The sequence below is a fragment of the Neofelis nebulosa genome, chromosome 3, assembly GCF_028018385.1.
Source record: "Neofelis nebulosa isolate mNeoNeb1 chromosome 3, mNeoNeb1.pri, whole genome shotgun sequence".
NCBI classification, from domain to species: Eukaryota; Metazoa; Chordata; class Mammalia; order Carnivora; family Felidae; genus Neofelis; species Neofelis nebulosa.
In genome coordinates this window covers 139,532,884-139,604,211 of record NC_080784.1, presented here as the reverse complement: position 1 = coordinate 139,604,211, position 71,328 = coordinate 139,532,884, and the positions used below count along the sequence as shown (strand labels likewise).

Below are 71,328 nucleotides of genomic sequence, written 5' to 3'. Positions count from 1 at the left end.
TACTTACTCAAGAAATCAGCATGACCCTGAAGAGCCACAGAGATCATAAAAGTCCAGATATAGCACAAAATCCATGCAATCAAGGACAGAGAGCCCTCGAGCAGGGGTAACTCAAATGGTCTCAGATGTGCATGTTCTTACTGAATGGAGGTCCGAGTCATAGCAGGAGGGTCTTAGCCATCCGTGGTAGTAATTGTTCTGGCCCAATCAGCCAAAGACCATCTGGGACAAACCTGTAGTCAAACAAAGTGAGATTCACTCATTTGTTGCAATGAGAGACACTGCACCTGGAGAAACTATGGGATGTCCCACTAAACAAAGGAGAAGATGAGTTATAGGATTTGGGGGAAGAGTGACATTTAGGTGAAATTTAAATGAAGTAGTGTTTTGATAGGATCAAAGCAAAGCAAGGTCATATATAAAGGAGGCAAGGTCAGATCTGGACTGCAAAATTGAACAGGCACCTGTTTCTTTGAAAATTGCAAAGTTGGGGCGCCTGGGTGGCGCAGTCGGTTAAGCGTCCGACTTCAGCCAGGTCACGATCTCGCAGTCCGTGGGTTCGAGCCCCGCGTCAGGCTCTGGGCTGACGGCTCGGAGCCTGGAGCCTGTTTCCGATTCTGTGTCTCCCTCTCTCTCTGCCCCTCCCCCATTCATGCTCTGTCTCTCTCTGTCCCAAAAATAAATAAAAATGTTGGAAAAAAAATTAAAAAAAAAAAAAAAAAAAAGAAAATTGCAAAGTTGAAGTAAGGGTGGAATATTGTCTTCAGAAACCTCTTCTCTGAAGTTCCACACCTGGACTGCAAATCAGTTTTGCTTCTGTGGGCCTTAGATTCTCTGAGAAAGAGTGGGATATTTCATTCTTCTTGATGTTATTTTCAAACAGCAAAGTTTCTAGTCTATGATTTCAAGCATCAAGTCACTCAACATAGGGGGCTGTTTTGATGCTTTACCACTGCACCATGTCTCTGGGGGGAACATTATTAATCCTTGTTAAATTTGTGCTAACTTTATCTGTATCTGTCCTCCTAGACTGACACATAGCAGGGCATATTTTTACTTTGCCAGCTCCGGCCAATTTAATACTTTCTCAAGTTTAAAGCCTGACAAAAAGTGATGCTCTTTCTAACACTATTCAGGACAGAAAAAAAAATAGGATTGAGATATTATAAATCAATTCTTACTGGTTGAATATACTTAAGGGGTATGTACTGGTATATAGATGATCTTTTTTTTTAAGTTTATTTATTTATTTTGAGGAAGAGAGAGTGTGGGTCTACAGGGGAAGGGCAGAGAGAGAGGGAGAGAGAATCCCAAGTCGGTTCCACGTTGTCAGCATGGAGCCTGACGTGGGGCTCTATCCCATAAACCATGAGATCATGGCCTGAACGGGGGAGGGGCAGAGAGAGAGGGAGACACAGAATCGGAAGCAGGCTCCAGGCTCCGAGCCATCAGCCCAGAGTTGGAGGCTCAACCAACTGAGCCACCCAGACACCACTAGAGCATCTTGATAAACTTTTCCATAAGGATCCAAGCTAGGGAAAACAACTCTGAATACAAAACTGCAATGTTGCACACATAAAAGGGCACAGGTTTCTACACATTCACATTTGAAATCCTGGCTGTAAAAGGATGAGACATTGGACAAATTAGATGCCTTTGCTGAAGTTTTCATCAACTTGTACTCAGCAAGTTACTTCACACTCTAAGCTGGATTTCTCTCATCAGGTTAGTGTGAGAATTAAATAGGTTAACAGCTAAATATATCTAGCATTGTTCCTTGAAATGTAAAAGAAAGTGTGGAGGAGGGGACCCTAGAATTACAGATGTATTCCTCCTAGCAGATGGGGGGGTGGAGAGAAATAATTGTAGCTTGCACAGGGGGAGCAGGGGTCTAAAAAGATAGTCTCTATGGTGTGTTGTCTTTTCTAAAATGATCTTTTTCACATTAAAACATTTTTTAAATGTTTATCTATTTTTGAGAGAGAGGGAGACTGAGCACGAGCAAGGGAGGGGCAGGGAGGGAGACACAGAAACTGAAGCAGGCTCCAGACTCTGAGCTGTCAGCACAGAGCCCGACGCAGGGTTCGACCTGGGGCTCGAACCCACAGACTGTGAGATCATGACCTGAGCCAGAGTCAAATGCTTAACTGATTGAGCCACCCAGGCATCCCAATCTTTTTCATATTAAAACATTTTTAAAGTTAGGTTACAGGTTAAAGGCTGTATATACATTTAATACAGTATTTCTTAATTTCAACATGTTTGGATTTCTTTTCTTTTTTTTTTTTTTTTTAATTTTTTTCAACGTTTTTTATTTATTTTTGGGACAGAGAGAGACAGAGCATGAACGGGGGAGGGGCAGAGAGAGAGGGAGACACAGAATCGGAAACAGGCTCCAGGCTCCCAGCCATCAGCCCAGAGCCTGACGCGGGGCTCGAACTCACGGACCGCGAGATCGTGACCTGGCTGAAGTCGGACGCTTAACCGACTGCGCCACCCAGGCGCCCCTTCTTTTCTTTTTTTTTAATAATTTGGTTTTTTTTTTAATGTTTTTATTTATTTTTGAGACAGAGAGAGGCCGAGCATGAGCAGGGGAGGGGCAGAGAGAGAGGGAGACACAGAATCCGAAGCAGGCTCCAGGCTCTGCACTGTCAGCACAGAGCCCGACATGGGGCTCGAACCCACAAACTGTAAGATCATGACCTGAGCTGAAGTCAGACGCTTAACCGACTGAGCCACCCAGGCGCACCTACATGTTTGGATTTCTTACTGACTGTTATTTTCTTTTAATTTTATTGCATTGACGTTAGTGAAACTGGCCTGATTTCTGTGTTTTGAATTGTGTTTGGTTCATAAAGGCTCAAAACTAGTATATCTTCCTTGCATTTTATACTTTTATCGATATGAGATATTTCACATTACCTTCTTTGCTTTTTACCTTGAATTCACTTTTCCCTTATACCAGTATTGTTAGTATATTGTTGTAATGCTGTATATTTTCTGATGTCAACATATATTTTTTAAGTTTACTTATTCATTTGAGAGATAGAGTGAGAGATCACAAGCAGGGGAGGGCAGAGAGAAAAGGGAGAGAGACAGAATCCCAAGCAGGCTCTGCATTGTCAGCGTGAAACCCGCCATGGGGCTGAACCCAGGAACCCACAGATCATGACTTGAGCCAAAGTCAAGAGTTAGACCCTTAACTGACTGAGCCACCCAGGCGCACCCCCCCCCCCACCAATGTCACAATTTTTAACCTTCTTGCATCATTTTCTTTTGGATATATCTCTTATAAATGGCATCTAACGTGTCTTTATTTTACCCATTCTGTCTTATATCATTTGAATTTAATTCATCCATGCCATGGTTTCTGTTATGTTTGGATTTACTTACTCCAGCCACCTGAATTTGTGCCTTGAATTTATCATTTTTTCTTCTAAGTATATTATCTTTCTTTTTAATTTTCTTTCTTTCCAACTATGTCAGATAAACTCTAAGGTGGCAAACACCCCGTTATCCCCTCTTCCTCATATGCACGTTTTTGTTAATGATCTACCCTTGACTGTGGATGGGATTTCTTAATTGCTTCTAATGAACAGAATACGGCAAAGGTGGTGAGATATCACCCCCATGATTACCTTTCCTTGCATAAGACTCTGTTTTGCTATCTGACTCACTCCAGAGACTCTTCATACGGGCTTAATGAATCTGAATGGATCATTTAGACAAAGCTTATCCTGGATTGGATATTTAATAATTTTCTTTCCCACTAAAGAAGAGGGAGGGCAGATTAATTTTAGGTTAAAAAAAATTGTGGTTGAGTGCCTGTCTAGCTCAGTTGGAAAAGCATGTGACTCGTGATCTCGGAGTTGTCAGTTCAAGCTCCATGGTGGGTGTGGAGATTACTTAAAAGTAAAATCTTAAAAAAAAAATCCCAACCAAACACACAATTGTGTTGTGCCCTACAGTGTTGTTTTATTGGTGGGAAATTGGCCAGACTTCAATATATATCAGTGGGGGTAACAAATGCATTATGGTACAGCCTTATGATGATTTATTAGATAGCCATGAATTCTTATTTGGAACAAACAAATCACAGAATCCCACAATATCAGGATTGACTACAATGTCATATTTCCACTGAATAAAAGGTCCAGTGTAAGAGGAAAACAAAAAAACAACTTCTGTTTTTTACCCTGTACATCTGAATTGTAGTAGGAAATAAAATTTTGAAGTTATTTCACAAGGCTGTCATCAGGAAATGAAGACAAAAGAAAAAAAATCAACAAATAAAAATAATATTTTTAACCCATTCACGCCCCAATCTAATATGAAATTAAGAGTTTTTTTTTTTTTTAACGTTTATTTATTTTTGAGACAGAGAGAGACAGAGCATGAACAGGGGAGGGTCAGAGAGTGGGAGACACAGAATCTGAAACAGGCTCCAGGCTCTGAGCTGTGAGCGCAGAGCCCGACGTGGGGCTCGAACTCACGGACCGCGAGATCGTGACCTGAGCCGAAGTCGGACGCTTAACCGACTGAGCCACCCAGGTGCCCCGAAATTAAGAGTTTTTATACCATCTATAGACCAACTTCCCTGATGAACATGGATGCAAAAAATCTTCAACAAGGTACTAGCCAACTGGATCCAACAACACATTCAAAAAGATTATTCACCAGGACCAAGTGGGATTTATACCTGGGATACAGGGCTGGTTCAATATCCGCAAAACAATCAGTGTGATTCATCACATCAATAGAAGAAAGGACAAGAACCACATGATCCTCTCAATAGATGCAGAGAAAGCATTTGACAAAATGCAGCATCTTTCTTGATAAAAACTCTTAAGAAAGTAGGGATAGAAGGATCATACCTCGAGACCATAAAAGCCATATATGAAGACCCTCATTACCTCAGTGGGTAATGAGGAGACTTAGCTCCTCATTACCAACCAACCATGAGCTCCCAGATTGGTCAGAATTATTCCACCGAGGTGGAGGCCGCCGTCAACCGCCTGGTCAACATGCATCTGCGGGCCTCCTACACCTACCTCTCTCTGGGCTTCTATTCCGACCGTGACGATGTGGCTCTGGAGGGCGTGGGCCACTTCTTCCGCGAGTTGGCTGAGGAGAAGCGGGAGGGCGCGGAGCGCCTCTTGAAGATGCAAAACCAGCGCAGCGGCCGCGCCCTCTTCCTGGACGTGCAGAAGCCGTCCCAAGATGAGTGGGGTAAAACCCTGGACGCCGTGGAAGCCGCCCTGCTTCTGGAGAAGAACTTGAACCAGGGCCTTTTGGATCTGCATGCCCTGGGTTCTGCCCGCACAGACCCCCATCTCTGTGACTTCCTGGAGAATCACTTTCTAGATGAGGAGGTGAAACTCATTAAGAAGATGGGCGACCATCTGACTAATCTCCGCAGGCTGTCCGGCCCCCAGGCCGACCTGGGCAAGTAACTCTTCGAAAGACTCACCCTCAAGCACGACTAGAAGTCTCTGGAGCCCAGCAGCCTTTGAGAGGGTCCCTCTGGCATTCCCCCCAGATGTCAGGGCTTGTGCCTGAGTCTCTCCTTGCAGCCACTAGGCAGCTTTTTAGCCAACCTAGAGCCCTCTCCCAAGCCGTGAACCAAATGAAAACAATAAAGTTTTTTGCAGAAAAAAAAAAAAGACCCAATGTTATTATCTTCAGTGGGGAAAAACTGACAGCTTTCCCCCTAAGGTCAGGGACAAGACAGGGATGTCCACTCTCACCACTGTTATTCAACATAGTATTGGAAGTCTTAGCCTCAGCCATCACACAACACAAAGAAATAAAAGGCATCCAAATTGTCCAGGAGGAGGTCAAACTTTCATTCTTCGCAGATGATGTGATAGTCTATATGGAAAACCCAAAAGATTCCATCCAAAAACTACCAGAACTAATCCATGAATTCAGCAAAGTTGCAGGATATAAAATCAATGCACAGAAACTGGTTGCATTCCTATACACCAACAACGAAGTGACAGAAAGAGAAATCAAGGAATCAATCCCATTTACAACTGCACCAAAAACCATAAAATACCTAAGAATAAATCTAACCAAAGAAGTGAAAAATCTATACAATGAAAACTATAGAAAGCTTATGAAAGAAATTGAAGACACAAAAAAAATGGAAAAAGATTCCATGCTCCTGGATAGGAAGAACAAATATTGTTAAAATGTCGACATTACCCAAAGCAATCTACATATTCAATGCAATCCCTATCAAAATAACACCAGCATTCTTCACAAAGCTAGAACAAACAATCCTAAAATTTGTATGGAACCAGAAAAGACCCTGAATACCAAAGCAATCTTGAAAAAGAAAACCAAAGCAGGAGGCATCACAATCCCAGACTTCAAGCTATACTTCAAAGCTGTAATCATCAAGACAGTATGGTACTGGCACAAGAACAGACCCTCAGATCAATGGAACAGAATAGAGAACCCAGAAATGGACCCACAAACATATGGCCAACTAATCTTTGACAAAGCAGGAAAGAATATTCAGTGGAATAAAGACAGTCTCTTCAGCAAGTGGTGCTGGAAAAACTGGACAGAGACATGCAGAAGAACGAACCTGGACCACTTTCTTACACCATTCACAAAAATAAACTCAAAATGGATGAAAGACCTAAACATGAGACAGGAAGCCATCAAAATCCTCAAGGAGAAAACAGGCAAAAACCTCTTTGATCTTGGCCACAGCGACTTCTTACTCAACACGTCTCCAGAGGCAAGGGAAACAAAAGCAAAAATGAACTACTGGGACGTCAAGATAAAAAGCTTCTGCACAGCGAAGGAGACAATCAGCAAAACTAAAGGACAACTGACGGAATGGAAGAAGATATTTGCAAACGACATATCAAATAAAGGGTTAGTATCCAAAATCTATAAAGAACTTATCAAACTCAACACCCAAAAAGCAAATAATCCAGTGAAAAAATGGGCCAAAGACATGAATAGACACTTCTCCAAAGAAGGCATCCAGATGGCCAACTGACACATGAAAAAATGCTCAACATCACTCATCATCAGGGAAATACAAATCAAAACCACAATGAGATACCACCTCACACCTGTCAGAATGTCTAACATTAACAACTCAGGCAATACAGATGTTGACGAGGATGCAAAGAGGATCTCTTTTGCACTGCTGGGGTGGGAATGCAAACTGGTGTAGCCAATATGGGAAACAGTCTGGAGGTTCTTTAAAAAATTAAAAATAGAACTACCATACGACCCAGCAATTGCACTGCTAGGTATTTATCCAAGGGATACAGATATGCTGTTCCGAAGGGGCACATGCGCCCCAATGTTTATAGTAGCACTATCAACAATAGCCAAAGTATGGAAAGAGCTCAAATGTCCATTGATGGATGAGTGGATAAAGAAGATGTGGGGTATATATATACTATATATATACTATATATATACTATATATATATATACACATATATATATAGCATATATATACACATTGTATATATATATATATATACATTGTATATATATACACATTGTATACAATGTATATACAATACAATGTATACATTGTGTATATATATACATATACATTGTATACAATATGTGTGTGTGTGTATGTATATATATATATATATATACCCCCATATATATATATATATATATACCCCTACAGATATATACATTGTATGTACGTATATATACATTGTGTACACAATGTATATATACGTACATACAATGTATATATATATATACATATACAAAGATAAAGAAGATGTGGGTGTATATATACACACACACACACACACACACACACACATATTGTATACAATGTATATGTATATATATACAATGCATACATTGTATTGTGTATACAATGTATACATTGTATATACATTGTATACAATGTGTGTGTGTGTGTGTGTGTGTGTGTGTGTATATATATACACAAATATTTTTAATGGAGTATTACTCGGCAATCAAAAAGAATGAAGTCTTGCCATTTGCAACTAAAGGGTATTATGCTAAGCGAAATTAGTCAGAGAAAGACAAATATCATAAGACTTCACTCATATGAGGACTTTAAGATACAAAACAGGTGAACATAAAGGAAGGGAAGCAAAAGTAATATAAAAACAGGGAGGGGAACAAAAATAAAAGAGACTCTTAAATATGGAGAACAAACAGAGGGTTGCAGGACAGGTTGCGGGAGGGGGGATGGGCCAAATGGGCACTAAGGAATTTACTCCTGAAATAATTGTTGCACTATATACTAACTTGGGTGTAAATTTTAAAAAATAAATTAAATTTTAAAAAAGTTTTTATACCACTATTTTGAAATTAGAAAAATTTTTATCATATATTTTTTATTAAAAATATTTCAATAGAATGTTAATTTGATCAATTATCAAATCTCTAGGTGAATATAAAGTAAATTTAAATTTTTAATTTCGTATGTAGAGCAGTAAAAACATTTCTAATGTTTTTCATTTTCTTTTTATGTCTCTGAAATTATTTAAGCAGAATCAATTCTTTAATTTGAAGATTTAGTCATGTTTTGCCCATGTCTAATTTTATCATTGAAGATTTTACTACTAACATTTCTTTTCTTTTCTTTGTTCTTCTCTTTTCTTTTCTTTTGTAAGTAAGCCCTACACCCAATGTGGAACTTGAACTCATGACTCTGAGATCAAGAGTTGCATATTCTATCAACTGAGCCAGCCAGGCACCCCACTATCATTTCTTTTTATGACCATAATGTCTACCAAATCACATTTTCCCAGCTCTAATATTCACATCTAAATTTTGTCAAAAAAAGATTTTGTTCTCTAAGTTTTAGTTAATAAATGTTTTTCTTCTTTCAGTTGAATGTTTTTAAAATAAAATTTTAAGTTTATTTATTTATTTTCAAGTGGGAAAGTGCAGAGAAAAAGAGAGAGAGATTCTTAAGCAGGCTCCCCAGTGTCAGCGCAGAGCCCCATGCAGGCCTCAAACCCACAAACCATGAGATCTTGAGCTGAGCTAAAATCAAGAGAAGGACCCTTAACTGACTGAACCATTCAGGTACCTTGAAAGTATTGTCTTTTAGTTCAATATTTCTAAGGTTTCCTGGGTCAATATGTAAAATTTTCCATGATATGAAAAGAGATGTGATTTTTAGAAATAAGATTTACATCATTAATTTCACCATATGCAGTTTTAGGTGAAATTATTTTTATTTTATGTCATTCATACCAGTAATATTCATTTTGGATTTAACAAAAGACTGATAATTTGTATTTCTCTCTTAGAAAATCCATGAGAAAATTACACACTTTTTGTGTGTAATTACTCAAGCTTCCTCCATTGTGCTGGATGGTCTAATATTTGGCCAGCCTAATTTCTCCACATACTTAGGTCAGTTTCTATATGATGTAACAACTTTCCACGCTATGGCTAATACAAAGAATAAATAGTGGTATATGAAAATATTCTGAATGTCCAAAATGACAGAGTCAAAGTATCCTACTTCAGTAACACAATTATAAGGTGGATAATAAAATTTATTTTGCATTTTAGGAACTAACTAGTTCAGTCATATTAAGATATAATGAAAGCAAACTAAAAGGGCTTAAGCTAACATTGTATCTCTCTTAAACTAGAAAAAACAAGTAAAGACCAATGTTGGCACACACACAAGAATAAAATGAATTAGTACAAATATGTTATAAGTAGCCCTGTAGATTATTCAGCCTTTTTGAAGAGCACAATAGATATACAGTTATACTACTTTGAGAAATGTACAAGAATTCCTCAAATCCAAAGGAATAAAAAATATTATGCAAAGCTATTTATAGCTTTCTTCATACCAACTGAATTCTGAAAACCCCAAATTGTAACCATGATCTTATAAAAATGGTGGAATGTATACAAGAACACATACCTCTTTCTGAACATTTACTTTTTCTTTAAAAAAATTTTTTTTAATGTTTATCTATTTTTGACAGAGAGGGAGAGACAGAGTGTGAGCAGGGAAGGTTCAGAGCAAGAGGGAGACACAGAATCTGAAGCAGGCTCCAGGCTCTAAGCTGTCAGCACTGAGCCCAACATGGGGCTTGAACCCACAAACAGAGATCATGACCTGAGCTGAAGTTGGATGCTTAGCCGACTGAGCCACCCAGGTGCCCTTATTTTTTCACAGTGAAAACTCATTTACATTTCCCCACATTTACACTAACTCTTTTCCATTTCTTTTTGTATCTCAGGACTTTTCTCTGGGGTTCACTTATTTTCTATATTTACTTAGGCTTTAACATTTCCTTTAGTGAAAACTTCCTCATGGTGAAGTGTTAATTTTTTTTTCCAGAAAATATCTTAATTTCACCTCCAATCTTGAAAAAGGTTTGGCTGATAGAGAATTCTTGGTCACAGTTAGCCTATTTCAGCATAGTAAATATATCGTTCCACTGCCGACTGGCTTCCATACTTTCCACTCAGAAGTCAGCTATAAGCCTTACTGCTGCTCCTTTGGAAATAATACTTCTCTCCTCAGTTGCTTGTTATTTTACTCCCTTATTTATAGTTTTTTCATATTTTTATTTATTTATTTTTTTAAAGGAAATTCTTTTTTTTTTAAATTTTTTTTTAACGTTTATTTATTTTTGAGACAGAGAGAGAGCATGAACGGGGGAGGCGCAGAGAGAGAGGGAGACACAGAATCAGAAGCAGGCTCCAGGCTCTGAGCCATCAGCCCAGAGCCTGACGCGGGGCTCGAACTCATGGACCGCGAGATCGTGACCTGAGCTGAAGTCGGAAGCTTAACCGACTGAGCCACCCAGGCACCCCTAGTTTTTTCATATTTTTAAAGGGAAACTTCCAAGAATACACTAGACTAGAAATAATCATATAAAGGACTCATGTACCCATCACCCATTTAAAAAAATTATCAGTGTTATTCCTATCTTTTTTTTTTCTATGTTTTTCTTCTTATGCTGTAAATACCATATACCATACCATGTTAGCACAAATGTTTTTTGTATGTATCTCTAACAGGTAAGAACTTTCTAAAAAATAACTATGTACTATTGTGATGTCCGTATTTTAACTTACTGTGTTTTAAAACTGTCTTGTCATAGTTGATTGAATCTGTTTCAAATAAAGGCATATAATTTGTACTGGATGGATTTGTATTTTTTTAGTAATAACTTGAAGGAGATATAACTCATATAGTTAAAAAATTCATCTTTTTTAAATGTACAATTTAATGGTTTGCAGTTCACAGAGTTAGGCAACCATCACCACTTTACAACTTTTTCTTCACCCAAAAAGAATCTCATACATAAAAGCAATAATTTTCTACATCTTCTTCTAGCCCCTGGGCAACTGTTAATCTTTTTTAGGTCTTTATGGATTTACATAAATGGAATCACATAGTATGCGGCCTTTTGTGTCCAGCTACTTTCAGTTAGCATGATGTTTTCAAGTTTCATCCATATTGTAGTATGTACCAGTGCTTTATGATATTTTACAGCCAAATAATATTCTATCATATGGATATACCACACTTTGTTTATCCATTCTTTAATTGATGAACATTTGGATTGTTTCTATTTTTTGGCTATTATGAATAATGTTACTATGAATACTTAAGTACCAGTTTTTGTGTGGACATGTTTACATTTTTTTGGTATATATTTAAGAATGAAATTGCTGGGGGGTGGGAGGGAGAGGAGGGTGGGTGATGGCTATTGAGGAGGGCACCTTTTAGGATGAGCACTGGGTGTTGTATGGAAACCAATTTGACAATAAATTTCATATATTGAAAAAAAAAAGAATGAAATTGCTGGGCCCTATGATAATTCAACATGTAACTTTTTGAGGACTATGTCACGTTGTTTTCCAAAGTTGCTCCTATTTCACATTCCAACCAATAATATATGAGGGTTCTAATTTCTCCATATTCTCACCAAAACTTGTTATTGTCTGGTTTTTTTATTTAGTTATCCTAGGGTGTGTGAAGCAGTATCTCATTGTGGTTTTGATATTTTCGTTTCCCTAATGACTAATGATGTTCAATATCTTTTCATGTACTTTTTGACCATTTGCATATCTTCTCTGGAGAAATGTCTATTTGGATGTTTTTGCACATTTAACAATTGGGTTTTTTTTTTCTGAGTTGTAAGTGTTCCTTATATATTCTAGATACAAGTCTTTTTATCACATATATGTTTTTGCAATATGCTCTCCCATTCTGTGTGCTGCCTTTTTACTTACTTGATGTTGTCCTTTGAAGTACATGGTTTTAATTTTGATGAAATCCACTTTATTTTTTTCTTTTGCATTTTTTCTTTCAGAAAGTGTTGCCTAAACACAAAGATTTACTCCTATGCCTCTACATTTTCTTTTAAGAATATTATAGTTTTAGCTATTGTATTTAGATGTTATATCTATCTGCAGTTAATGTTCGTATATGTTATGAAGTACGGGTCCAAATGCAATTTTTTTTGCATGTTGATATCAAATTGCCCCAATACTGTTTGTTTAATTTTTAAAAAATGTTTTATTTACTTTTGAGAGAGAGACAGAGAGACAGAGTGTGAGCGGGGTAGGGTCAGAGAGAGAGGGAGACACAGAATCAAAAGCAAGGTGCAGTCTCTGAGTTGTCAGCACAGAGCCTGATGCAGGGCTCAAACTTGTGAACCTCAAGGTCATGACCTGAGACAAAGTTGGACGGACGCTTAATATACTGAGACACCCAGGCGCTCCAATGCTGTCTGTTTAAAATATTATGCTTCCTCCATTGAATTGTGTTGGTAACATTGTCAAAATTCAATTAATTATAAATATAATGATTTATTTCTGTACCCTCAACTCTATCTCATTGATCTATACATCTATCTTTATGCCAGTACAACACTGTCTTGATTAATATAGTAGGAAGTTTTTGAAGGAAGTTTTGTAGGAAGTTTTGAAATCAGGAAGGGTGAGTCCTCCAACTTTGTTCTTTTTTTCCCCTAAGTTTGTTTGGCTATTCTGGGTCATGTAAATTTACACAAGAATTTTAAGTTTAGCTTGTCAATATCTGCAGAATATGCAGCTGAGGTTTTGATAGTGATTGCATTGAATCTATAGATCAAGTTAGGGAACGCTGTCATTTTAACAACATTAAGCCCAGTCCCTGAGCACAGGATTTCCATTTAACAATGTCTTCTTTCATTTCTTTCAGCAATATTTTATAGTTAGATATTTACAAGTCTTACACTTATTTTGTTAAATATATTCCTAAGCCTTTCACTCTTTTTGATGCTATTATAAAAATTATTGTTTTCTTAATTTTATTTTTGGATTGTTCATTGCTAATGTATAGAAATAAAGCTGATTTTCATGTATTTATCTTGTACCCTGCAACCTTGCTGAGCTCATTCATTACTTCTAATATTTTGTGGAGTCTTTAGGATTTTCTATATACAAGATTATGTCATCTGCAAATAGAGATCGTTTTACTTCTTTTTCAATCTGGAAACCTTTTATTTTTCAATCTTGCCTAACCAGTTTGATTAGAAACTTCAGTACAATAGAAGCATCAAGAGTTGACATCTTTGTGTAGTTACTCATTTTAGGGAGAAAGCATTCAGTATTTTTGTTTTTGTTTTTGTTTTCTTTTTTGCATTCAGTCTTTCTTAAGCATGATATTAGCTGTGGCGTTGTCTAGATAGTTTTTATCAGGTTGAGGAAGTTCCCTTCTATATGTCTGCTCAGGCTGTCATAACAAAATATTACAAACTGGGTGATTTAAACAGTAGGCATTTATTTTCTCACAGTTGTGGAGGGTAGAAGTCCAAGATCAAGGTGCCAGCAGGGATGAATTCTGGTGAGGCATTTTTTACTGGCTTACATATGTCCTCCTTCTTGCTGTGTCCTAGCATGGCCTTTTCTGTGTATGTGTGTTGAGGTAGAGATTGATCTCAGGTGTTTCTTCCCTTTCATATAAGGATACCAGGTCTATCAGATTAGGATCATACCCTTATGACTTCATTTAACCTTAATTACCTCCTTAAAGGTCCTATTTCCAAATACAGTTGGGGGTTAGGGCCTTAACATATGAATTTTAGCAAGGGAACACAATTTAGTTCATAACACTTTGTATTCCTAGTTTGTTGAATTTTTTTTTTTTTTTTATCATGGAAGGGCATTGGATTTTGTCAAATGCTTTTCTGCAACTGTTGAGGTTATCATATAGTTTTTGTTCTTTTGTATATTAATATGGTATGTTATGTGGCATTGATTTTTTAAATGTTAAGCCAACCTTGCATTCCTGGGATAAATTCCACTTGGTCATAGTGTGTAATTGTTTTTATATGTTGCTGGATTCTCTTTACTAGAATTTTCCTAGAATTCCTAGAATTTTTTTAAGACTTTAGGTGTGTAAATATTCATAAGAGATATTAATCTGTAGTGTTCTTGTTATATCTTTGCCAGGTTTTGATATTAGGGTAATACTGGCCTCATAGAATAAGTCAGGAAGTGTTCTCTTTTGTTTTTTGGAAGAGTTCATGAAGGATTGGTTTTAATTATTTGGGTGGGGGGGCTGTCTGTTAATTCTTTAAACATTTTGGTAAAATTCACCAGTGAAGCATCAGGTTCTTCATAGAAAGTTTTTTTTTAACTTAAAATTTTTATTTTTTAATTTTGTACTTTTTATGTTTAAAAAAATTTTATTTGGGGGCACCTGGGTGGCTCAGTTGGTTAAGTGTCCAACTCTTAATTTCAGCTCAGGTCATGATCTTATGGTTCATGGGTTCAAGCCATGTGTTGGGATCCACACCGACAGTGGGAAGCCTGCTTGAGATTCTCTCTCTCTCCCTCTCTCTCTGTCCCTCCCCTGCTCATGTGCTCTCTCTCTCAAAATAAATAAACTTAAAAAATACTTTCTTCAATTTTTTTTTTAAGTTTTAAAGTAATCTCTATCCTCAATCTGGGCTTGAACTCACAACTCCAAGATCAAGAGTTGCATGCTCTACCAACTGAGCCAGCCAGGCACCCCTCTTCATAGAAAGTTAAAAAAAAAACTATTAATTCAATCTTTTGTTCAATTTGTCTATTTCTTCTTATATAGTTTCAGTAGTTCTTATCTTTCTAGGAATGTGTTCACTTCACCTGGGTAGCTAATTTGTTGGTATACAGTTGTTCATTATATTCCCTTAAAGGGGAGTTACAACACCATAAAGTTCTGAGTCAGTCATTAAAAAAAAAAAAAAAAAAAAGAATCTTGGATTGTTGCAAGACTATTTCCAGAGACCTAAAAAAAGTTGATTTTGACAGTTTTTTGCCACTGCCCTCATTGCTTTTATAGTAAAATGAAATTTTGGATGTCCTCACTCTGCTGTTCTGTAAGTGCTTCTGATTACTGTCTGTTGTATATCTACTCCATATACACATATACATATATATTTAACAATGACTAATAAATTTAGTAATTTAATAATGACTATTTAGTATCTCACACCCTCTAGGAGAGTTGGAAAGCCACACTTTGAAACTCTCATCCAGGAACAATTCCCGAATCATACCACAGAATTGGTTCCATAAGGATTCCTCTGTTTCTACTGCTGCTCCTGTTGCACACAGATGCTGCCACTAGAACCTTTAGGAAATTAGCTCCTTTAAGAAAGTACCTGCAACCATGGCTGCCACCTGTCCTAGCACTGACTCCACTAAATCAATTTGATTCACTAGCTCCCTGTCTCCAAGTCTAATGTAGGAGGATTTTGATTGATAGGTCACAAATCTGTGCTCTGGCTGTGAGCCTGGGAAGGTGATTATTAAATTACTATTTTAGGGACATCTGGGTGGCTCAGTCAGTTAAGTGTCTGACTCTGAATTTCAGCTCAGGTCATGATCTCACAATTCATGACCTCAAGCCCCACGTCTGGCTCTATGCTGACAGCGCAGAGCCTGCTTGGGATTCTCTCTCTCTCTCTCTCTCTCTCTCTCTCTCTCTCTCTCTCTCTCAAAATAAACCAAACCAACCAACCAACAAAAATCTTTAATATTTGTTTAATGTTTATTTATTTTTGAGAGAGAAAGACTGAGTAGGGAAGGGGCAGAGATAAGGGGAGACACAGAATCGGAAGCAGGCTCCAGGCTCTGAGCCATCAGCACAGTGCCTGATGCAGGCTGGAACTCACAAACCATGAGATGACCTGAGCTGAAGTCATATGCTTAACTGACTGAGCCACACAGGTGCCCCCCAAAAATGTCTTAAAAAATTTTTTTTGAGTGTTTCTCCTTACTTCTTGCCAGGCCTCCTAGGATAAGAATTCTCCAGACATGGGGAAGTTCTCTCCATTTTGCATATAATCCGTACAATGTCATAATTAAGGCATAATGATTTGTACATTAAATGGTTGCTTGCGATAATAATCTTGCCTTCCATAAGTCTTCTTTACTCTTGGAACCACCTCACTGCACACTTTTTTCAAGTCACTTATTTGTTGAAGAAATGGAACATTCTAATTGTTGAATTTTCCATATTCCAGATTTAGATGGTTGCATTCTCATGGTAATTTAACATGTGTCTCCATTTCTTGTTATTTCCTTGTTACTGGTGGTTGGATCTAGATTTAGCTGCCTTTAAGGTTTTTCTCTTTGTTGTTAAATATTTTGGCTTCACCAAGATGTATCTCTGTATAGATTTCACTGTATTTTTCCTACTTGCAATTTGTTGGTATATTGAATCTGTAGATTGTCTTTCATCAATTCTGGAAAAAATTCAGCCATTTTCTCTTCATATATTGTCTCTTATTCTGTCTCTTTTTCTGGGGGGTGGGGGGTGGGCCTCCCTGCAGGAAGACCCTAGCGCTCCTCTCCCATCCCTCAGCCATGCACCTTGCTCACCTTTTCAGCTGGCTGCTATATCCTTTATGTCATTTGTTCTCCATGGCAATTTTCATGTGTTTGTCTTTCCATGCTACATTTTAGATAGTTTCTTCTCATCTGTCCTTCAGTTTACTAATTTTTAAGTTGCATCTACTCTTGTTTTCAGACTCATCCATCCTTGGTTTTTAATTTCATTTATTGTATTGTTTTATTTGTATAAGTTCTGATACTTTATCAGATCTACTATTGCTTTTTAAAAAAAAAAGTATTTAAAAAGAGGGGCAGGGGGAGAGAGAGAATCCCAAGCAAGCTCAAAGCTCAGTGTGGAGCCAACACCAGGCTTGATCCCGTGACCCTGGGATCATGACCTGAGCCAAAATTAAGAGTTGGACACTCAACCAACTGAGCCACCCAGGTGCCACTACTATGTTGCTTTAATAGCTTCCTCTTCTTTGGAGATATTTTCAAGCTTATATTTTATTTCAATGTAATAAGCATGGGGGGGCCTAATATCTGCTGGGTTTGTTCACTGTGTTCTCACTCATGGTGGATTTTATTATGTATTGGTTATTATGTTTGAAAAAACATTCATAGAAACAATCAGAAATCAAGGATGAAGAAATTATTTTCATTTGCTTTTCCAGGCACTTGATGCCCCTTACTTTACTAGAACTATCTTAATCTAAATTCTGAGATTAAAGTTCCCTTAACTGCCCAGGTAAGGAAACTGGGTTCTCTTGTCTTTTGTAAGCCTTTAATTTGACTAATTGGGGTATCAGAGTCTCCCCTTGGGGGTGGCCTAGGCTTTTGACTTCTGTGCCCATTGGTGAGGCCATCAAACCCAACTTTGAGTGCTAGGCTTATTCTCCGGGTTTTAACATTCTCTTAGATTAGAGTTTAGCCAGGTGAATTATTCATGATCTTTTTAGCTCTTTTAAGGATATTTAAAAATATTTTGCATCCTGCTGGTCTTCCATAGGATTGGTTTGAATTACTTAGGCCATAGTTGCTGAAAACAGAATTATGCAATACTTTTTGAAAAAATTATGTCTGATAATTCTAATATAGTTATAGACATACACTTGAGTACATATTATTACCCTATATGGAGGAATGTGCTAATGCATGGAAATGTATGTACTACTAAATAAAAAAATAGAATATGATCTTAGGAGCATTTTATGGAATAATTTTAAGAACCTTTGACATCTTCATGTAATGCTTTTTCTTTTCTCATGGCAACAAATGTAGTTAATAAATTGTGACCACTGTTCCTAAATTGTACTAAAAATTTGCATACCTTTTCCAGAATTGCCAAGAGAACAGTAATTAACGCCTAATGCCTATGTTTTTCCTGGTTAAGAGTATCTGATTGATTCTATTAAAAGGCAAAGGAGAGAAATTTGTCCCCTGTGTCTCTAAATGAAGAGAGGGATGATTTCATCAAGGGGCAAATATTTATACCCAGGAGAATTTAAATAGAAAGATTTAAACAACAATAACACTAGTCTAGTAGTATTGTGGAACTTGGCTATGGGTCATTGGTAAATCTCTGTACCTGCCACTAACACCAAGACCCTCCTCTCTTGGGGTTGAAGATTTAAAAAAAAGAAAGAAAAGAATCCCACTGTCAGCAGAGAACTGAAAGTGATATATGGTGTGACTGAATGTCACTGTGTTGGTTGGGGAACAACAACAAAAAAACCCTTTTGTTGATGTCTGTATCTTCGTGTTCTAAAACATCATGCTAATAGTAATTAAAATAACTTTTAATTAAAAGAATAAGGTAAGACCTAGGCCAGGGTGAACTTATTCTCGGTTTTGACAGGCTCTAAGTCCTATGTTTACATGGACTATAACTAAAGAATAAATACATGAAAAACATAGAAGTGTATTTTAAAATTTTTTTTGCGTTTTTATTTTATTTTTGAGAGAGAGACAGACCACGAGTGGAGAAGGGGCAGAGGGAGACACAGAATCTGAAACAGGCTCCAGGATCTGAGGTGTCGGCACAGAGTATGACGTGGGGCTCAAACTCACGGATGGTGAGATCATGACCTGAGACGAAGTCGGACGCTTAACCAACAGAGACACCCAGGTGCCACAGAAGTATATATTTTAAATAAGATCAAAAGTAAAATTGGGGAGTCTTTTTGTTTCTGATGCAGTCGTTCAAATGTATAATTTAAAATAATTTGAATTGTATCCATACTGCATGTATTTTAAAATCACTTTTCATCCAGAATATGAAGTAATGCATACTCGAAAATGCCTTTTCCTTTTCCTTATTTCCAATGATATGTTAAGTGCAGTGCTACAGTCCTAGAAAGTAGTAATGAAAATTCTTAGACTTATTTTCAGTATTAAAAAAAAACTTTTTTTAACGTTTATTTATTTTTGAGACAGAGACAGAGCACGAACAGGGGAGGGGCAGAGAGAGAGGGAGACACAGAATCTGAAACAGGCTCCAGGCTCTGAGCTGTCAGCACAGAGCCCGACGCGGGGCTCGAACTCACAGACCGTGAGATCATGACCTGAGCCGAAGTCGGATGCTTAACCGACCAAGCCACCCAGGCGCCCCTATTTTCAGTATTTTAAAAGTCTGATAGAAATCACAGATTTTAAAAAATCTGCACAAGCCAATGAAAATATTATTGCTTTGATTTTGACTGGCAATAAATTTGGTGGTATGATGCTGATTATCACACTATGGAAATTCTGATTGGCTCAGTTGTTTAAGCATTGGACTTTTGATTTTGGCTCAGGTCATGATCTTACAGGTTCATGGGATTGAGCCCTGCAACAGTCTCGAGATCTGCCAACAGCAGAGAGCCTACTTGGGATTCTCTCTCTCTCTCTCTCTCTCTCTCTCTCTCTCTGCCCCTCTCCCTAGCTTGTGTGAGCACGCGCTCTCTAAAAAAAAAAAAAAAAAAAAAAAAAAAGTATCATCACATGAGAGCAATATACTTGATAACATGTATTCAAAACATATAGTCCATGGAAGAATATATTTAAAAGACTTGTCCTGGTAATGGAAAATGTTGGAACTATCCTAAAATACCACTTAGCCCCCACTATCACATCATTCTTTCATCCTTCCACTTACATGGTCTATGAGAAACTTATGTCCCAAATGTCTCATGGTTCAAGAGACAACCTAAATAATGTCAATCCCATTGGACAGATCTCTCATGAGAATAAGGAGTTTGCTACAGATTATCAAGGCTTCAGTGTCATCAGAGGGAAAAGAATCAATCAATTGTACTAAAATCTTACTTTCCTACAAAAGATCTCAGTACTTACAAATTAATTGTATTAAAGACTGCTGACCAATCTTAATGCTAACACATCATTCCCATAGGTGGCAAAAGCTTGTTCATAATCTAGGACTCAAGAGATGCTTAAGGGAATAGAAATCTAAGATTCCAAAATGTAGTGCATTTTTTTTTTTTCTTTAAAGATTGTTTGAGAGAGAGAGAAAGTGCAGGCACACACGAGCAGCAAAGGGGTAGAGAGAGAGACAGACAGACAGCAAGTGAGAATTCCAAGCAGGCTCCGTGCTGTCAGCCCAGACCTCCGCATAGGGCTTGAACTGTTGAGATCACGACCTGAGCCGAAACGAAGAGTTGGATGCTTAACTGAGACACGAGGTGCCCTGTGAGTTGGTATTTTTAATCAGCTAACTTCTAAAATTTTAAAATCAGGGGATTAACCAAAATTTTCATAGGGCCTTTTGTGGGGTTGGCAGCTCCTGTCTTTTAATAAAACTATCACCCTATGTAAGTGTTGACAACCCAAGACACAAATACCCAAGTAGAGAACATCTGAAGACACCCCTTGTGCAACCTCATCAATGATAGCAAATTCAGTAAATTTTAGTCAGTTACCATAAAAGCCACCAACTGCAAGAGCCTTTTAAAGTAGATAGCTTTCAAAGAATTTCTCTGAATCCACCCTTAAAATATTTATGTATGGATAGGCATTTTTCTGTCAGAAGAGAATTCATTTTTGGTCAGATTCTGGAAAGGACATAACCACTGGAAAAGCATAAGGAAATTTTTTTTTTTTTTAAGAGAGCACGTGCAAACAAGCACATGAGCAGGGGAGGGGCAGAGAGAGGGAGAGAATCCCAAGCAGCTCCACACTGTCAGTGCAGAGTCTGTTAGGGGACTCTATCTCACAAACCCTCACATCCTGTCCTGAACTGAAAATTGAGTAGGACGCTTAACCAACTGAGCCACCCAAGCACCCCTGCAAGATACTTTCTTACATATTTCTAATTTGTGTTGGCCTTTGATAAACTCTAACCATTCTGTTATTCAACATTTCTAGGTTTTAAGTAAATCAGAAATTATACTGAATATCCTTTTTGAAACTACAACTCCAGGCACCTGGATGGCTTGGGTCGGTTGAGTGTCTGACTCTGGATTTTGGCTCAGGTAATGACCTCACGGTTTGTGGGACTCTCTTCCCCTCTCTCAAAACAAACTTAAAAGAACAAACAGCCTACAACTTACTCCCAACACCCTCTGACAATGTACCTCCCCCCAAATGGGGGTACACCTTTTTAAAAAGATTTTTAAGTTTTCTCTACCCCCAACGTGGCACTCAAACTTACAACCCTGGGATCAACACACATGATCCACTGCCTAAGCCAGACAGCAACCTAAAGGGGTGCACCTCTTAAATGACTCCTAAAAGAATAAAACCAGGGGTCAAACTGCCACATAAACACAAATCTTCAGAGTGTTTATTTTCCTGTAATCCCCAGGACAGCATTATATTCTATCCTAGTTTGTAAAAAGCAGTGAAGTGTTATAGGTGGTTTCTTACCATTTCAACCAAAATTTGTTTAAATTCCACATCCAACCCTTCCACATCCAACCCAAGACAAAAATACGAAACCCCATCTAATCCTAACAGACCATATTTTATGACTTCATAGAAAAGGCAATAAAAAAATAGTTTATACAACTGCAGCATCCTTAATAGTGATTCAGTGAAATTTAGCATCCCGTGGTTGACATCTTATCAAATCTTGGTATTGGGTAGTGATGACGTTCTCATATATTAAAAAATTATTAAAGTGTAAGATTATCAAGAAGTCCAGTCCCTATCACCATTTTGAATGATGCATCTGAGAATGGAATAAAAGCTCTGCTTATCCACATTAGTACCCCAACACACATCTTAATTCTTAATATCCCCAATTATATAAATTTAACTGACACTAATGAAATCAAGTTTCTATTAGGATGAGGAACACCACACAGAACTTGGTCAAAACCATTTGGATAGCATACTTAACAAAATACACAGGCTACTTGAATATGTTTGTCATAGGCTTTCAGAATTTCCATCCTCACCCCTTCAATTATCAAATTACTTAGTTCTAAATGAATACTTCAGGATATCTTGATAACTTTCATTCATCAAAATCAAGTGCCTAGAGCACTTTTCTTGGCTTATTTAAAATTTACATCATTTGGTACTTATAGAGCCTAAATTCTTAATAAGAGTCCAAAGCCTCTTGAGGGGGTAAAAAACCAAGCACATTGTTTTTTGTAAACCTCAGACAATAATCTCTAGATGTAGTGTATTTCTTCAAAGCCATATATACCAAGACTTGATTGAAGAGTTTGGATTTTGTTTAAAAAGCCTTTATTCATTTTTGATCAGGGAAAGGACAATCTCAATGTCAACTTGTCACCTAATCATAAATTTGAACTTGACAGGATTCACTGCCCTAGACACTGCACCTACAGACTTTGACAACATAACTTAAAATGAAAATCTCCCTTGTTCCCTAAGGTTGCATGTTGAAAGAATAAACAGTCCCTTGCAATAACCAACATTGGTACTTGGCCTAGGTTTAAGGTCAAATAGCAAAACGAGCAGAACAAGGCCAAGTGCATTGTAACTTGATAGCCAGCGAGTACAAACATCATTAAACAAAGAAAGCTGCAGGCACCAAATAAAAAAGGCAGGTTCATCAGCATAAAAAATTTACATTTGGTTGAAGGTGAGGTCAACTGCTCTGCATATGAACACGTATGCCAATCCTAAAGGCTAATGTAGAACCAGAGAAACAAAACTTAAAAAAAAACCCTTAAATCCAACTACACTGAATATAAAATTTGAAGCTTAGATTTACCCAGGAATTTCTCCAAAACCTAGAGCTAAAACTGCTTGATTCACCAGGAAAATCTGTTGTAATGACTCGGTCACCTTAGATTTGCATTGACATACATAAAGTTTATACTTTTCCTCACTACTCCTATGTCTGAATATGGAATGCTTAACTATGCAGCTCATGCACTAATGCATTAAAAATGATGGAATCTACTAGCATGACTTTTTCTAAAAACTCACACCACATTAACAGTTAACACCCAATATAGCTTCCTAAAACCCCCCCCAAAAGAAAACATTTTGTTCAGTTTGGTGCTTGCTGTGACAATACCAATAGAATACAACTGACTTCCTCAAGTCACTACTTCAAATATCTGCATCTAACTTTTGCTCAAATTTTAACCACCTCATACCTATCTGCCAAAATCCTTGTAACGATTTCGGATACTCAAACTGTAGCTCCAACACAGTTTAACAGTGCCTTTTCCCTGGGTATATCTGGATGTTTTAATCAAGAAAACAAGTAAAGTCATGGTATTACAATTAGCCAAAGCTCTAACAGACCAGATTCTGAATGAGCTTACCCTAATCAATGGCTTTCCAGAGACAGGAAAAAGCACAATCACTTCTATTTACGAAAAGGAACTACCAACATGCTTTGTGCTAAAAAGGTACAGTTCTTCAAAATATAATCCAGAAGACTGATGGTCTGCTAAAAAGCTTCCACTAATGACAACACTATGACAAGGTCTCCAAGTACACAGAGAAACGTTACAGGTGTGGTGGAAACCTCAGCAGGGAAATGAAGCCTTAGAGTATAGACTACATCTAACAAAAAGGGGGAACAGGGGCACACTGTAGCTGGCTATTCGTAAAAGGACCACAGTTTCTCTCTATGGACCAATATTCCCTACAAAATAAACTGTGCCTTAATTATTGCTTATTTTAAATTACACTTTTACAGAGCTATTTAGTACCTGACGCAGAAAAACAATCACATAAGGAAGCATTTATTTGAGGTTTAACATGAAATCATACAAATAAAATTTGTATAAACACAAATCCACATTGAGTCATAACACAGATAGCAAAAGACAAAGTAAAAACAAAGAAAACTAATTGGCGGCTATATACAGTTGGACACAGTTGTATCTTGTACACTAGAAAGTCTTTTACAAAATAATCATCTTAGATCAACAGAAGACCAATCTTCAATGTCGTCCTGCAAGATGGGTTAACTTTAGCAATCTCCTCCTAAAAACAAAAACAAAATAGCAATTAGATTTGTGTAACTCTGAAAGCTTTCAAAGGTCCACTTTCATGAATTGTTTTAAGTCCTCAATTTATTCTTTTCTTCAATAATTAAAGATCACATGCATATTGAATTGCAAAATGGAGATTGGGTAATTAATATTCACCCTGCAGTTCCCAAATGATAGTGAATTTAAATTTAGTAAGGAATCAGGGAATGCAATGTTCCCATATTCAGACTGAAGTATACTAGATTTAGGTCTACTAGAAGCATCTCTAGTAAGCCAAAAAATGCTCTTACAAAAATGAATTCCTAATAGGCTTATTATATTATAAGAAAACGAATTGCTGTGTGCATATGATCTTTAATTTATATCCCAGATTTTAAAGTTCTTGTTTTGGTTTGTAGATTTCACTATTAGCTATAAAAAGAAAAAGCAAGCATTAAATCTTAAAGAATGAACACTTAAAATGAGGCTCCACAATTGAAATACAACACTAAACAGAAGACCAAAATGATTAAGCTGTAAAAAGGCATTTATGTACTTTAACTCCTGTAAAAAACCATTTAAGTTAAGTTTAGACACTTAATCTTCAAAAAGATTAAAAAAGAAGCCAAAGTCTGAAGTTTTCCACTTTAATCTTTACGCTGGTACATGAAGTTGGAAGAGACCATACCACAGGACAGCGTTTTCTGGTGTATGCCTTGCGCTCTGCCCGCAACGTGCGACCCCCAGAGATAGACGTGGTCAGGGTGACACACGGCCTGCAATGAAGTTCCCGCTGGCGGGTACAAACAAGGTATAATGTCAGAGTTAGAAGACAACATTCTTGTTTTCCTTAAGTTGTACCCATTTCAGTACTTTACCTGTTAATAGTTCTAAAAATGTTTAATTATTCCTCTAGACCACCTGGTACACAAAGCAAACAGAAAAACTCTTAAGTTTTTCTGTAATACTAAAGAAGGTGAGATAAGACTTTAAAGTTAAAGATCTATAGACACTTTAGGCAAAACAGGCTCATAAAGCAATTAAAAAATTAACAATTTAGTAAAAACAGACTACATAATATTTTGTTTTTACTTATTTTTCATTTGTCTATTGATCTTTAAATTAAATTAGACATTTCCACTGGTTTCTTGTACTCTTATACACACCTGTTTTCTCCAACGTCCTCCTTTAGTATGGCTGGTAATTGTTTTGGTGATTGCCACCCCCTCGAGACGCCTTGCCGTAAGTGCTCTGTTGGCCTATTTTGAAAACACAAAAAAATTACATTAAGAATGCTTTCTATAAAAGTTTCATCATAAATGTTAATAGAAAACTATTAAATGTGTAATACTCTGCATGCCAAAACATCAAAATCATGTATTTTAAATAGCTATTATAAACTAGTCATGTATCACATACTCCAGAACATTTCTAACCAAAATCTTTGTCAGTAACCATCCTATGACTATCAAATGCTTCAAAAACTCCCAAACACTTCAAAAAACGGAAAACCCACACACAATTGCAGAATGGGATTGCACTGTTAACACTGAATTTTTAATACCATTGGTTTATGAAATTAAGTTAAATATTCTTACCACTGTAGTCTGCATATCCCTGTCCATATCCATAGTTCCCATAGTTATACCCAGTATAATCATAGCCGCCATAGCCACTATAGTTTTGATCACCACCATAGGCACTATTGTAATTTCCATATCCTTGATCATAATAGTTATTAAATCCTTGGTTCCAGTTTTGGCCCTGACCTGAAACAATGCACAATGATTGTTAGGAGACAACTTCTGACCCCCAATCCTAACATAAAATGTTGTGTTCCTGTCTCTCACTCCACAAATCTTAAACAGGCAGAATGTACATCTATACTGCTATCTGACTGGAGAAAATTATTATTTTAATTATCATAAAAGGGGGCAGAAAGTCCAATTGTGCCAGTTATCAAGTTTCCTACATGTAATGGAAAATCAGGACAGGGGCACCTGGGTGGCTCAGTTGGTTAAGCAACAGACTTGATTTCAGCTCAGGTCATGATCTCAAGGTTTGTTGAGTTCAAGCAGAGCCTGCCTTTGATTATCTCTTTCTGCCCCTCCGCCATGCGCACAGGTGCGCACTGTCCTTCAAAATAAATAAACTTTAACAGGAAGGAAAATCAGGAGAAGGTGAAAACAGGTAGATTGTTTAGCTTTCAAACAAGGACTCCTGCCCAAAAAAAACCCTATCATGCCATGATGTACCATGTAATCTTAACCACATTAAGTGGTATTATTTCTCCATTAGTAATGGCCCTGTCAGGCTGGCCATTCTTTGAAGAGGTGAAACCAGTAAACTAACAAAGACCCACCCACTAACCTGAGAATTTTTCATATTCAAACAGTTTAAAACTAGCTTTACTTTCTTATGGGCTTATTCCTATTTAGCAATTTGCAGCCTAAGCCACTGAGCCATCTTCAAAGAATTAAGTCTCACCTCGTCCACGACCCCTAGTACCACCTCGTCCACCAGCTGCAGCACCTCTTCCTCCTTTTTGTTGTTGCTGTTGCTGCCTATAGACCTCTTTGGGTTGTGCAACTTTGATTTCACACTATAAACACATTAAAAAAAACAAATAGAATTTTTACTATGTCAAGCCCTTTTATTCTTCTCAAAACAAATTTTGAGAAATTCACTAAAAGAAACAAAACAAAAACCACCCTCAACATTTTCACTTAATAGAATCAAGATGGCTTTACCTTCCCAGAACCAATTTGATGATATCTGCTTTCTAACAATTTCTTTACTGGCTCTTCATCTGTATATGTAATAAAGCAAAATCCTCTTCTTTCGTTTGTTTTTGTATCCATGGGAAGTTCAATATTTTCAATCTGAAATCAAGAAGCACACTCAACGATCATCCAGTAATGATAAAAGCTACCAAAAGGTTTTAGAATACCCCAGGTCCTTTCCAAGTTTCAAACACATATTGCATGTTACTCTAGTCACATTACATCTGCATAAAAGCTCCTACTTTACTCTCAACTCAAACTGCAAAGATTCGTCTGTGAAGCATTTAGAAAGGAGAGCAAAACTTCATTTATTATTTTGTACCCAATAGATGCCATTGGTAGAAGTCCAAACACTGACCACACCAAAGCACCTGTGTTTTGGCCAAAACAAATTCGGTATGGGTTTCCATCATAGCACAGTAAACAGTGATTAAGGTAGTGACTAAAAAGGACCTGAGTAGTTAATTTAATCTCTTCCACATCGGATAATGTTCTTTTCTGTAAAAACCCGGGGATTATTACATAAACATACACAAAAGTAGTTATAAAGCGCACCTCTCCAAAGGCTCCAAAATATTCTTTAATTTGTTCTTCAGAAGTATCTGGGCTCAATCCACCCACAAAAACCTTTTTGGGAGGTTCTTTCCCTTTTAAAGCTTTGGCCCTTTTGGGGTCTATCAATTTGCCATCCAGTTTGTGTTCTTTCAGTTCCAAAACCTAGAAGACAAATTTAATCTGACAACGCTATGCAAGGAAAACCCCCAGACAATTTGCAAAAGTACACAGAAGGACTACAATGCAAAACCTGCTCCTACCTTATCAACACTAGCAGCATCTTTGAAAAGCACAAATCCAAATCCTCTTGATCTTCCAGTCACTGGATCTGTTTTTATTGTACAGTCTACAACTTCCCCAAATCGAGACAAATATTCAGTCAGATCTTTCTTGCTTGTATCCCAGCTCAAGCCTCCAATAAACATTTTACTAGAAATAAAGTTATTTTTTAAAAAAAGATTAGCAGCGCCTCACACGATTACTTCAGTTCTGGAATTATGTTAACTACGAACCAAGAACGGGGAAGTTTAACTGTATATGTAAGGAATTCAATCCGGGTCTACACATCAAGTATTAAAACAAAAAACACAACCCTTCTCCCCAATTCCATCGAGGTCGCTTATTCGAAACAGTGGACAGCGTGCTCGCCATGCTTCATGATACGAAGTTTAAACGAGACCAGCAAAGTATGTTCGATTGCTTTAAGATTTAAAAACCCCAACTTCCTAAGCTGATCCCTCACAACTTAGGTTCATCCTCTTTCACAGCTGTCAAGCCAACATGCCACCTAAAGAACTCTTAACACGTCCTGGGGATCCAAATACCACTCACACACCGATTCCAAACGAGTAATTCCGTAACACCGCCCAGAAAAACTGCGCGGGGCCCTAGCACAGACACAATGAAAAGGCGGCAGCAGCTGCAGCATGTGGCGCAGCGAGGCCGGCCCCTCCCCCTCGGGCCCCACGCGGCGCCTGCGCACTCGGGACACAGACGCCGCCGCCGCCCTCCTCCTCCAACTCCTCCGCCCTTCCCCCACCCTCCGCTGGAGTCACCCCTCCGTTTCCTACTTTCCTCTTTCCTCTAAGCTAGTGGGGCCCGGCGGGCACGCGACGAATCGACTCGGGGCAAGAACCGGGATAGCGCGCGGCTCCCGAAGGATGAAGGGCGCGTGCGGCGCGCTGGGGGAGGGGGAAGAGAGAAGCGTGCGGTACCCGTCATCCTGCTGATTCTTGCTCGCGTTGATCTTGGATCCCTCTGCGAATTCCTCTATGTTGCTGTACTCGTTCATGTCCTCCATGGTGGCGGAGCTGTCGGCCGGGGGATGCTGGCGCGCAGTCCGGGTCGCGGCAGCAGCGGCGGCGGAGCGTTGTATGGAGCTGGATTTAAAATGGCGGCGGAAGAGATCCGGGCGCCGCCTGCGCCCTCCCTTTATAGCCGCCCCTCCCGCCAATCGGGAGGGCTGCTGGGCGGTGACGTGGCGCTGGGCCCGGCGCGCCCCCTGCCGGGCGGAGCTGGGAGCGAGCGAAGGGAGGAGCGGGGCGAGCTGCCGAGGCGCCCGCGGCCGCCAATGGGAAAGGCTGCGGGAGGCTAAAGTAGCGGGAGCAGAGGGGAACAATGGCGGCGGCACATGGGAGAGCCGGGGCGGGACCTCCATCGCGGCCCTCCCGGTGAGGAGCGAGGTCGCGGGTGAGGGGACGCGGGCTTAAGATGAGAGAAGCGTCAGAAGAGAAAAACGAAGGGGCGAAAAGTCCTGGGGTCAAAAATCCCGAGCAGTGCCGTCGCAGGGCCACAGTCCCTCTTGTCTTGAGAGCCTTTGTCTCTGGCGTCCGGTCCAGCCCACTCCTAGTACAGAGCCATCAACCCCGCCTTTTTCCAAAGCCCTCGGTCCCCCAGTGCGGACTGCTGCGGTGGCGGCTGCTGCTATCGATTAGCACCGTGGCCGGGTCGCTCCAGAAAAAGGCGGACTGCGCCCGGCGCCGGCGGCTGAGACAGCGAGCGCGCTTCGCCGCGCGCACGCGTGTTTTGTCCTCGAGCTGGCTGGAACCAGCCGAACAGGAAGCAGGCGCGCGGTGGCCCCTCCGGACAGCGGCGCGGCGCGGGCGCCTCTTCCGCTACCGCCACAGGCGCGCGGGCCGAGGAAGCGCGGCGGGCCTCCCTAACCGATCGGCGGGAGCCCGGGCCGACGTAGTCAGGCAAACCAGTCCCGGTACGGCCTCTTTTGCTGGCTGAGGACGGGAGGAGGGGCGCGAGCCCGGTCAGGTTACTGTAAATATGCAAAAGCAGAGGCAGTGGGCGGGGAGGGGGCTAGGTGCCGTAGAGGGCAAGGGACACTCACATCCCCGGCGCGCCACTCGCGGGGCTCCCGTCTGCACGTGCCCCGGGCCTCTCCCGCTCGCTCAACCAGTCTGCGGAGAGCGCGCGCGCGCCCGCGGACCCGGCTCCCGCGTTCGCTTCTTTGTTCCCGCCCACGCGAGGCCCATTTTGACGGATCGGGTTCGAGGCCCTCTGGCGGCCAATCGGCATCGACGCATTTACCTCCCCCCACCCCTTCGGAACCCTGCGAGGACCGCCCCCTTTCCCTGCCCACGTGGTCTCGTCCTCTGGCCCTTGGCAGCTCTGTACTTCTGGGCCCCTGTACGGCCGTGTGATCCACCTTTTGGGGCGTGGAGGTGGTCCTGTACCTTAAGCTTCGGGCCGCACGCGGTTGCCGGGTGGGCGATTCTTGCGGGGCTGTCGGAAGCCCAGAGCGGTGCTGAGGGCGCAGCCGGCGCCGCCCTCTGCCCTACCTACCAGTAGGCCGATTCTGGTAGTTGCATCCGGTAGGGAAATGGTCGTGCTTTCCGTGCCCGCCGAAGTCACTGTGATCCTGTTAGATATCGAAGGTACCACAACCCCGATTGCTTTCGTGAAGGTGAGGGGCGGAAGGGAGCGGGGAAGTGACTTGTGCTTAAAAGCATTAAAAACATTTTTTTTAGGTATTGCAGGCCTTGTACCACAGACGCGAGTGAGGCGTAGGAAAGGTGGTGTGGCTTTGCGCCGCTCTGAGATGGGAGGAAGTAGAAAGGCTGTGGCAGGTTGCGGGGATCTTTTCGTCACCGCACCCTGTTCATCATCCTCGCCATTCCCTGTCCTTGGTTAGATGCTGATGGGTGGGGAATGGGTGGAGATGGTGGCGAAAAAGGGTGGAGGAGGGCAGATGCGCTCGGACTGGGAGAGGCGAGGTGGGCGCCCCCCTCCGGCCAGGTGTGCGCCCTGTCGCCCCGCAGGTGAGCGCCTGCTTGGCTCTAGGTTGGGCCTGGCTAGGCGGTGGCTGCGATGGAGTGGTCCTGGAGACGTCTAGTCGCGCAAAACGTAGAGTGAAGTGTCAAGATAACTTTTCAGGTAACCCTGGTATCTTGGACCATAGTGGTTATTCTTCGCCCCTTCCCACTCTTGCAACATTAGTGGCCAACTGCACGCTTCGTGTTATTGGATTGGGCACGGTGGAATGTAGCGCTGATTTACTAAGCTATAGATCAAACATGTCTAGATTCCGTTCATTTTCCTCTGAACACCATGGAAACTTGAAGCTCTTACACAGAGCCTTTCTTCTAGGGCGTCATTATTAACCAAACACTTGCCTACACATAATTCCTAAGCATATAGCTCTGCTTTTAGCAGAGTTTAAAAAATACATACATTCTATCAGAGTAAGTAGCAAGCATTAGTGTAATTTGTAAAAGAATTCCTTGGTCTAGTGTACCCTTTATTTGATTTCTAGAGGTTTAAGATAAAAGCATTAACTACAAGGATTTACCTACAGTAATAGGTTACTTACAACTTAGGAAAAACCCATCTTTCAACAAACCAAGCGGTCTGAGTTTTAAATATTTTTAAGTTTATTTGTTTATTTTGAGAGACAGAGTAGGTAAGGCGCAGAGAGAAAGAGGGAGAGAATCCCAGCAGGCTCAGTGCTGTCAGCACAGAGATCATGATCTGAGCTGAAATCCAGTCGGTGACTTAACTGACTAAGCTACCCAGGCACCCTGAGTTAAAAATTTATTTTATTTTATTTTATTTTATTTTATTTTATTTTATTTTATTTTATTTTTTTTATTTTTGAGAGAGAGAGAGAGGGAGAAAGAGAGCACAAGCAGGGGAGGGACAGAGAGAATCTGAACCAGGCTCCAGGCTCCAAGGTGTCAGCTCAGAGTCCTAGGCGGGACTTGAACCCACAAACCGAGAGATCATGACCTGAGCTGAAGTTGTCCGCTTCACCAACTAAGCCACCCAGGCACCCCGTGAGTTTTAAAATTTTTTGTTCGTTTTATTTATTTTATTTATTTTTTTATTTTAAAATGCTTATTGGGGCACCTGGGTGGCTCAGTCTGTTAAGCATCTGACTTTGAGCCCTGCGTCAGGCTCTGCGCTGACAGCTCAGAGCCTGGAACCTGCTTCGGATTTTGTGTCTCTGTCTGCTTCTTCCTCGCTCATACTCTCTCAAATAAACATTAAAATTGTTTTTAAAAAATGTTGATTTATTTTGAGAGAGAAAGAGGAGCAGAGGGAGAGGGAATGAATCCTCAGCATGCTCCACGTTCAGCACAGAGCTGGAAATGGGACTTCATCTCACAACCTTGAGATCGTGCATAACCTGAGCCAAACAGGAGTCCCACTCTCAACCGACTGAGCCACCCAGGCACCCAAGTTAGTTTTATTTTGAAAATTACCTGTGAAGAATGATTTTCTTGATGTCAATCAAATAAACATTTTAGGACTTCAATATAGAACCACTTGCAAATTTTTTAGAAGAATCACAATACCATCTTAGCACATGCTCCTAAGAAATCTAATTTGACATTTTTTCTCAGTTTTTAATCATGTGAGGCCTCTGCAGAAATGTTCAGGATTGACCAAATGCTGATAATGGAGGTGACTTTCTTTTTCCTACTGATTGTGACAGAACCATTGCTTTCTTAGAGTTTTCAGAGAAAAAATGATTCCTCATATTTGTAGTTTGTAGTTCACAGCTTATTATCTCCACCAAGGGTAATCACAGGAGAGGTAGTGATGTGGCATAAGATATATACATACCATTCTTGGAAAGTTGGTTAGGGAATAGGATACTTCATGCAAATCAGTTTTTTTAATGTTTATTTTGAGAGAGAGAGCAAGAGCAAGGAATAGGCAGAGAGTGAGGGAGAGAGAGAGACTCCCAATCAGGTTCTGTGCTGCCAGTACAGAGCCCAATGTGGGACTTGAACCCACAAACTATGAGTTCGTGGCCTGAGCTGAAACCAGGAGTCAGATGCTTAACCTACTGAGCCACCCAGGTAGCCCCATGCAAATCAGTTTTATAACAAAATATAGGTGCCTCTCCCACCTCTTCCCAATCCTGTCTTCTGTCAGATGACATTATGAGCCACTTCTTGAAATCTTTGTTTATGGTAGACTTATTCTGACATCTTCCTGAGAGTTAAAATGCCTTCATGGCCTAAATAGATTTTTCTTTTTTTTAAGTTTGACACTGATCTATAGGTAAAGTCAAGGCAGGCTACAAAAAATGATTTGGGGATTTTATTCAAAGGATAGTTTCTTGTGCTTTGTCCTATAATCTATTATTATTTTTTCATAATGATTATCGATCTATTGTAGTCTAATAACCTGTTATTAATTTGTTACACATTACTTTATCAAAACTGGTGTTTCTAAAAGTATGTTCATCACTTCTCTGCCTTTTGGCTAAGATCAAGTATAAAAGTATGTTGTTTTTTTTTTATTTAAAAAAATTTTTTTTAACACTTATTTATTATTGAGAGACGGAGAGACACAGAACATGGGCAGGAGAGGGGCTGAGAGATGGAGAGACACAGAATCTGAAGCAGGCTCCAGGCTCTGAGCTGTCAGCACAGAGCCTGACACGGGGCTCGAACTCACAAAAACCCCAAGATCATGACCTGAACTGAAGTCGGACGCTTAACTGACTGAGCCACCCAGGCGCCCCAAGTATAAAAGTATGTTAAGAAGAGCATTAAGTCTGTGTGGATATTTATAGTAACTATGCAAAAAGGATTCCATTATTAAATGCACTTTTGGGAAATGTTAGGCTATACATATTCAACTAGGTTTCTTCATTGCACAGCTTCTCTGAGCTTTTCTATCATACGTACACGCACAGACACACACACACATACGTTTTATAAGTCTTCAAGAGAGTGGCATTTCACAAATTTACTTGAACAAAAAACTTTGAAGACTATGTCAGAGACTAACTTTTGGACATCTTTTACTTATTTATTTTTGTTTGTTTCTTAACATCTTTTAAAGAGATACTAAATTATGTCCTTGAATCTCTGAGGATGGAGGTGGGAATCCGACTTTATTTACTTTGGACTTTATTAGTCACATTAGGTGTATGGAACATGTAGCCCCACTTCCTATGGAAACAAACATTGAGAATTGTATATAGGTGACTTGTATACTTGACTCATTCTCAGAAACTCTGAGGTGTGTGCACTGTCTGCATTTTACTGATAGGAAATTAAGGTTCTTAAAAGTTGAACTATTATACCTAGGATTTGCACCCAGATTGTCTGTCTGAGAAACTCTTACATTTACATTATTGCACTTGATCTCTAAAATGGAAACCACAGTGCTTATTCCGTGTCTTTGCTTGGCTTCTGTGTATGTTAAATGACACAGTTGATATGATAACACTTCAATCAACACGAAGTATCGTAAAAGGATATGGTAACAAATTTTAATTTATACTGCCTCTTGGAGGGACGCCTGGGTGGCTCAATTGGTTGAGCGACTGACTTCAGCTCAGGTCATGATCTCACGGTTTGTGAGCTCGAGCCCTACGTCGGTCTCTGTGCTGACAGCTCAGAGCCTGGAGCCTGCTTCTGATTCTGTCTCCCTCTTTCTCTGCCCCTCCCCCACTCATGCTCTGTCTCTCTCTCTCAGAAATAAATAAGCATTTAAAAAAAAATTATACTACCCCTTGGTGATAGGTTTAGGAGTGAACCCTTGAGCCATAATAACTATAGTTGAGTCTTTATTTGCAGATTTGGTTCTGTAGTTGAATATACTATGAAAATTGAGTATTGTCAAAAATTGCTCCTGAAGCAATTAGGAATTAGGAAGCAATTTAGGAAGTCATTCCTCTTTATAGGCTGATTTCCATTTTCAGTAAGTCATGCATTCATTTTTCCTTTAGGGTGGAAACATATCCCTGCTTCTTCCCTTTAGCATCAGAGGAAGTAGTTGGTTTGGGATTAGGTGATATAAATGAAAAATATGTTGTGTCAAACATTGGCCTCATACTGAGCCACTCACACTGTAAGAGACCGTGGGAAACGAGACTGTTTCATTGGGCAACAGAACACCCCCATTAAGTGGAATAACAGATTGCCAGCACTGGCTCTGGTTATTTTTTCCTCTCCTTTTTTTTTTTTTTTTTTGGGCTGAGCACTTACAGTTAAATGTGTATGTGATGTACCTTAACTATATAAGATAGCACTTTTTAAAAATAAATTTTATTAATGTTTATTTTTGAGAGAAAGACAGTGTGAGAGAGGGAAGGGCAGAGAGAGAGGGAGACAAAGAATCTGAAGCAGGCTCCAGACTCTGAGCGACATGTCAGCACAGAGCCCAACGTGGGGCTCAAACTCACAATCCTCAAGATCATGACCTGAGCCAAAGTTGGATGTCTAACCAACTGAGCCGCCCAGGCGCTCCTATGTAAAATAAAACTTAACAGTTTGGAATAGCTCATGGGATTCCCTAGACTCCTCCCAGTCTGGGAAATGCTGTTCTCTGGACAGCCTGCTGCTCTATTACGACATGCCTCAGCCCTTAGGTGTCAGGCAACAAAAACGATGGTTTTATTTACCAGCTAGTGTATCTTATTTTCTCTTGAGTCATAGCATTGTCTAATTTTTAGAACAGGAGGGGCTCCTAGATGGAATCATGCAGTGAATGTTCAACCGACTAATTAATTTCTCATGAGTTGATGCCTGGAGGGATGTCCTGTGTGAAGATCATTACAATTTGTTGGAGGCAGAGCAGCGGTAGAGCCCAGCTTTCCTTAGATATTCACAGTGCATCTGAATTCTCAAAGCCTCTAGCCCTGCCCCTCACTGCAGGCCATATGCCTCTGGAGTTTGTTTTCTTTTCAGGTGCTGATTCTGATCCTTTACAGTGCTAATCTCCTAACATTTTTTGGTCATATATACCATCAGCAGAATTGGAGCATGCATTGCCAGTAGAATTTATAAATTGTGAACACATTTTATGGTCTAATTATGAAGTTATAAAACACATTGGAATTTGAAGATGAGATTAAAGTAATAAATGTAAACAAAGGTTATTACACTCTGTTCCCTTACCCTGTTGAATCATCTTGCATGGCCATGGAGCCACCACTTGATTTTGTCCATGTGTTGTAATACTCACTTTCTGACTTTGCATGGTGTATTATTCCAGTGTTTTTAATCTATAAGCCTGTGAAATAACACCATCACCTGTCTCTGTGGTTATCCTGTCAGGAGCCTTCAACTATTGTTTCTGGGTTTGGAGACAATTATCCTCTTGTTTCTGAAAATACTCTTTAATTTGGTGGGTTTCCTGTTGTTACGTGCTGAATCTGTACACCTAACAGTTGACATAGTTAAGTTCTATAAAGTCACCGAGAATCTTATATTAGCAAATAATGAATCATTGCCCCTAGAGAAAATACAGGGTTAGGTTCCTGTGAGCCTCTGGTCATAGCATTTCTGTGAGCTGATCAGTAGTAACCTTGTCTTATGTGTGTTTCTGTTTCCCTTAATATATATTATTGATAGATTAACATTGAACTCACAGCCAGTGGCACTGTAACTCATGCTTTAGTGTAGCCTATCTAAACACCTGTATTTTCTCCCTAAGGCACATCACAGTTTCTCGGGCTTAGGAACATTAGGCAGCACTTAGGCACTTTGCTTGGGAGCCCTTTTGAAGTGCAAGGTCACCAACAAAAAGCACAAAATGCAAAAAATATGGCAGTAAATCGACTCTGAAAAGGACACTTGTTTAAACTATGAGAGGTGAAACAAGTCAAATCGTCACTTTGTGTGGGGGAATGTGTACATCAAGTGTTTACAGATTTTTGCCACTTTGCACGTGTACCTGTTTCTGAATGATCAGGAAAGTGCAGCAAGTATTGATTTTGGGGTTACAAATAAACTTTAGTGAGTAGGAGAATTTGTAAGTACGGAACCGACAAATAATGAGGATTGACAGTATAGAGTAGTAGTTACAGGGATAGGTTTGGAGACTACAGGTCTGGATTAGCATTCTGGCTTCTCCCAGATGTTTTATGACAAGTTAGTTAATGTCTCTGAGTGTAGGTACATATTTCCTCAGCTATATTGTGTGGACCTCTACCTCATAAGGCTACTGACAACATTTAATGAATGCTTAACCCTTGAAAAAACTTTGTAAGATAAATGAATATATTTACATCAATATTTCATCCTACCACTCCAACAAATCGTAGTAGTGAATAGTGGGCAGGGAGCATGTTTTTCATTTATGCCTTAAGAAAACTTGTGCTTGAAAAGAAAATCTTGGTAATTAAGAAGATTCCATTAACTGAAAATAAGAACCTGATTGGGATTTTTGTCCCTAAAATATATTAAGTGGGGCATGGTGGGTACCCTTGCCAGAGGTTTTTTGTATTTGTGCTTCTCAGACTTGAATGTGTATACAAATAATTTAGGGACCTTGCTAAAATGTGGTTGGCTCTTTTTTTCTTTCTAAAGATTGATTGATTGATTGATTGATTGATTTAAAAAACATTTTTTTTCCAGTTTATTTTGAGAGAGCACACAAGCAGGGCAGGGGCAGAGAGAGAGGGAGAGAGAGAATCCCAAGCAGTCTCTGCACATCAGTGCAGAGCCTGATTCGGGGACCGAACTCATGAACCTATAGATCCTGACTTGAACTGAAACCAAGAGTTGGATGCTTAACCGACTGAGCCACCCAGGTGCCCCCCCCCCTTTTTAAATTAAAGTTGTTTTTTATTTTTATTTAGAGTGAAAGAGAGAGAGCATGAGTGGGGTTAGGGCAGAGAGGGAGACAGAGAATCCCAAGCAGGCTCTGTGCTGTCAGCGCAGAGCCTGACATGGGGCTTGAACTTGCAGACGGTGAGATCATCACCTAGAGCTGAAATCAAGAGTTGGACACTTAACTGACGAACCACCCAGGCACTCCCCTTTCTAAAAAATTTTTAAAAGATTTATTTATTTAGAGAGAGCACGAGTGGGGTTAGGGTGAAGAGGGAGAGAGAGAATCCCAAGCAGGCTCCACACTGTCAGTGCAGAGCCCGATGCGGGGGAACTCATGAGCCGTGAGATCATGACCTGAGCCGAAATCAAGAGTTGGACACTTAACTGACTGAGCCACCCAGGTGCCCCTAAAATGGAGTTTCTGGTATAAAGATCTGGAACGGGACTTGATGCTGAGTTTCTCACAGATGCCCAGGTGATGCCACTGCTGCCGTCCTATGTACCACACTTTTAAGGATTTAGGCATCATAGAAATTTGCAAGTTATACCTATGTGTAGGCCTGTTAGCACTGCTCTTTTCTGATGGCCCATTTGATATGGTAAAGCAGACCAAGAAACAGTATAGATGAATTAGAGATCTATCACCATTAACAGAACCACAACCTCTGAGAGAGAGGTTAAGTAAATTGACTATGAATCAGTAAGGCTGTATACAAGGGAACAAGGTCATGCAGTAAGCCTGGTATACCCCAAAGGATTAATAGCAGGTCGCCACTTCCCCAGCTTTTTTTGCAAATCGCCTTCCAAAACTGAACTGTAAAGCAAAAGCCCCTTTCTTAAAGGACAAATAGAATTGTTAGCAAGGAGTTATGTGTACTTACAGGAGTAACTAGATAGTACACTTAAGTGTTTATTTAGTTGAATGTGTATGTATAATAGGGACTTGCGTATAATAAGCCTTTGGATATCCTGGCAGAGGGGCAGGTAAATAGTGCCTTGCTAAACCTGTTGTGTTATTTTCCTCTGGTCGCTGTAACAAAATTACCACACACTTAGTGGTTTAAGACAATACAGATTTATCATGTTATACTTCTAGAGGGTAATCTGAAGTGGATCTCACGGAGTTAAAAAAGGTATTGGCAGGGTTGTGTCCCTTCTGAAGATTTTAGAAAATTCTAGAAAAATTTCTTTGGCATTCCCAGTTTCTAGAGGCTGCCCACATTTCCTGGTTCTTGGGCCTTTCCCCTGTCTTCAGAATCAACAGTATGGCATCTTGAGACCAGCCTTTCAGTCTCTGACTTTGACCTTCCTACTTCCTTTTACCTATAAGGACCCTTGGGATTGCATCAGGCCCAACCACATAATCCAAAGATAATCTTGCCATCTTGAGAATCTTAATTTATTATATCTACAGTCCCTTTGCCATATGAAGTAACATATTCATAGGTTTTGAGGTTTAGGATATGGACATCTGAGGGTGGGGGAATTTTCCCCTCTACCATGCTTGGTTAGCACAAACATCTCTAATAGATGCCTTTAGAGGATCTAGGCTATAAAGGAATTAGAATTTATATTTGCTCCACTTTTCAAATTTATCATGAATGGTGTTGGATACAATCGATAATGTTTTCTTTAAGATTTGACAGTTTTTTTCTTATTTTTATTAATATTTATATTTGAGAGAGAGAGTGTGCACGAGCAGGGGAAAGGCAGAGAGAGAGAGAGAGAGATGGAGACAGAATCTGAGCAGGCTTCAGGCTCTGAGCTCTTGGCCTGAGCTCAGCTCAACGTGGGGCTCAAACTCATGAGCCATGAGATCATGACCTGAGCCGAAGTCGCACACTCAACCGCCTGAGCCACCCAAGTGTCCCTGACAGCTTTTGTTTTAAAGATTGTGTTGGTGTTTAAGGATTGTGCTGGTATGGAGGTTGGTAAAGACATTGTTTAAGGGCTAGAGTTTTACCTCAGAGAATGAGATATTTGGCAAGGTTTTGAATTAGACTAAGGGAAAAAAAATCTCAAACTAAACCTTCTATGTTTTAGAAAATACTAATTAAACAGACAAATCCTTGATCCTATAAATACTTGTTTGAGGTAGTGGATACCCATTTTTGTTTTGTTTTTTTTTTTTCAGTTTATTTTTGAGAGAGCATGTGCACACGCTAGCAGGGGAGAAGGAGAGAGAGAGAGATACACACACAATCCCAAGCAGGCTGTGTGCTTTCAGTGCAGAGCCTGACTCGGGGCTCAAACCCAGGAGCTGTGAGATCATGACCTGAGCCAAAATCAAGAGTCAGACACTAAACTGACTGAGCCACCCAGGCGCCCCAGCAGATACCCATTGAGAGCAAATGATTGAGATCAAAATGATACAGGTTTTGACTCTATTTACTTATTTATTATTTATTTTTAAAGATTTTATTTTTAAGCAATCTCAACACCCGATGTGGGGCTTGAGCTCACAACCCCAAGATCAAGAATAGAACAATCCACCGACTGAGCCAGCCAGGTGCTTCTTGATTCCCTTTAGAAACATAATCCTGCTTATATACTTTTCTAGTGTTAGTTTAATATATATATTTTTGAAATATATTTTAGGTTAAAACACTTTTAGAAATGACTGATGTATTCTTGATTGTTTACTGATGCTTGTAATTTACTCTTATATGTTCTTTTTTTTTTTTTTTAATTTTTTTTTTCAACGTTTTTTATTTATTTTTGGGACAGAGAGAGACAGAGCATGAACGGGGGAGCGGCAGAGAGAGAGGGAGACACAGAATCGGAAACAGGCTCCAGGCTCCGAGCCATCAGCCCAGAGCCTGACGCGGGGCTCGAACTCACGGACCGCGAGATCGTGACCTGGCTGAAGTCGGACGCTTAACCGACTGCGCCACCCAGGCGCCCCTTATATGTTCTTTTATATTTCAGCAGTGTATTTTAAAAGATAATAATTGAGAAATGTTGAGGTTGACATTTCTTTCTCATGAAAACTGCTATGTTAGTTTTTTTAAAAAAAATTTTTTTTTAACGTTTATTTATTTTTGAGACAGAGAGAGACAGAGCATGAACAGGGCAGGGGCAGAGAGAGAGGGAGACACAGAATCGGAAGCAGGCTCCAGGCTCTGAGCCGTCAGCCCAGAGCCCGACGCGGGGCTCCAACTCACGGACCGTGAGATCGTGACCTGAGCCGAAGTCGGACGCTTAACCGACTGAGCCACCCAGGCGCCCCAACTGCTATGTTAATTTTATGGTTTTTCTGGGAAGAGAGCTTGTGTTATCTGACAGTATATCCCAACTTTGGTTAAACATCCAAATGATAAGTATTGTCACTTCTACCGTTTTTAGCACTGAGAAATATATGATGCCCATTCTGCCCTCAATATGAAACTGGCTAGAAGACAGCCCTCAAGGAACAGCAAACTAGAAAATTCCTTCTACCTATACTGTTTATTATTGACACCAGTAACCGCAATTGAGTTACGTTCCCCGTCTTCATTGAATCTCTGAATTTAGGCTTTTTCACCTGCAAGGATGAGATAGTAGGATCTGGTGTGCTTATCAGGTGGTGATGAAGACTGAATGGAATAGAATGCAGAACACTTTGAAAAATTATAAAGCTCTGTAGAAACACTGATGACAATGCAAGAAGTATCAGACTAAGGGATACAGAGAGTGCTTGTGAAGATTCAGTAAGGAAAAGAGGCAACTAACATTTACTGACACCTGCTCCACATATTTTCCCCACCATGATTACCTCCACCTCTACTCCTTATGGCTCTAGTCAAAAATACAGTAAGAATGAGACCAGTGTATCTACTTTCAAAGAATTTGTGGAACCACTAGAATGGCAGGACTGTCTTGATAAGTAGCTGTTGGGTGGTTTACTTAACATTCTCCCAAACCTTCCCCGTTGCTTCATTCTGTTTCCGAAAGGGACATATACCCATGTTTGGTACATGAGAGGATTTTTGTTGATTCAACCAGAAACAAAGGGAAGAGGCTTTGGAGAATCACTATTAGGTCTGAGTATATCAAGAAGTGGATGGAAAGCACCCCTGGCTTGACTTTCTGGTCTCTTACTCTAGAACCTTTTGTGTCACTGCACTTGTTTGATCTTTCCTTCCTTTCTCTCACATTTATTTATTTTTTTAAAAATTTTTTTTAACGTTTTTATTTATTTTTGAGACAGAGAGAGACAGAGCATGAACGGGGGAGGGGCAGAGAGAGAGGGAGACACAGAATCGGAAGCAGGCTCCAGGCTCTGAGCCGTCAGCCCAGAGCCCGATGCAGGGCTCCAACCCACGGACCGCGAGATCGTGACCTGAGCTGAAGTCGGACGCTTAACCGACTGAGCCACCCAGGCGCCCCTCTCACATTTATTTAAATACCAATCATGTGCCAGGCTCTTCTAGGATCCAGAATCCTTAAGACCCAGCCGTCACCCTCACGGAACCTGGTAAGGAGAACAGGTACATAAATAGGTTGTCTTTACACCATGGAAATCCTTTCTGGTTTCCTGTTGGCTGAGAGATAAAGTTTCAACTTCTGCACTTCAGTGAACAGGATTTTCCAATTTCCTGTCCCTTTATTCTGTTACACGTTTTATAGCTGAAAATGCCCATTCAGGTCATGCCCTTTCATGCCACCACTGTTCCTTCAGCTTAGAATGTAATACTTTTTGGGGCGCCTGGGTGGCGCAGTCGGTTAAGCGTCCGACTTCAGCCAGGTCACGATCTCGCGGTCCGTGAGTTCGAGCCCCGCGTCAGGCTCTGGGCTGATGGCTCGGAGCCTGGAGCCTGTTTCCGATTCTGTGTCTCCCTCTCTCTCTGCCCCTCCCCCGTTCATGCTCTGTCTCTCTCTGTCCCAAAAATAAATAAAAAAATGTTGAAAAAAAAAATTAAAAAAAAAAAAAAGAATGTAATACTTTTTCCTCTCCAAGTGCAGGTTGGTTCCATGTACTCATTAACTTAAAAAAATATTTATTGTGCTAGGCTATGGAAACGCAGAAGTAAGATCTGCTCCTGCTCTCAAAGGAGTTTTGTTTGAGCAGGAATTTCCGAATCCTCTCCCTCCTTTGTAGGGCCGTATATTTGCCACTGTAGCACATGCTGCCTCTGGTGTTATATTTGTGTCCTGTCTCCCAGCAATGTTGAGAGCTCCTCATGGACAGAGACTGAAGCCTTTCTTTCCTTTTTTTTTTTTTTTTTAAAATTTTGATAGCAACTGTTTAATTTACTTATTTCTTAGATGGAAAACCTGGTAGGTTATTTGGGTAATGGTCGACAATTACATAGCGTAACTTTGTATGTATGAATTGATTGGGGCCCAATACAATCTAAAACATAAGAATTTTTTAAAAAGGCACATAAGGCATTCAGTAAATGCTCTGTGATGGTGGTATGATGTGTTCCAGAATGGTCATGGACAGGGTTGGGACTGAGTTTTTCCCCACCTTGTCTGTCCTTGCTATTTCACATTTCCTCAAGGTAGTACTTTATCTCATTTGAACAGCATATAACTTATCTGAAGTGTTTCTAGAGTGACATTAGACTTTTCATTGATCAACATTTCTAAAACCTAGAAGTCCAAAGGAAGAAATCAGCAAAAAATGGACCTTAAAAACTATGAAAGAGGGGCACCTGGCGGGCTCAGTCGGGGAGCATGTGACTCTTGATTTTGGTGTAATGACTTGGTGTCATGAGTTCGAGCCCCGTCTTGGGGATAGAGTTTACTTAAAAAGAAAATGAAAGGTAGAAATTTTATTAACAATTAAAATTAAGTTAAAAGGCTGTGGGGTTGGGGCACCTGGGTGGCTCAATCGGTTAAGCATCCTACTTCAGCTCAGGTCACGATCTCATGGTTCCTGAGTTTAAGCCCTGCAGTGGGCTCACTGCTGTCAGCACAGAGCTGGCTTGAGATCTTCTGTCTGCCCCTCCCCCACTGGTTTTCTTTCCCTCTCTCCGCCCCCCCAAATAAATAAATACACTTAAAAAAAATTGGAGAAAAAAAAGCTATGGGGCACCTGGGTGGCACAGTTGGTTGAGCATCCTATTCTTAATTTCGGCTCAGGTCATGATCTCACGGTTCATGAGTTCGAGCCCCACGTCTGCACTGGGGGTATGGAGCCTGCTTGGGACTCTCTCTGCCCCTCCTCAGCTCTTGTGCTCTCTCTCTCTCTCTCTCTCAAAATAAATAAGTAAACATTTAAAAAATTAAGTTTAAAAGTTAAATATATTCTCCTATGGAAACTTGTATCTGTTATTGTGAGAATAGAGGAAAGTCTTTTCCCCCCAAATTTTTCTCAAAGTAATTCATGTTTGTTATAAATTGCACACATCATGGAAGAGTATAATATAGTAGTATAGAGAGTGAATGTCTCCTTTTGCTCCTGCCACCCAGAGATGACCGTTAAGAATTTGGTGACTATTCCTTCTGATTTTTTTCCTTTGCATAGAGCAGTTGAGATTATTGAAATAAATGTAGTCTGATCTACTCCAAAAAAAGGCACCAATTATAATATCTAACTCCCACTTTTTAAATATGTAGGTAGGCCTCTATCTTGCCCAGATAAACTTTTTAAGTATATCCTGTATTTAGCTCTGAGAAGTCCTTCTCTGTTTGATGATTCTTTTAAATTTTATTTTTTTAATGTTTATTTATTTTTGAGACAGAGACAGAGCATGAACAGGGGAGGGGCAGAGAGAGAGGGAGACACAGAATCTGAAACAGGCTCCAGGCTCTGAGCTGTCAGCACAGAGCCCGATGCGGGACTCAAACCCTTGAACTGTGAGATCATGACCTGAGCCAAAGTTGGACACTTAACCGACTGAGCCACCCAGGCGCCCTCCGTGTTTGATGATTCTTAACATTTTCCATTCTTACAGCTTACCCCCATGTTACTCCTTTACTAAAGAAAAAAAGGTATTCTTTTTTTCTTTAGTAAAACAAACTTATTTTTGTATCATACTTTTGATTTTCATAATTAATTGCTCATTTAATTTTCAAAATTGGCTTTGGTGTATGTAGGGGTCAGAGAGGGGTGGAAGGCAACCCCCGGTGAGCCTGTTGTACCCAGTTTTCCATCACTCCTCTAAAGAATGTGAACATAGTCAATAGCTCTGTCCTTAGAGGCCCTCCTGGAACCTCTTGGGACCTCTTCCCAGGGGATTCTATTTCAGAAACACAGATTTCTTTTCAAAGACAGAAGTCTTAAATACAAAAAAAGGTTCTTTGTCTTCTGGGTGTGTATATGAGGGGTTCATTAACTTGATTTTTTTCCCAATGATTCATTATTGTGACCTTTGAACAAATTCCTTTCCTTAAGTCTAAAAAGTGTGGAGCTAACACCCTTCACTGAGGAAAGAGACTAAGACACATAGTTTGGAAACTAGTGGTAATCCCGAGAGTGGGACCTGGGTGGGACTTTGAAGAGGAGCCGTGGTCAGGCCAGTGTTCGCAGTTCTCTTGGTATGCTCCAAGAGGCTGGCTGACTCCTGGGCTGGACCTTGTGTGGGTCTAAGTCACTGTAGGTTCAGTTAAGCTCATTAGATCCCTGCAGCCAGGGTGATGAAGCTCTGGGATCTGGTTCTTCAAACAAAACAGAACAAGACCTGATTGATAAACTGTTACCATAGTCTATTAATTTGTACTTAACCTTTATGTGCTTGTGTAAAATGGGAGAAATAATAATACTTGTTTCATTAGGGTTATTAAGAGAATTGAAATGAGATCATTCAGACCGTTTATTAATCCATTGAATAAATTTGGAGTGCTTGGTAGTTCAGGGAGATGTTATGTGCTAAAGCTTGGATTTGAGGGTCAGTAGTAAGAGATGGTATTTGAAATCATGAAATTAGATGAGAGGTCACTAAAGATTGACTATAGATAGAGAGTGCCTGGAATAATAAGGACTTAGTAAATGTTGGCAGTTACTCCCACTATTATAAAACTTACTTATATTATTACTACTGTTTATTGGAAATGTTATAGAACTGCCAGGTGAACTCACATCTCTCATTTTCTTTTTCTTTTTTTTTCTATTTTTTCTATTTTTTAATTTTCTTAATGTTTATTTATTTTTGAGAGAGAGAGAAAGAGCGCAAGCAGGGGAGGGCAGAGAGAGAGGGAGACACAAAATCTGAAGTGGGCTCCAGGCTCTGAGCTGTCCACACAGAGCCCAATGCGGGGCTTGAACTCACATGATCTTAAACTGCAAGATCATGACCTGAGCCCAAGTCAGACGTTCAACCGACTGAGCCACCCAGGTGCCCCTCAAATCTCTCATTTGCTTTGTACAAATGTCTTTGAGAAACCAAAGGTATATTAGAATTATCTGTAGAGAATATCACGGTCCCCAGGGTGTTGGGTGATCCCAAGAGTAGTGCTCCCCAACGTCATCTACCCACAGAGCTGGATAGACTCAGGCATTGGGATTTCATAGGCCTGGGTTTGAGTTGTGCCTTTACTTTGTACCAGCAATGAAACCTTTTAGAACCCAGGCTTCATCATGTGTTCAGAGGGGTCACCATCAGGGATGGTAGGTGGATTCAAAAAGCTAATTATCAATTCCTTTCCTTTCCCTTCTACTGTTTGGGGCTAGGACTCCAGGCCAGTCTGGTTTCCTTCTCTGAAATTCATGAGATACTGATAATTCTGTCTCTGTGCGTCTTTTTTAAACCTTATCCCAGCTACTAGCCCCTTGTAATGACAACCTTCCCTTGTGTGATGTGACTCATTGCAATTAATTAGATTATAGTTTATCTTTCTTTAATTACAGTTTAATCTCCTTAACGGGATTTAGAAGACACTTTTTTTTTTTTTTTATCAGCAACATATTTAATCATTTTGAATTCAGGTGATGAAATCTAATGTTTATTCCTAAAGGCTTCTGCTTTCAAAGAGGAATGGTTACATCCCTTCCTACCCCACTGAAGATAGGGACACCAAAGTCATAATTTCTGAGCTCCTGTGGCCCCATGTAGCAGCCAGAGCACCAAACTTTTGGTAGCTCCTAGTAGGGTCTTCAGGAAGGATATTGAAGGAGCAATTTTAATACCACCACTGCTGAAGCTGTCTTAACAGGTGGCATGGACCACTCCAAGAAGTAGTAAATTCCCAACATTGGAAGTGTTCAAGCAGGTACAAACTTAGAGTTATAAAATAAGTAAGTTCTGGAATATAATGTACAGCATGGTGACTGTATTGTATATTTTGAAAGTTGCTAAGAAAAATCTTAAAAGTTCTCATCACAAGATAAAATTTATAACTGTGTGGTGATGCATGTTAACTAGGCTTATTGTGGTGACCATTTTGCAGTATTATATACATGTATCAAATCACTGTGTTGTACGCTCCAAACTAATATATGTCAATTATATCTCAATTTTAAAAAAAGATTATACGCTCTCATTGTAGAAAATGACCTCCTGACCCAGTGAGAATGTAATGTAGTGTAAATGTCCATGTTCCCCTCAATTTTGTTCTGTGCATTAGATATTCCCCAGAATGGGATTATGTTCTTTATTTTTAACCTGTTTTATTTCTTATTTAGAGGATGTGATTTGCTTAGAGAATTAAGACCCCACTTAATTTTCCTTTGCTTTTTATCTTCTGAGATTAATAGAAAAATAGTAGCCTAAAAGTATTGCCTTCATGTTTAATTTTCTGGCCGAAAAAATTCTAAGTTCTCAAATACTTTGAATCATTTGTCGTACTATGTGGTTCATTGGAAGGCTTTTAAAATAGTTTCTTTAAATAGCTGTACTCTAAGTATTACCCACTACCTTTTCATTACCCATTTTCCTCAGAGGAGTCTTGAGTAAACATTATAGCAACTATTTTATTTTTATTGATTCTATGACCTTTTTATTAAAACGACCAGACCACTTGACTGTAAAGCAAATCCATATTTGGACTTCTAAACATTAATGAGGCAACTTCTTTAATTAGACGTTCAGAAATTTTGTGGCCCTTAAGGAGCCTTAATGGAGCTCTTTCAGAAAGCTACCATTGAGCTGTGCAGAGTAATGTAAATTGCTGCTTGCATAGTATCCCCTCCAGCATTTAGTGGAATTTAATCATAGTCGCCTGAAAGACAAATGCTCTCATTTAGTTCCATGGCCTTTTGTTATATGTACTACTAAAGCATAACAGCCCCTTCGGTGTCTGGTGGACTAAAAACATTCACACACTTGTAGAATCCTGGGTTTACTGCAGCATTGTTTTCATGCTATAATATTCTGAAATTATCCATAAATGGATTATGACTGAAGTTAAAGTGTTTATCATTACAGTTCTTTCTGGAATTACTTTTAAAGGCTGAAAATGTTCAATGGGCAGGGTTGGGCAAGAAGCACTAGCTCTTTGAAGTCTATTTTTAGAGCTTTCTTATATGTTATCATAGCATATATAATCGATATTGTTACTGACTTTAAAAATAAGCAACTTGAAGGCGTTTTATTTGTCTCACAGAATAGATTGCTCAGAAAGTATGTTGAAAGAACAGGATAAAATCTTCACAATTTAGTTATGTGCCCCATGTACTTTTATACGATGCAGTAACACTTTTGCACTAAAATAGAAGTCTGCTAACATGTCATTCCCAGGTGGTCTTGTTGTTCCATGTGTCATACTAAGTTCTGCTTTCATTGCCTAACTTTGTGTGTGTACTTAGTGCAGAAGGGAGTTTTATGTCTAGAGGAAAGGGGCAAATTGGATGAACAGGAATTCCAAAGTAATGTTTAACTTTTAAAGCTTTTCCTAAAAGTTCAAAATTGTTTGAAACCTTGCACCTGTGAGTTCGCTGAGGCAAGGCTGTGGTTCATAACTCTGTTATCAGCGGCGTCTGGCACTAAGTAGGTCCTCAGTAAAACTTGAATGTATGACTTGATTGTGCTTGTGATTTATCCTCTGGGAACTTCTCTGCTATTATTTGTCACTCAGTTTGGGTCAAAGGTGATCCTTTTCCAGTTTAAATGTCTGTGCTGGAGAATATGATAAGTGGTAAGGTCTAGGTGCTTTCTATCTAATTATCTCTAATTTCTGCAGTGACTGCTTGGTATTATCATTCCCATTTAACAGGTGAGAAAACTGAGGCTCAGAGGGGGTAAGTTGAATATGGCAGTAAAAAGCAGAGGTAGGACCCCCTGGCCTGGCATACTGCCTATAGTCTTTTTTTCTCTTCTGCCAGAGAGGTTAAAGACTTGGGCTCTCACAGGCTCTCCATAAATTGTTCTTGGGGTCATTAAAGCTGGATATGGGAAATTGGGCTTTGTGAAACACAAAGTACTATAGCACTGTATCTGTTTTTATGCCTTTCAAGTACTTCAGCTTTTCATTTACTGAGAGGCCATGAATCTAACCCAAAGTTTTTCCCCAGGAATGTTTCCAGTTGCTTGGGAGTTGAGGAATAATGGAGATAGGACATTGGAGGAGGATGACCAAGTGAGAAAGAAGCAGGTAGAGGATGAGGGATCAAAGTTGCCTTGTGTTTTAATTGTGAAACATTTTATTTTATTTTTATTTTTATTTAAAAAAAATTTTTTTTTCCAACGTTTTTAATTTATTTTTGGGACAGAGAGACAGAGCATGAACGGGGGAGGGGCAGAGAGAGAGGGAGACACAGAATCGGAAACAGGCTCCAGGCTCCGGGCCATCAGCCCAGAGCCTGACGCAGGGCTCGAACTCACGGACCGCGAGATCGTGACGTGGCTGAAGTCGGACGCTTAACCGACTGCGCCACCCAGGCGCCCCTGTGAAACATTTTAAATAAGCAAGAATACGGATTAATATAATGACCGTGCATCCACCACAAAGCTTTTTAAATTTGAGACTATTTTGTTTTAGATCCTAAAGAAATAAAGCATTATAAATATAAGTGAGACTCTTGAGTACCTCTCATTTTGTATGAATTTTATTTATACATTAAGGTTTATATTCACGTTTATAATCATAATTTCAGTACATTGATGTTTTTTCAAGTATTTTATTTTTTTAATTTAAGTAATCTCTACACCCAGCGTGGGGCTCAAACTTACCCAAGGTCATGAGTCATATGCTTCTCCGACTGAGCCTGCCGGGTGCCCCTCAGTATTGAGTTTTTAACTGCTGTATGTTGTTGTATTTTTTATTTTTATTATTTATTTATTTATTTATTTACTTATTTATTTATATATATGTTGTTTTAGAGAATGAAAGAATATACTGGAGTTTATTCTCTAGCTAATAAAGATTTAGATTGTTTCCATTGATTTTGTTATTACACCCAGTACTAAAATAAACATTTTTTTTACTTCTCTCTTTGTGTGCCTGTGTTAGAGTTTGTCTATGATATATGCTTAGGAGAGGACTGGCTGTGTGTGCCTTCAGTTTTTGTGTATCTTCTCAGCATTCTTGAGTAGGGGGCCAGCTTGCAGTCCTGCTACAGTACATGAGTCGGGGAGAAATTAGTAGGTGAAAGGAAGGATAAGGAGGGGCACGATGTAGGGCATGATGGGAAAACCCAAGTATTTAAAGAACAGAAGCCTATCAGTATGGTAAAAGGAGTCTCTTGCGGAAAAAGCAAGCTGTCAATCTCAGCTCTTCATTTTCCTTCTTTTAGATCAGGATTGAGTTTTTATTGAGTTTAAACAAGGCTGTTCTGTCAAGTATGCTGAACAATTTTCTTGATTACACTGTACGCTTTTGAATCTGCTGAATGATCCATTACTTACTGGAACGCCATGTGGGAACAGGCAAAATTGAATGACTTTATTTTTAGTAGGCCAGGTGAAATTTGAATAATGTGTTATGAAGAGAGGTAAACGCATCAGCCCTACTCTTTATTTATTTTTCTGTTGAAATACAGTTGACATGCAATATTATATTAGTTTCAGGTGTGCAACGTAGTGATTGGACATTTTTTTACATTAGGAAACCCTCACCATAATAAGTTTAATTACCATCCATAACCATATAAAGTTACTACAGTATTATTGAGTATATTCCCCATGCTGTACTTTGTATCCCTGTGACTTACTTATTTTGTAACTGGAAGTTATAAGGGCATTCTGTAAATATTTGAGTAAAGAAATAAGTGAGTGAGGGGCACCTGGGGGGCTCAGTTGGTTGAGCATCCAACTTCGGCTCAGGTCATGATCTCGTGGTTCATAGATTTGGACCCCACATAGGACTCGCTGCTATTGGTGCAGAACCCCCTTCGGATCCTCTACACCCCCTTTGCCCCTTCCCTACTTGCACTGTCTCAAAAATAAATAATAAAAACATTAAAAAAATAAGTGGATGAGTTTAGATAAACAGACTTCTTTTTAAAAAACTTTATTTTTTTTAGAGAGAGACAGAGCATGCGAGCAATAGAGAGGAGCACGGAAAGAGAGAGAGAAATTCAAGCAGGCTCCATGCTCTGCACAGAGCCTGATGGAGGACTTTATCTCACAACCCTGGGATCGTGACCTGAGCCAAAATCAAGAGTTGGATACTCAACCAACTGAGCCACTTAAGTGCCCCTAAATAAACTGACTTCTTTTTTAATGTTTATTTATTTTTGAGACAGAGACAGGGACAAAGAGAGGGAGGCACAGAATCCAAAGCAGGCTCTAGGCTCTGAGCTGTCAGCACAGAGCCTGATATGGGACTTGAACCCATGGACCCTGAGTTCATCACCTGAGCCGAAGTTGGATGCTTAACCAACTGAGCCACCCAGGCACCCCAATAAACTGACTTATTGAGTTCAACTTGATTATACAGTTTTCCTTAAAGTATGAGACCTTCTCTGAATTGTATACTTGGGGTGTACATCATAGTGTATACTAATTTTTCTGCATTTTTTAGAAAAATACAATATTTAGAAAATACTGGTAATTGCAAAGACTCTTGCAGGTTATCATACTCTGGATTTGTACAGCATTCTGCTTATACTCTGCTTGTCTCACCCTTTGCCCCATATCACAAGTTTTTGTTTGCTTGCCATCCTCCTGTCCCCCCACTAGATTCTTAAGCTTTTGGAGAAAAGGGACTTTGATTTATTTTATCTTTTCAATTCCCTTTTCTGTGCCCCACTAGTAGACACTAAAAACAACAACAACAACAACAACAAAAAACCCCAAAACTTATTGAATGTACCACATTTACTTTGAAAAGATACATAGACTTGGAACATCTGAGTGGCTCAGTAGGTTAAATGTCAACTCTTGATTTCGGCCCCAGGTCATGATCTCACAGTTTATGGGGTTAAGCCGAGTTGGGCTCTGCACTGACAGCATGGAGCCTACTTAGGATTCTCTCTCTCCCTATCTCTCTGTCCCTCCTCCCATTTGCTCACTCTCCTTCTCTCTCAAAATAAATAAACAAACAAAAAAAAGAAAAGATACATAAGCTCAGTGGTAAGTAAATAAAAATTTTGACCTAAGAGAAATCATGGTCCTAGTGTGTGGATTACCGACAAGGTATTTATTTTTTAATTATTTTGCCCATCACTGTTTTACAGGGTATTCTATAGGTAGTCTGATTACCAAGAAAAAATCATGGTGATCAAATTGTCTTTTTTTTTTTTTTTTTTGGAATATTTGTCATCCATGGACATGGGCCAAATAGTGTGTGTGTATTGATGATAACAGCTGTGAGCAAAGTATATTTGATCCCTACCCTCAAGGACCTATGGTCAACAATCTAGTTTAGGAGTCAGTGGACTTTTTCTGTAAAGGGCTGAACAGTAAATGTTTAGACTTTGCGGACCATATGGTCTTGGTTACAGATATTCAACTCTGCCATTGTGGCCCCAAAGTAGCCACTGACAATGCAAGCAAGTGAGAGTGGCTGTGTTCCAATAAAACTTGCTTTACAGGAGCGCCTGGCTGGCTCAGTTGGTAGAACATATGACTGTTGATCTTGGGATTGTGAGTTCAAGACCCATGTTGGACATAGAGCTTACTTTAAAAAAAAACAAAAAAGCAAAACTTCATTTACAAAAACAGGAGGTAGAGTGGATTTGGCCCATGGGCTATAGTTTGCTGACTCGATCTAATTCATTTGTTTCTTGGTCTCTGTTTCTGTTTCACTCCTGTATCCACAGCAGTAATTTTCATATTTTCAGTGTAGTTTTCAGTGGCTTACATGCCACAACTAGCAAAGTGAGATTGTTGAAGAACTTGATCTCATACAAATGACTGAAGCTAATTCTTTTTTTTTTTTTAAACTCATTTACCCAGGACATTTTATTTCCTTACATCAAAGAAAATGTTAAAGAGTATCTGCAGACACATTGGGAAGAAGAGGAGTGCCAGCAGGATGTCAATCTTCTGAGGAAACAGGTTGGGACACTTCTCTTCCATTGCTTCCACATTCCCAAGTGTCTGAGAACTGAGGATGCCTGGAGACTTAGAATGCGCTCTGAGCATATTGTAAAAGAAGCTCTCTGGGCTCGCAGGGCATGGCTGTTGCAGTGACTTGCCTGCTTAGGAATTCACAGTACATAATTAAACGGGCAGATCATGGCAGTTCATTGTCTCTACAGTTGCTTCTCTCTGGAGCTATTCCAGAAGCATAAAAATGTCATGTATTTTTAAAACGAAGCTTTTTCTGGGTAGTGTGTAAAAGGTTTTGTGCTGTCTTGTCACATTTTTCATTAATGTCTCCCAGTGACAGCACCTCAGCACCTCATTCTCCACTCTCTTCTGCCTCTTGGTAGGAGCCGTTCCCTCCCCCCCTCCCCCAGCCCTCCTCGGGCTTCACATCCACACAGCCCTCTAGACCTGTCTCCCTGCTCATGGGCCAGCGTCTGTCTCTTGTGGTGCTCTGCTCTATTCACCCTCCGGTTTACAGTCCGTTTTTCCCTTCCACATTGTGGAACTGGGAAAGAACTGATTTTTTTCCTTTCTTTCTTTCTTTTTATTTTATTTCTTTCTTTTTATTTTATTTTTATTGTTTTGAAAAGTTAAAAATTCCTTAATTTTTTTTTTCCTGGTACCAGTACCACAATTTACAGGGCAATATACCTGATGTAATGAAAAGAAAAAAACAAAGCTACAACAGAAAGAAAACCTCAGGAATACACATCTAATTGACACTACATTGCATTAATCAATAGCTGCACTTTTTGCCAACTGTGGCTATGACCGTCCTGAACAAGAAGGGTTTCCTGTTGAAGCTGCAGGAACTCTTCTGACTATGGAGCGTCGTTCCTTCTGTGGCAGATTTTTACAGTTCCTCTAATGCAGTTGGGACAACTGTCTCAAAGTAACCTGAAGCTTTCCTGACAACTCCTCGCTCTCTCTCCTGCTGAGAACTGTAGCCCTTCTGAAAATTTTTAGAACCTTCTGCTACCGCATCTACCACTTCCACCACCAGATCCATAACCACCACCTTAGGGACTGCCCGAGCTTCTTCCACCAAAACCGCCCCCCTTCATGGGTCCGTAATTTGATTGCTGTTGTCCCCTATAATTTCCAAAATCGTTACAGTTCCCACCACCACCATACTTACCACCTCCAAAATTTCCTCCTTCATTGTAACCATCATATCCGCCGCCACTGCCACCATATCCACCTCCTTGGTTTCCATATCCTGGTCCACCACCACCATAGCCTCCTCTACTCTAGAACCAGGACCACCACCATAGTTGCCACCATCACCTCCAAATCCATTATATCCACCATCACCTCCTCCATAACTACCCCTGCTGCCACCACCTCCACCACCATAGCCTCCTCTTCCACCAGAGTTTCCACCGCGGCCAAAGTTACCACCACCTCCCAAGTTTCCTCCACGACCCATAAAGTTGCCAGATCCACCTCCACGACCTCTTTGCGATCCAGCAGACCGAAATTCTTGTTTGGAAAGGGCCTTTTCCGCTTCACAGTTATGCCCGTTAATTGTGTGGTATTTCTGAACAACAGTTGTATCAACTGTATCAGAAGTTACAAAAGCAAATCCTCTCTTTGTTCTACTCTATCCCCCATAACTTCTGTGGTTTCCATCTTGCCATAGTTTTCAAAGTAGTCTCTCAAATTATATTCTTCTGTATCTTCTTTAATACCACCAACGAAAATTTTCTTCACAGTTAGATGGGTGCCAGGCTTTACAGAATCCTCTGTAGAAACAGCCCTCTTTGGTTCCACTACATGCCCATCAACCTTGTGTGGTCGAGCACACATTGCTACATCCACCTTCTCCACACAAGAGTAAGTCACAAAACCGAAACCTCTGGAACATTTCGTTTGGGGGGTCTCTCATCACCACACAGTCTGTAAGTGTGCCCCATTTTTCACAATGTTCTCTTAAACTATCATCTGTAGTTTCAAAGCTGAAACCACCAATAAACAGTTTTCTCAACTGTTCTGGTTCCTTTGGATCATGGCCCTCCTCCCCCCGGTGGTAGCAGTGACGGCCAGAGTTGGGCTGGGGGCGACTGGGCGGCGGTTTTACCTCCATTTTGAGACCGGACTCGCCTCTTCCAACTTAAGTTCAATATGGGACTCTTTCTTTCTTTTTCAAACGTTTATTTATTTGAGAGAGTGAGAGAGCACACGCACACGCACACGAGCGGGGGGCAGGGGGAGCAAAATGAGGGAGACCGAGGATCCAAAGTGGGCCCTGCATTGAGAGCAGAGAGCCCGATGCGGGGCTCTAACACAATCTGTGAGATCATGACCTGAGCTGAAAGCAAACGTTTAACCTCCTGAGCCACCCAGCCACCCCTCCGTTGTTGCTGCTTTTTTTTTTTCCTTATTAAAATTGCCTCAGTGGCAAAGATCTTATATGCTGTGCAGGGTGAACTCTGGCAGTTACTTTCTAGTTAGTTTTCTACATCGGACAATGTGGAATGCTCTGGAAATGTTTTAATGGTTGAATTTGGGATTGGACGTACAGTCCCTTCCTTTGGGCCGCGGAGTATTTGGGTTTGTTAAATATTCTAGATAACTCAGGGTTCATCTGAAACTCCCCTCCCTCAGCTTTGTCTTGTCTTACAACTCTTGTTGTTGAAATATACATACATATTCCCCCATTGTAGTGTATAAATCATTGGAATATGCTTACTCACAGTCATTGTTCTAAATAGCTGTTAGGGTTTTGTTTTTTTTTTTTTGCAAAGAAAAAATTCCTTTCATATTGACAGATACTGAAAAAGAACCAACCCCAGACATTGCTTTGCTAGCTTCTTTTCATTGAATTCCAGGCAGAAACGGATTTTGTTGAGATTTTGTTTCTTCCTCAGTTCATTATAGTGCAGAAAAAATGATCAGATGTAATTAAAGTCCTGGTTTGTTGATCCCAGTAAGTGAATCAACACACTGGGTCTTACTGTATCATTTTACCATTATATGCTGTGTCTTTTCTCATGTACAACATGCCTCTTGATTTAAATTTCAGCTTTAGCAATATAGGAAAGGTAATGTAAATTCATTAATTAGAATCCACTTTTCCCTTAGGAATCGTTCACTATCCTCCTCCAAAGTGTAAGACACTTTAATTTGTCACAGTGCTAGGTGCTAATGATAGTTGGAGAAAATTGTTCAGCTTGGTTTTCAGGTCTCATTTTAAGTGATCTTTTTAAAAATAAGTCCGAACCAAACGTCTTGTTTACGACCTCAAGGCTGAAGAGGATTCCCACCTGGATGGGGCTGTTCCCATCCCTGCTGCATGTGGGAATGGAGCGGATGACCTGCAGCAGATGATCCAGGCTGTGGTGGATAACGTGCGCTGGCAGATGTCTCTGGATCGAAAGACCACGGCGCTGAAACAGCTGCAGGGCCACATGTGGAGGGCGGCTTTTGCAGCTGGGCGCATGAAAGCAGAGTATGTAACTCAAAACATTTCACCAGCCCCAAAACCGAATGCGTTTTCCACTGGTCCTCTCTGTCCAGTGTTCGTTGTGTGATTCATAAAATAGATAAAGTCAACATTCTTTTTATTTTAACAAGTGAGTGTTTGTTTTGTTTGTTTCAGAGCCGGGGGAAAGCGTTCCATCCGGCTCAATTCCCCAGACCAGCATGCCTGGCTTTGTGGGATGGCCGAAGGACTTTTTATCCCAGTGTAAAACAGCTTCCTAGAAGATGGTGACTTCCTTGAACTAAGTCCTGTTTGATCCTTAGCATACGAGTGGCGGCACTGTCGGGCTATGTCTCAGGACCGTTCAATCACTTGCTTTCTGCTCTGTTAGAGGAGAAAGATGGGTGCCATTATTTACGTGTTACTTTGGGGTTACTCAGGGTGTTAGGAGTACCACCCTGACTGGAGTCTTGGCTGTGGTGTTCTGGGAGTGCTCCTGTCAAAGGAGACCGGGAATCCTGTATTGCTCGGAAATTCTTTTTTTTTTTTTTTTTCAATATTTTATTTTTAAGTAATCTCTACATCCGATGTGGGGCTGAAACTTAGAACCTTAAGAGCAAGAAGCTCACGCTCTACTGACTGAACCAGCCAGGCACCCTGCTAAGAAATTCTTTTTTTAAGTTGATTTATTTTGAGAGACAGCGAGAACGGGGGAGGGGCAAAGAGAGGGAGAGAAAGAATCCCAGGCAGGCTCCACACTGTCAGTATGGAGGCAGATTTGGGGCTTGAACCCACGAACCATGAGATCATGAGTTGAACTGAAATCAAGAGTCAGACGCTCAACTGACTGAGCTACCCAGGCGCCCAAGAAATTCTTAGACACTGCCAACTAAGGATTTTAGGCCATTGCCTGATGTAAACCCTAAGATCCAAGTCCACTTCTAGCTGTTGTATTTCTTTTGTTTTTTTGTCAAATGAGATACCATTCTTTTATGTACTTTACAAGGGGCTTCCACTTTTTAAAGGCTGCATTAGAATTTCCAGATAGGCCGGGGAGCCTGGGTAGCTCAGTCGGTTAAGGGTCCAACTTCAGCTCAGGTCATGATCTCGCAGTTCGTGGGTTTGAGCCCCGCGTCGGGCTGACAGCTCAGAGCCTGGAGCCTGCTTCTGATTCTGTGTCTCCCTCTCTGTCTGCCTCTCCCCTGCTCACGCTGTCTCTTTCTGTCTCTCAAAAACAAATGTAAAAAAAAAAATTTTTTTTTTAATAAAAAATAAAAAAAAGAAAAGAATTTCCAGATCGGCCAATGATCTGGGAATGTCTGCTGGTTCACTTTGTAAAACACAAGAGTGGAGCCAGGAGAGAATGCTTGAAGTAGTTAGTCCTTTCTTCTCTTGGTCTGGTTTCCTTAATTATAGAACCAGAGACGTGAAATAAGTTCTCTTAGACTTCTAAGCCCTGCACTGGCAATGTGGAAGAAATCCTGTCTCTAGGAGTATAAAGTAATGCACAAAGTAACCCATAATTATGTATACTGGTTTTGAACTAGTTGATCTCTTTCCTTCAATTAGTATTACATATTAAGCTCTTTTATCCAGTAGGAGACTTCTCTGACATTTTCCAGTTAATCTTTTAGAGATGACTGGTTCCACATTCCAAGTTCTTGTGCTTCTCTTTGCACCTATTTCCTGCGATATTATTTCCACCACCAGATAGGGAAGACCTTGTGGAACAGGTAAGCAGGACTTAGTGTCCGGAATCAAAAGCTAGACACTGCTGACCTGCCAATGTGAGATGGTACAAGTCTCTTAACTGGTTTATTTTGTAATTTTTTTTCTATAGAGTAAAACTTTAGGTTTTCTTAGTTCTCAAGAAGTGAAGTTCCATTTTCTAGCTGATCAGATATTAATAGCTTTGAACCTGCAAATGTTTTTCTTTTAATTGTTTGGAAGCACATCTTTTTAAAGGCATTGCCATGCTTTGTGAAGACACACTGGACATAATTTAACCTTTTCTTGTCATGGATTACATCAAAGATTCCATGATTGTTATTTGCTTTTTGGAGTTCCTTGGGAACTTTAAAAAACACTGTTATTTCATCCCTTATTTGTAATCACTTTTTACTGTCATTAGTGTGGCTGTCTGCCCAAAACTGTCCTCTCCACCTAAGTTGTTGCTTCTAATCCACTGTGATCCTGAATCTCCAGTGACAAGCTTATCAGACCGGACTCGAAGTCTCTTGGAGATGCTTCTCATGGGCACAAATAGAGAAACTTGTTCCAACTATTTTGCCTGGTTTTCATCTGGTTGAATAATGTGTTCCCTCACTTGACCTTGGTGGTCTTCCCTCCAGGTTCTTTGAAGATGTAGTTCCAGCAGTCAGGAAATGGAGAGAGGCTGGAATGAAGGTGTATATCTATTCTTCAGGGAGTGTAGAGGCCCAGAAGCTATTATTTGGGCATTCTACAGAGGGAGATATTCTTGAGGTAGGTTAACTGAGGTAGGTTACTTTGTTTTTTGACACTATCAAAGCATGAAATAAAGAATCTTAAAGGAATATTCTACAGTTATAAGCTAAATCAGCAATCAGATCATTGCATGCATATATGCTAAGCAGGTGGTAAAGAGACTGGATAAACTGGAGAATACATTCGAGGGAAGGATAAACTGTTTCTGTGGAGCCAGTCTTGGCATTGGAGGTTCTTAAGCTATTGTAAATAACGATCACCTGGGAGTCTGTTAAAAGTGTAGATCCCTGGGCCATGCTTCCTAGCAGATCTGAATTGGCAGGTCTGGGATGGGGTCAGGAATATATAAATGTATATTATATATAGATGTATATGTAATACAGCTAATAAAATAGGAGCTGGCTTATAAATCAGCTACCTTGCCAACATCAGAAAATTGTCAACTCAGAGGACACTAATGGCCCGCTTCTTTTGGTTGTTTAAAGTCAGGTAAGTGGTCCATAGTGGCACATACCCCATCCAAACACATGCACACATAAACTTCTTTCATGAAGCAGAGTGCAGTGTGGGTTCATTTGTTTCTGGCGATTTGGAGAGACATTTCAGAAATTTCATTCTCTGTAAGAGAGAACTGGGCATGTTACTGAAGAGTGATACGTGCAGGCCACCTATTACGTTTCTTGTAGATGAGACAATTCCTGCCGGCTCCTCTGTCCCACCATCCCTACACCTTCTGGAGGATACGGTGGTCAGTGGAAGAAGGCAGGCGTTTAGGACCTGAAAAAGAAATGCCAGCTAACCAAATACAGGCCGAATGTAGTGATATATAGTAGGTCATCCAGCCAGCTATCTTTTAAACAAGTATTCATGGAGTCTCTACTGTGCACAGAGAATACTTTGGCTTTGGAGATTGTCATATTCTCATTTTAGTACTTCCCTGTGTTTTAGTTTAAATCAAATATTAAGTCAGGAATAAAACCCTTGCATTATTGGTGTACAGATATCTGTATCTCTGAATACAGATGTAAACTACCGTTTTGCTCTCTCTAGTGGAACAGACATTAAGGTGATAGTAGATAAGACACAGTAATTACTGAATTCAATAATAAAAAAGTACTAAGTGAGGCAGACTTGAGAAAGAAAGAAAATCTATAAAACCGATCTTAACTTTTTAAAAGTTTTAAAAAATCATAGTATTAATATTACCTTAATTTGTCTTTGAGTGTTGTTAGGCTTGTTTTTAGTTTGTGAAAAGTTCTGACAGTATTCAAAGTATCACATAATAGCTGATCCTAAATGTGGACTTATTTTGGTTCATGTTAGTTAAATAAGCAAGTTACATATTTTGATCCCAGTTATCTTTAAGACAGGAAGGATATATATACTAGCTCTTGGGTAGAATTTCAAAATGTAAAAAATGAAAGTTTCTTGAAAGTTAAGTAACAGCTTATTAGTGAGACAGGTTAGAGAGATCTATTCATTCTGGGATCAGAGGACAATGTTCAGGACCTGTCATCAGGAGTGAAACCCAGTCCAATAAGTAGTTTTTGAGTATAAATGGGGTTTTAAGGATAGAAAGTAGGGCATGTGTGTTTTAAAAGATTTTGGATATAAAATTAATGCTTCTCAAAGAAAACTAAGTAAATTAAAACATGATCTTATATACATTGAATTGTTTACTTCTTCCAAATGTTTATTTCTATAAAATCTTACGTTACGTTTTCTTTCTGTAGCCTCCATGAGGCTTTCAGGGATTATTTACTGAGGAGACGAAATCGCTATGATTGTCTCCGAGACAATTTTATCTCCGAGAAAATGGAAAGACAAAGGAGTTGGGTTGCAAGTGTATTTATGACGTCACTCTTTTCTTTCCCTTTGTGCAGCTTGTTGATGGTCACTTTGATACCAAGATTGGACACAAAGTGGAGAGTGAGAGTTACCGAAAGATTGCCAACAGCATTGGGTGCTCAACCAACAACATCTTGTTTTTGACAGATGTTACTCTAGGTGAGTAGTTGGATTCCTTTTTTTTTTTTTTTTTTTTTTGACAGAGAGAAAGCACGTGCATGCATGAGACGGGGGGCAGGGCTGTGGTTAGGAGAGGGGGAGAAAGAGAATCCCAAGCAGGCTTCTCACTGTCAGCTCAGAGCCTGATGTGGGGCTCGAACTGTCAAACCGTGAGAGATCATGACCTGAGCCAAAATCAAGAGTTAAGACACTTAACTGGCTGAACTCCCCAGGTGCCCCGAGTAATCTGACTTCTTCTGTTGTATACTCCAGGGTAAGTGCTGGGCCTGGCACTGCAAACACGTGGCCTCTGTAAAGAAAGTTTGTGTGGATCCTCGAAAAATGAAACGGGTTTATAAAAGGGAGCAGTGAATCAAATGACCCATGTTTCTCTCCATTTACCCTTCCTTGGGGGTTATGCGTGGGCAAGTGGTACTGGAAAGACTAGATCTTCTCACTGTAACTCTTATCCATGGTCTCCCACCCATCCTTCTGTATATACACACACATGGATGAAATGGCAAAATAACAAAGGACAACTTAAGGGATGTCACTGGGTGATGGAGCATGCAGACACGAGTATGAGGGTAGGTGTGTGGTGAGGGACATCAGCTTACAGTAGACGTGATCATATGTATTTAATAGCACTGAGATGAGCTATGCACACTCAGAAAAATACCAAAAAAAGAAACAAAAAGCTAGAGGGGAGGAGAACTCTGAATGGTTTGAGAGCTTTTGTGTCATTCTTGTTCCAGTTGATAAGCACTCCCCCCTGGTGACTAGGAGCCTCCTCTCCACCTTCCCTCAGGTGACCCCAGTCCCCAGGCACCCGTCATGCTCTGAACCTCAGGACTTTCTTGGCATGATCCACCTGTTTAAAGATACACATCTTTTTTACCCATTATAATAGTACTTTATTATATGGGGTACGTTAGCCAGATGCATTATTATTTTAAGTATTGAATCCACGTAACAGTATATACTGTACCATACTGGTAATATAAGTGACTTCAAGAGTACTTTGGGTCAGAATAGAAAGCTCACACTCCAGTTTCTGTGTATGAATGTAGATCCTCTAGAGATTTACAGAAGGAAACGGTAGTGAATGAGGAAACAAGCAGTGGCAGGTGAAGAGATAGTGGGTGCTGGGGGAAGGTTGGTCTCTGGTTGTTCTGTGAAAGCCTCTGCTTGGTTAGACTTGCCCGGACGCCTTCACCTGGTGCCAGCTGTTGATTGCATGCTCATTGTCCTTAGAGTTTGTGCGTCTTCCAGGGGGCCTAATTTTGGTGTGTTTATAATTGCACCTGTATTTGAGGGCAGTTTTTTTTTTTTTTTTTAAGATTTATTTATTTTTGAGAGAGAGAGTACAAGTGGGGAAGGGCAAAGAGAGAGGGAGGACAGGATCCGAAGCAGGCTCCGCACTGACAGCAGTGAGCCAGATGCGGGGCTCGAACTCATGAGCCGCAAGATCGTGACCTGAGGTGAAGTCGGACGCTCAACTGACTGAGCCACCCAGGTGCCCCATCTTTTTTTTTTTTTTTTAATGTTTTTTTATCTTAGAGAGAGAGAGCCTGAGCGGGGGGGGGGGGAAGGACAGAAGATCTGAAACAGGCTCCCTTGCTGATAGCTGTGAGTCTGATGCAGAACTTGAAACTCATGAGCCTTGAGATGATCTGAGCTGAAGTCAGATGCTCAACCGACTGAGACACCCAGGTGCCCCAAGGGCAGTTCTTTATATTTGTTTCTTCTGTTTACCTTGGATTGGAAGTTTCATCTTCCGTTTATCCCCAGAACAAGACTTTGTGTATTGTGTGGCTGCCCTGACACACTGTTCCCCAGCAGGCTGGGAAGGGCGTCAGGGAGAAGAGGTGCAGGGCTGGGTGCTCTCTTGCCTAGTTGGCTCCTTGTGACTCCAGAGCCCCTCGGCGGCAGCTACAATAGTCTGCAGGCCAAATCCCTCTCTCTAGTCCTTCAAGAAACCCCCACCCACTAGGACTTTCAGAGATAGGGCCCAAAGGCAAACCCAAGCTGCTGACAGAGGTATCTTAGCAGAAGAAGTGTGTATGAACTGTATTCTCTCTCTGCTGCCGACCCTCCAGGTTTTGGTCTGTTCTGTTAGGCAAGAGTTACAGGTATCTAAGCAAGTACTAATTTGCTAAGCGGTTTAAAAAAAATCCTAACCAGCGTAGATCACATATAATGCCTTCCAAAAGTTATAATAATGCTTTCTAGAGAAAGAGGAACTTAATTTTACCTAGCATGCGGTAGACATATAGTAATTGTTAATATTTCTGTTAAATTTTAAGCCTTGGTGAATGTAGACTGAAATTTTGATCCAGGTGGATGGTACCAGATCACAGCCATTTGTTATCTCGAGTTTGAAAACTCAGCAGATGTTTGTGGGGATCAGCACCTGTCTTGCATATCCTGGCTTGGGTCGGTTCAAAGTCCAAGGGTTCCTACAAACTGTTGTCTTGTTTTTCCCTATCCTGGAAAACTTTACATTTACTGCTTGACTGCACCGAGGGAGAAGAGAGACAGATGTTTCAACGTTTGCTGTGTAACTAGGTAGCCAGGCCACATAAATGTACCATCGACAAGTATCAACCTTGATAACAGCCATTTTACCCGGTTTCTCCCCCCGGACTATAAATATACTATAAATATTCGCCTATCTTATTTCTGTACAGAAACTTCTTCCGATTTAAAGTTATGATTTACCTTCTTTTAAGAATGGCTTTTGGGGACTTAGAGTGGTGGTGGGGTGGGGAGGTTGCTCTACTGTCTACACAGGTTAAGGGTATGAAAGCCAGCAGTTTCTGTGAGGAATGATAATTTGAATACCTTTTATTTTGCTTTGTTCCTTATGGAAAGGAGATAGGCCCTGCTCTGCTGAGGTTAGCTGGTTTAATCTGTGAATTGCTTTTCTGTCATTCATATAAATGAATGGTTTGCCTTCTATTTAATTTCCTAGCAGTTTGGATGATAAGTTTCTGCCGGCTTAGCATCAGAGACTTGCTTTGTGGCTGGAGCTCCGCATGGAGTCTGTCTCGAGCATTCTGGGATTGAATGTGTTATGATCCCCAGACTTTCCCCCCTCCCTCACTTTATGGTTACTATTAATAATTATAATCCCTGCCCTAGTAAGATCACATACAGGTTCTTCATAGTCTTGTCTGTAGCCACATTTTTTTTCTAGTTGTTATCATAGTACATCTATAATTTTATGTCTTTTCTCTTTTCACTGAAGCGATTTCCTTAGGCTTCAGTCCCAGAAACTATTCTTAACTTTAGCGAATAGAGATAATCCCCAAGATGGCCTCAAAACAAAATTGACTTTCTCCAAGGCCTCCGCACGGAGGTTTTGTTCTTGTCCCTCATCTTCTGCCAGCTCCACACCCAGTGAAGCAGTAGGGCCAGAACTGGGCTCATGTGTAGCTGGGATGCGGCCAGGCAGCTGGCTGCTTGCCTTGTTCTTTTCTGTTATTTCTGATCCTGTGTTTTTGGTACCACATGCCCAGACTCCACTGCCAAGACAGAATGGAAGACTAACTATTTGGTATCCCAAATAAGATCCAAGTATGAAAAAGAGACCCTGAAAGGCTTTTTCCTCTTGGAGGAAAGGAAGGAGGCCCAGGGTTTCAAGTCAATATTGTGCCAACAGGGCAAACAGATGCACAAGGACAACACTTGCCCCGTGGTGATGCCGGTAAGAGGCTGAGTGTGCAAAAGTCATTGGCTAGTGTCAGGTCCCACGTGGATCGTGGATTGTGATGGCTCAACTCAGTTGAGATCCTGGGTTGCTAGTCAAGAGGAAAGCTTTGCTTGAGGCAGTCAGGCTGGGAACTGGGGGTGAAGGGGTCTGCAGAGTTTGCCTGAGGATGGGATTTCCACACGAAGAGGGGATTGCTGAGCACTTTGTTTGCTCTGGGAAGTGACAGCCCTTTCACAGGAAGAGCAGAAGCTGGACGTGGAAGAGATGGCTCTGCCCCATTCACTCCCTCTGGGAGCTTCTTACTCGCTCTGCACTGTTGCCCTGTAACCCATTTTGGTGGTGCAACTGTTTTCCAAATGATAGGAAATGACTGTGGTTTCGTATTACATCAAATCTAAACTCCATAGAATGTGTTTCAGATTCTTCACCAGTTTGGCTCTGTCTGACCTGTGTGCTGTCTCCCACACTCACTCGCTCTATTCTTCCAATATGCCTCCTCTCTTGCCAGTTTTCTTTCCTTGAGACTTCTGATCAAAACTTACCCTGTGTGCTCAGAAGTCAGTCATTTGTTAAATTGCAGATCCTAATTCCGTAGTTCCATGTTGGGGACTTGAGATTCTGCATTTCTAACAAGCTTCCAGGTGGTTGCCCCAACTATAAGTACATAGACCACACTTGGAGTAGTATTGCTCTAGAGCAGGAGTTGGCAAGCTTGCTCCGTAAAGGGCCAGTAGTGTATTTTAGGCTTTGCAGGCCCTACAGCCTTTGTTTCTACTCTTAAAACTCTGTCCTGGGAGTGGAAAAGCAGCCATAGACAATGCACGAATGAATGGGCATGGCTGTGTTCTAATAAAACTTTATTTACAGAAGCAGGTGGTAGGTCATAATTTTTTCACCCTTGTTCTAGAGCAGAGACCATAGAGTCAGGTTGACACTTCGAAACGTTAGCTCTGCCACTTGCTAGCTCTCACTTTCCGTGTCTGTAGAATAGGGATAGTAATACTAACTACCTCAGGGTTGTTGTGAAGATTTAAATGAGAATGGGAGCTCCATGAAGACAGGAGCTTTGTTTTGTTCATATGTCTGTTCCTAGAATAGTACTTGGCACATAGTAGGTGCTAAACTGATATAAGGCATTAGCTGTTATCTTTCACATGGAAACAATGGAGAGAGGACTGTAACCCAAGGCATATTAGAGATGTTCCCTGCTATACCTAGCTTACCTAGTTTCATTTTACTAGTCCTATTTTCACTTCTGTCCACATGCAGTCACTGATCTTAAGGTACTCACTAAGTCTAATGAGAAGAGAGACAACAGATAACAACATGTCAATTCATATAGTCATGAGAGAGCTAAATACAAGGTGTTAAAGGAGCACATGGGATGCTCTAATACACATGGTAGGAATCTTATCTGGAAGATAAGATATCTTACCTGGAAGATATCTTATCTGGAAGATAAGATATTTGAGCTGAATTTTGAAGAGTAGGAATTTTCCAGGCAAGTGACAGCAGGAATTTTGACCTGATTGAATCATGGGCTTCCATTTGTCCCATCTCTGCCTAACTGGTATTATTACGGACAGCCTGCCTTTTGGGAAACCCTCAGTTTTATGTGGGACTGATGAGAGGGAATGGAGGAGAGTCGTGGACAGAACATGGCCTTTACCTTCTGCATTCATAAGTACTTAATAAAAGCTCGGAAGTCTAGGGTACGCTATACACTGTACACTGGGACAGGGAAGTCTAAACCATTCTAGTCTGTCAGGTATAGTTTTATAGTAAGAATAAAAAAAAAAGCAACTCTATTATGGAAACATTAAAAGTTACATAAAAGAGAATAATGTGGCCAGACCCCCATGTTGCCAACTTCTAGCTTCAACAATGATCAAATCAGGGTCAAACCTGTTTCCTAGTTTTCCACATCCCCCTAATTACTTTGAAGCAAATCTCAGACATCATATTGTGATGTCTCTGACACATACTTTGATTTTCACAGAGGCCAGTGCTGCTGAGGAAGCAGATGTTCATGTCGCTGTGGTGGTGAGACCCGGCAATGCGGGACTGACGGATGATGAGAAGACTTACTACAGCCTCATCACATCCTTCAGCGAACTGTACCTGCCTTCCTCAACCTAGAGGACGACTCATAGGGAAGACCAGCCTGTCTTCACAGAGTCGTCCCTGTAGTCTAGTTGTATTCCAATGGTAAAAGTAACTTACTTAAAAAAGACATATATACACACACACAGGTACGCGCGTGTATATATGTGTATGTTTAACTTGCCTTCCACGGGCACATAAGTGAAAAAAAGTCTCAGTTCAGTGAAAAGGAAACTTATTTAAAGATGCTTTCTATGTAGAAATTGTTTGAAACCACAACCCTAACCCCAACTGAAAGCAAACTATAGCTGATAGAAGAATTACTGCAGTATAGATCACACGTGTTAGGTTTATCAAGTCGTGTACCAACATGGAAAGGTAGGGTTGAGAAGTTATTCAGAAGCCTTGTTATTTTAAAAACTGGAAGTGTTTCACAGACTTACTCCTAATAATAATTCATTCCCCTTTCGAATTATAAGTTAGAAGATTGCGACAGCTAAATTTCAAAGTAGTAGCCTCCTTCTCTACAGAAGTCAAAGCCATTTGTTTCTGCTCCAAAAGACAGCAAACCTGGGAAAGGAAACTCATTTGAGTCTTGATGCAGGTATCCATTACCAAGGAAACTTGCTCATCATTGTGGCGGCCCCAGCAAACGGTTGCCTTACCAATGATAAAGGTGCACTGATGTAACAGCTAAAATGGGAATGTGGTTCTTAATGTTTAACAGAATAGCACTAATCCTGCCGGTTGTTATCATCATAAGTTTTCTGGTTGCCTTTCTAACTACTTTTTAGCAGTTTGAGAATATATGTTGCTATTTACTATTGAAAAGCAAAAGGTTTACTGAAATCATTCTGTAAGACCCTTCTAGAAGAGCCCTAATAATGTAATATTTTCCTCTGAAATGGATATGAAGAGTGTAAATTTTATAACAGCATTATTTATCCTGGTTCAATCCTAATGGGATGTCATGTCAATTTCATGTTGTGATTAATAAAAACATTTTCTTCTTCACTCAGTTTTGTGTAGGTTCCTGAACCATGCCACCTATTGCCGTAAGCAAAAGAGAAACTGAAGAGAGATTGAGAAAATAAGAACTTCTGGTTTTTGCCTGAATCTTGTGGATGGGAGGTGTGTGTGTGTTGTGTGTGTATTTTAATGCATTGCCCGTGAAAAGTCATTGACTACTATTTGAGTTATATACACATACATGACCTCACCGGTTATTATTCCATTTGGATAGTAAGCATTCATGTTATGAGTGGGGTTTCTTAGATTTTTGAGACTCTTACGTTTGAGGTATATAAAATAATGTTAGAAGGAGGCAAGTATTCTCTTAATTAAGAAAAGCTGTAATGAATCCTGGAGGAATAATTTTGGAAATGCTTTGAATAAGAAAAAGATTACAAATATGAGAGGACAGGGAATATAAAAGATTTTATGTTGATAATTTTTATCTTCCAGTAACTAATTAAGAAGTCTAAGGACTATGAAAATATAGAAGGGTAATAAAAAGGAAATGAGTTTAAGTAAATTTTAGAAATGGTAGTAATTTGTAAATGATAAAGCTACAAATGACAATAAAAGGATGAACTTCCTACAGTTTTGAAAAAGCTCATGAGAAGATGACAGGTAAGATGTCTCTTAATGCCAGTAAAGGAATAATTGGAAAAGTAAGGAAGAAATGAGAGAAAATTATGCACCAGAGTCTAGATGACAAAGGAATTAAAGGAAAAGGGTGTTCACTATGTAGCTGACAGAGAGTTGGGGTGGAGAGGTTAGTCTGTTTGGACTGCTCTAACAAAATCCCAGGACTTGGGTGGCTTATAAACAGAATTTTATTTCTCACAGTTCTGGAGGCTGAGAAGTCTAAGATCCCAGTGCTGGCAAATTCCTTGTCTGGTGAGAGCCCATTTCCTCACAGACCAAGGTCGTTTTCCTGTAACCTCATGTGGTGGAAGGGCAAAGGGGCATTCTTGGGCTACTTTTTTTTTTTTTTTTTAACTGTTTACTTACTTATTTTGAGAGAGTGTGAGCAGAGAAGGGGCAGAGAGAGAGAGGGAGAGAATCCCTAATAGGCTTCAAGCTGTCAGCACAGAGCCCGACGTGGGGCTCGTTCCCACAAACCGTGAGATCATGACTTGAACTGGAATCAAGACTTGGACGCTTAACCGACTGAGCCACCCAGGTACCTTGGGGTACTTTTAAAAGGGCGCTAATCTGGGGGCGCCTGGGTGGCGCAGTCGGTTAAGCGTCCGACTTCAGCCAGGTCACGATCTCGCGGCCCGTGAGTTCGAGCCCCGCGTCGGGCTCTGGGCCGATGGCTCGGAGCCTGGAGCCTGTTTCCGATTCTGTGTCTCCCTCTCTCTCTGCCCCTCCCCCGTTCATGCTCTGTCTCTCTCTGTCCCAAAAATAAATAAAAAAAAAAAACGTTGAAAAAAAAAAAAAAAAAGGGCGCTAATCTGGGCTGCCACGCTGGCTCAGTTGGTAGAGCATGAGACTCGATCTCAGGGTGGTGTGTGGGAGTCCCACGTTGGGCATAGAGATTGCTTTAAGATATATACATACATAAGGGTGCAAATTCTATCCTTGGGCTCCACCAAAGCCCCCACCTCCAAATACCATCAATTTGGGGGTTAGATTTCAACATACAGATTTTGAGGGGGACACAGATATTCAGTCTACAGTCTACAAGAAGCATTTCTTGTCCATGATGAAAAGGGTACCAGAAAAACTATAATTCATTTTGAGTAATTGAAGGTGGAAATAGATTCAGGAATAAAGAGAAAGTTCCAATATTAGATTGAGTTTGTCAAAGGGGCAAGTGAAAGGAAGGGAAAAAGATGAGTGGAATATTTCTTAGACCCTAAGAAACTCATTCACAGTTAAATGTGATGGAAAAAAGATCTTAGGAAGAACTTGAGGTATAAAGTAGATAGGTCGTGAGGGAGGAAACTGCCTAGGAAGAAGATAGTGAGGTAGATGGTGCATCCGTAAAAATTCATGGTCCTTAGTAAGGGAAGGAGGAAAAATATCACCTCTGGAATATCCAAGAAGAGAACAAATGCACTAAATTTTGTCAACATTTTGTTTGCGGAGAATGTAGGGAACAAAGACCTCTTAAAACTGTGGCCCTTTTTATTCCTGTTAATCCACATCTACCTCAGTCATGCTCTTTCTCACAATGGCACTGATTTCCAGTCTTGGATCAAAACTCAAGTTGATTTTCTAAATTTTTTTTTTTTTTTAAGATTTTCTTTTCAGTTTATTTTGAGAGAGAGTGAGAAAACGAGAGAGTGCAAGTGGGGGAGGGGCAGAGAGAGAGAGAGAGAGAGAGAGAATCCCAAGCAGGCTCTGCACTGCCATTGTAGAGCCTGATGGGGCTGAGAGAGAGAGAGAGAGAGAGAGAATCCCAAGCAGGCTCTGCACTGCCATTGCAGAGCCTGATGGGGCTCCAACTATGAGATATGACCTGAGCCGAAATCAAGAGTCTGACGCTTAACTGACTGAGCCTCCCAGGTGCCCCTAAAGATTTTAAAGTACTCTGCAGCCAGCGTAGGGCTTGAACTCAACCCGGAGATGGAGTCGCAAGCTCTACTGACTAAGCCAACCAGGCATCCCAAAAACCTAAATTGATTTCTTAGAAGGGAATCCTCAGACAAAGGGGCTTCTCTAATCTTATCAGCATTTCTGGAGTATCAGGGCTTCTTGCTTGGCTTCCTGGAAGACTAGCCTTAGTTGCTAACTCTAACTGATGTCCAGTTTAGAGTTGCACAAAAATTGAGAGCCACTGGCATAATGCAGAGAAAAATGCACAGCAGCCTTTGCCCAGCAGATGGTGCTGTTGACCCAGAGACCCTGTCAAGTGTGAGGCCACCAGATAGATACAGCAGATGGAGCTAAGAGGTGGCATTTAGAGAGAATAACGAGTATAGTTCATTATCTTTAAAAGCCTGTAGCATGATGTTGCAAGAGTCAGAATAGTTTGGAAAAAATGGCAATAATCCTGAATGAAATCCACCCACTAACATTCCTCTTCTCCTTTTATTCCCCAAGTCACATAAAAAAACAAAAGCCCAAAATGGTCATTTTTGGATAGTTAGTTTTTCCGGTGGTAGTGTTAAAAAGAACTTCTTTTCAGGTTTTTAAAATTCCTATCAGAGTACCAAGTTGAATATAATATGTGCCCAATTTATTATCCCACCACTTGAGCCCCAGATGGGGAAGAATAATTTGCAGTTTTTGCTAACACATCAGAGTAACCAAGAGAAGTAGAATTCACCTTCCTTGCCCAAGTTACTTAGATTTAGGCCAAGTTATTCATTCAGATATTGATAGATATGTGTTAAAAAAATATATATATATGTGTGTGTGTTGGGGGGTTGGTGAATGCATGCATAGAAGAAATCCTGGGGGAGAAATGCATGAACTGTTAACATTTGTTCGATTTAAGGGCATCTATATTGTGCCCTGGATCTGCTGTCAGGGGTCAAAGTCCTGTCCTACTCTGCAGGTACATCCATCCTTGGGGGAGGCAGTCTATAAACAGTGAACAAAAACACAGCCATGAAATGTGGCCACATAAGAAGAGTCTGTTGATAGAGAGCCTAGGCAGAGCTCTTGGTTTCCAGTATTAGGGAACAGGCTAAGGAGAGAAGCCAGCAAAGGAGATACTA

At 40.3% G+C, this 71,328-nt stretch overlaps 3 protein-coding genes and 1 pseudogene across 8 annotated transcripts; 2 read left to right on the top strand and 2 right to left on the bottom strand.

Annotated features, from left to right (window-relative positions):
- Positions 1–4,934: 4,934 nt before the first annotated feature.
- LOC131506174 (ferritin light chain-like) lies at positions 4,935–5,663 on the top strand. Its single transcript, XM_058719718.1, has one exon. It carries the CDS (start codon positions 4,959–4,961, stop codon positions 5,451–5,453), a length of 495 nt encoding a protein of 164 aa, XP_058575701.1. The 5' UTR covers positions 4,935–4,958; the 3' UTR covers positions 5,454–5,663.
- Positions 5,664–23,978: 18,315 nt separating this feature from the next.
- HNRNPDL (heterogeneous nuclear ribonucleoprotein D like) lies at positions 23,979–29,738 on the bottom strand. Of its 4 annotated transcripts, none has more exons than XM_058722100.1 (8): positions 28,783–29,697; positions 27,829–27,997; positions 27,569–27,730; positions 26,981–27,112; positions 26,718–26,832; positions 25,829–25,999; positions 25,397–25,489; positions 23,979–24,243 (listed from the first exon to the last, which is right to left on the bottom strand). In XM_058722100.1, exons 1-7 carry the CDS (start codon positions 29,223–29,225, stop codon positions 25,419–25,421), a joined length of 1,263 nt encoding a protein of 420 aa, XP_058578083.1. In that variant the 5' UTR covers positions 29,226–29,697; the 3' UTR covers positions 23,979–24,243; positions 25,397–25,418. The 4 variants fall into 4 exon arrangements, with proteins under 4 accessions (XP_058578083.1, XP_058578085.1, XP_058578084.1 ...); XM_058722101.1 differs by lacking the exon at positions 23,979–24,243 and adding an exon at positions 24,913–25,023 and having other exon boundaries at positions 28,783–29,701; XM_058722102.1 differs by lacking the exon at positions 25,829–25,999 and having other exon boundaries at positions 28,783–29,736.
- A 403-nt stretch (positions 29,739–30,141) lies between these two features.
- On the top strand, positions 30,142–67,670 carry ENOPH1 (enolase-phosphatase 1). Of its 3 annotated transcripts, XM_058722104.1 has the most exons (6): positions 30,144–30,482; positions 52,803–52,904; positions 56,186–56,388; positions 58,713–58,845; positions 60,711–60,834; positions 66,549–67,670. In XM_058722104.1, exons 1-6 carry the CDS (start codon positions 30,399–30,401, stop codon positions 66,686–66,688), a joined length of 786 nt encoding a protein of 261 aa, XP_058578087.1. In that variant the 5' UTR covers positions 30,144–30,398; the 3' UTR covers positions 66,689–67,670. The 3 variants fall into 3 exon arrangements, with proteins under 3 accessions (XP_058578088.1, XP_058578087.1, XP_058578090.1); XM_058722105.1 differs by lacking the exon at positions 52,803–52,904 and having other exon boundaries at positions 30,142–30,482; XM_058722107.1 differs by lacking the exon at positions 52,803–52,904 and having other exon boundaries at positions 30,144–30,453.
- Positions 53,705–55,278, bottom strand: LOC131507388 (heterogeneous nuclear ribonucleoprotein A3-like; annotated as a pseudogene).
- Positions 67,671–71,328: the final 3,658 nt, after the last annotated feature.

Excerpts from the sequence above, each read along its gene's own strand:
- ENOPH1 (XM_058722104.1), top strand. The coding sequence starts at position 30,399 with ATGGTCGTGCTTTCCGTGCCCGCCGAAGTCACTGTGATCCTGTTAGAT. Across the intron at positions 30,483-52,802 it reads CCCCGATTGCTTTCGTGAAG|GACATTTTATTTCCTTACAT; the intron begins GTGAGGGGCGGA and ends TCATTTACCCAG. Across the intron at positions 52,905-56,185 it reads TCAATCTTCTGAGGAAACAG|GCTGAAGAGGATTCCCACCT; the intron begins GTTGGGACACTT and ends TACGACCTCAAG.
- HNRNPDL (XM_058722101.1), bottom strand. The coding sequence starts at position 29,225 with ATGGAGGTCCCGCCCCGGCTCTCCCATGTGCCGCCGCCATTGTTCCCC. Across the intron at positions 27,998-28,782 it reads AAGAATCAGCAGGATGACGG|TAAAATGTTTATTGGAGGCT; the intron begins GTACCGCACGCT and ends CTTTATTTCTAG. Across the intron at positions 26,000-26,717 it reads TACTAGGGGTCGTGGACGAG|GTCAGGGCCAAAACTGGAAC; the intron begins GTGAGACTTAAT and ends GCATTGTTTCAG.
- LOC131506174 (XM_058719718.1), top strand. The coding sequence starts at position 4,959 with ATGAGCTCCCAGATTGGTCAGAATTATTCCACCGAGGTGGAGGCCGCC.